The sequence below is a fragment of the Dermacentor andersoni genome, chromosome 7 (assembly GCF_023375885.2).
Source record: "Dermacentor andersoni chromosome 7, qqDerAnde1_hic_scaffold, whole genome shotgun sequence".
Taxonomy (NCBI): Eukaryota; Metazoa; Arthropoda; class Arachnida; order Ixodida; family Ixodidae; genus Dermacentor; species Dermacentor andersoni.
The window spans coordinates 96,712,220-96,783,747 of NC_092820.1; the positions used below are offsets into that span (position 1 = coordinate 96,712,220).

The window sequence follows — 71,528 nt, forward strand, 5'->3', positions numbered from 1 at the left end:
GCGTTAATTTATAATTTCTTTACGTCAATTATAAAGTACAAGTTTTCCTCCGCGTTCGTTTGTTGGCTTGTTATGATAACACTGGTGTGTGTTGCTTGGGCCAGCACAACGCGCAATAGATAATGCCGAGGAGTTCCAAAATCAAGGACTCCAAAAAATGTCTTCTGAAGGACTGAAAACATGCTTTGTACTCACGCATTTGTCTTCGGTGAAAGTAAACAGCATTCTGAGGGAATCTAGCATGGTCTGGCACAGAGCCTGTGTTGTGGCCACCTTGTTTTACGTAGCGTACTTTGCGACGGTTGCGGCCAAGTACCGCGTGGATTTGTGCTTTTTATGTGCAGGAAATAAGGCCCGGTAATGGGGGAATGCTTGGAAATCAGATGTTTTCTTCGTAATTTATAGCGCGGCTTGGGATGAGTCGGGTGTTTTCAAGCCATTTATGTAAAAGCGAATTGCTTTTTTTTTGTAATGTTGCTCATTCACAACTTTGGCACATTTTCCCTCGACACGTAGTATTCCTATAAGGTCTAAATACCAAATTGGCACATGCTTGTAATTTACATGTTGCAGCTGCTGCCGTTCGTTGGCGCTTCGTACGGGAACTACTGCTGCTCAACCTGTGCCGCAATGTTGGATGAACGCACAAAATTCCGGAGCGAGCATTTATATAGAGCGTTTTGTGTCAATTTTTTTAAAGTGCACGCGACAGAGATTCGACGGAGGTTTGTAAAGATTGTTCACAACGATTTTATTTAAGTAAACGATTCCGCACTATGAACGCACGAGAGTGAACATGAACAGCAGAAGCAAAAAAAAAATAATAAAGGCACCGAGTAGCGCAGTCGGTGTAGCACGTGCAAGCTAGCGTTCAAAACGCACGCGCCCAAAACCGAAACCAGAAGCAGTTAATTCCATCCGTTTGGTGCGCTGCAGTCAATACGGCTGCTGCCCTCTATCGGAGTGTCCACTCTTGACAAATTGCTTTCTATTTGTATCAGCCGTTAAACCCTCGCCTAATCACGTGGCGACGCAGCGGGGACGCTCGGTGCACCATGTCGGTTTCGAGCGGCGGCGGCGTCTAGTCGCCGGCGGTGACGTCACCGGCGCAGCGCCTCTTTATTCATCGGCGGCGGCGCAAGGTCATTTTCCGTTGGCGGCGGCGGCGCAAATCACAAATTTAAAAAGCCGTTTCGCCACATGCTTCTTTGCACGACTGGTTGAAGTTTTGGCCTTTTCATACTAAGGGCTGAGAGGACCGAATACAGAACTATCGAGACAAATACAAAACGTTTTGGAAGTTTTCTGGTCTTGAGCCGAACTATATAAAAAATTGGGAATATATGTGAAAGCGTCTTTGTCGAGTGTGTTGTCATATTCCATACTTCTTAACGAGTAGGCAGAGCCTTGCTGTCGCGTCGTAGTCACAACTCTTTTTTTTTTTTTTTGCTGATGCCTCGCTCTAGGTGGTATATTCTTCCTATATTTTTTTCAGCTGAGTCATTTTATAATGTGGTAGACAACAAATTGGCTCAATTTGTTAACTTGTCATCATCAGGCTGAATGAACGAAGTGTGTGGATTAGTAGAAATGCAGGCATTGCTTGGATGCCCAATTATTTGAAAAAAGAAAAAAAGTTGTTTTTTAACCTGCACGTCAAAACTATCTCACAGTTCATTGCAGCTGTCGGTGTCAGTTGCATTCAATTTTTTTATATGAAAGCTACAGAGAAACAGCACTGTGCAGTAGACATGTAAAAATATTTTGTTACTCGTAAGAATATAGAAAAACTTCTTCGAATGCAATGGCCGGAATAATGCGAAAACTTCCAAACCGTATTTTAGAACACATCGGGGCCAGAAATTTCTATCTTGCTACGTCTTGCAGCTCTAGCATTCATGTCGCTATTAGACATATCACCTATTCTACCAGCAACTACAGTGCCCACGACCCTCAAGCCGTGATTCCGACTTTCCGAGGCCGCTGTTTTTTCTAGTTGCACCATCTGGCGTTCTTGAAGAGGTTGCGGAATCCCACGTTGCGCTGAGTGCCGACGACACGCATGCGCAGACACGTGGAGAGCGGGGTTGCTTTTGTTTGTATTGTTTTTTTCATTGCTCCTCTACTTGATATGATTCTGTGCCTGGGGCATGCAAAAGTATTAAACAAGATACAGAAAATCAAAACGGACCAGGATTGACTTAAAAAAGAAATCTTTATAGATGTTTAAATGGCGCGCCGATCTCGCCGACAAGAAATATTGGCGGCAGCACGCCGACGCCTCGGCGCACAACTTCGCTCTGAGTGATACCTGACGTTCATTTGAGGGATCGCTAGCCGTTTGTGCACAGGCGCGAGTAAGACCGGGCTTGAGAGAGAAAATCTGGGCGATTTCGTTCCTTGAATATATGACTTTGCCTAGGCACTACGGAACAGGCTTCTGAGCGTGTGTTGTATGCATTTGTCCCTTGGCCTGCCAGCCTTGCGTGGTGTGGTGCTGATGTGGTAAAATAGGTAAAGCAGTAGCGACCGTAAGTAGAGCCCGGGCCACGTATATAAATAATGTAAAAGGCAGAGCGCCTTAGCAAGCGCGGTTGAAGGCAAGCGGCTGAAAGGCCGCCGGTGACAACGAGTTACTCAGCACCAGCGCCGCAAGCATAAGAAAGTCTGTCCGATGAACCTTAAGAGGCAAAGTTCTGACTGGTGTTGCGAAAGTAGCAGGGCGCGATAGTGCTCAACTGAGCATCGCCAGTTGGCGGCTGGACGTAATTTTGTTTATCAAATCACGATTTCTTTAATAATTGTAACAACGTGTTATTATTTTGAATTATTGGTGGTGCTTACAGGACACCAAAGCGGCAACAGGGAAACCATACCTAGAACTCGGACAGGTCGTGGCTTTGGGCCTCGCCGAGGTCTGCGCTTGCTGGGGGTGTATAAGATCGGCGATCCGTTACGGCGGACAGTCACGTTTTTATGTGAACACCCCATGGCGCGCTTAGGCCTCCGCGGCCCCAACCCACGGGCCGCCCTGCTTCCTGCTTTGATCCCCCACAACCTTTCGTTGCCACTGAGATACGGCGCCACCTGCTTTATTATAACCTCAGGCGCTCTCCTTAGGTCTCCGTTTGGCGGTTACATGTGCCCTCCTGGAGCAGGGCTTGTAAAAAATCCAATCTGTCGTAGGGATGAAAATAGCGAATCACGACTTATACAACACCAGTCAGAACTTCGTCCCTTCACAAACAGCGATAACCGGGGCGTCCTCACCGCGCGGGCTGCCAGTGGCGGAGACTAAACTCGACCGCAATCCGTAATGTCGGCATGTCTAGGGGACAAACGCATACAACACACGCTAAGAAACTTCCTCCTAGTGTCTAGGCTCTCTTACATATTCAAGGAGCAAAAACCCTCAGATTTTCTCACTCGCGCCCGCTTACTCGCGCCTGCGCCCAAACGGCTGGCAATCCCTCAAATCAACGTCTCGTCCGATTCAGCGCAGCTGTGGCGCCTTTGCGCCGTGGATAAAGTGGCATGACGTCACACCTGCAACACTTGCGCTCCGGTGACTCATGGTGATTGCGACGATGAATGACCTTGCGAGACCTGAGGCAGTAGAGCTTTCGCTCTCACATTCGGCAAAAGCCTAAGACTGCTTACATGTGGGAATGCGGAAGCATTACACTTGCTTTGATGAAGTGTTCTTTTTTCGCGGGCACCTTAGCGGCGCAAGTTCTCGCTTGTCTTCTAAATGCGCCTCGCTAAAACCAAAACGCACCAAGCGTCACAAAGCGCTCGCTTATAACTCGATGGACCGCTCAGCAGTGTTTATTATTCTATACGCTGATTTTACACGCTCATGATGTGGCGCCACATCTTCCCCATTGAACGAGCCAACACGTGCCCAATGATACCGGTACTAGGCCACACATTCAATCAGCTTGGTAGCTGCGACATGATGCGTGCCATGACGTACGCACTGGGCCCCCATTTTGTCAACCTGAACCGGGCTGTGACGTCAGGGCTGTGACGTCAGGGAAACGTGCTCGTCTAATACTCAAGAAGTCCGGGTTCGAATGCCTCTTCGGCCGCAATCAATCGACTTCCATCTTCAAGGACATTGATTAACTTTGTTTACAAAAACCTTCCTGATAGATTTGAGCATTCTTGACGTCTCGTTACAATCAAGACCTTCGGCCATTTTTCGTAACATCGCTCGATATCGACGTCGCCGGATTTTGCCTAATCGGACATATGACGATTTCGCAATAAAATGAAACCATTATAGGTAAGGTTCGCGTGGTAAATGCGTAGTTTTCGTTGGCCAAATTGTTTCTTTATTGCGTAATTCACTGATGCAGCACAAAAATCTGATAAAGTTGGAAATATTGCAAGGTATACCTACATACTTCATTTCAGAAGCATGCGAGCGACAGTTAGTCAGTGCGGTTTCTGCTAACCATACAGCAACTCTGTGACTTTTCCTTAGTTGCAAGAACTCCTACTTTAATTCCTAAATATGTATGGGCATAGCCCATTGTAATACATCGTGATGAGGTCTCCCTGCTGTATGTGGTAAACATAATTTTGAAGGCATTCTTTATAGGCGCTCACAGCAGAATAGTTCCAGAGACGGAGTTCATGGAAGTGCTCTAAAGGGGAAAAGAAGATGATCCATTAATGCTAACTTGTTTCAGAAATATTTGCATATTGTACATCAGCTGCAAGCTTATTTCTTGAAACAGCACTACAAGGTCACCATTTGTTCTGCATGAAAATTCCAAGCCGATACTGCAATCCAAATGAAATGGATATACTCAAGAAGCTGGTCAGTGAAGAAACCTGAAAAATCTAGAGTTTGACTAAGCTTCAAGGTTCTTTTCGGGGTTAAAATCAATGACGTCATATTACCTCATAAGACATTTCTTTCTCACGCAAAACGCGAAATAACCAGCTTAATAATTTTTGCATCTCCCGAGGCAAAATCGTCTAACTACAAGGCCAAAATGTTGAGAATCGCAACTTTTACACTTCTGGGCGCATCGGCTTTAATAATTTATGGTGGATTAGATATTTTCTGCCAAATATTTATTTCGATAGTATAAATCTTCTATAGATCTTGTCGCGTAGCTACGCTACCGGGCCCCGTATATTTGTAACCATAATGCACTTCTGCTTACATGGGGTAAAAGATTACATGGGTAAAAGACGGCAAAGAGACTGCTCTCGAGGTGTGCACGTTTTAAGATTCTCTGAAACGATAACGCCTTGACGTTTTTGTCAATGTAAACAGCACACTTGTTAACAGTCGCTACGAAAAGAAACGAATCATGGCACTGTTTAGTTCGTAATGGCAGGGCAATACCGAAAATGTACTAGAAATAAAAATGCAACGCATTCACTGGTATGTTTTAGGGTGACAACTGAAACATTCGCTTTGAGAGTCTTCCAGAGAGCATGTTCAAAACCATACAAAATATTCCTTTTTATTTGACACCTATCAATTAGTTTTCCATTTCTGGAATTTTCTGAGATCTCTAGCAGGCCAGGATGATAACATATATATAATTAAGCCGCCTACTAATCTTTATGTACAGTCGTGAATCTCCGTAAGTTATGCAGGTATAAGAGCTTTCCTGCGAAATTAATCAGCAAACGGACGCGAAGAAATTGCTGAGAAATGAAACTGCTGTATGTGGCAGTATGACACTCATCGCTAAAGAAATTACCAAGGGCTGAAAACCACAGAACTGAAATTCTTATGTTTGGTTTAGCAGTACCTCACGGTAACCAGTTGTTTGTTGAAAGGTCATTAAGTGCGATAGGAGGTGGCCTGCAAAACACTAACCCAATGTCATGCAGAATTATTGTACTTTTAAAAATGTCTCGATCTTACCGAATAAACTATCGATAACTCATTCGACCACGTTCTTCGATTATTTCCCTTCCACTATCGTACTTGCAAAAACACTAATTCGTTGTTATCGTCATACTTACGATATCCACTTTTCACATGGAACACACCACAGTTGAAATCACGACTCTGGTACAGCAGGTACTCATAGAACGTGGTCTCGCCTTTAAGGAAAAGATAAAAAAACACACTGAAAGAGTTTTTCTGCAGTATATGACCTATAGAGACTCGTTCCCGTTTGAAACGAGGCTGGGAAGGAATATATTTTATACCGAGCTCTCATTTACGCAATAAAATACTTGACTTGTTAAAGCGCTCAAATGTGAAGGTAAGCCCAAGCTATGGCATTGTCAGACGGGCTATCAGAAAAAAGATTTTATGAGTAAATACTTGTACCACTTCCATTTTTATTACCTGAAGTATTTCCAATATGAATGTCATTGAACTTTTGTGCTTACTGCAGGCACTGCACAATTGACGTGAATGGCATACAATCAATTAATAATTCTGTTCCTCATTAGCTGTCGATAACGTACTTTCAAAGTTTGTCGCTGCACTCAGTCAAGTTTTTGCAGGGTTACTGAACATTCGCAAGAAAGCCGAACGTCTTTGTGCTCTCAGCAAAGCTACCCGCGTTGAATATGCAGTTGCATAGACACTATCAATATACATTTAGCGTATAAATCCCTATTTGCGTAAGCATATAGAATAGAACCTTGATACATTTTTAAAGAAAAAGAAACAAAGAGGTAACATACAACCCGATGTTACAAGAAAACTTGCCAGCCTCAGCTGTTGTCATCTGCGTTATGGGTAGTGTTACGCGAATCGTTGCAGCACGAAAGGAAGGCGCACATTGAACTGGAGAGTTTCGTGTGGCCTTGGACGTAAGTTGTAGTTGTTCGTGGCTTCGCCAAGCTAGGTTTGGGCTCTTCGACTTCGGTCTAGATCATCGCCTTCTTCGCGTAAGGAATTTTGGCTGGAACTTATGTGCTCGCTCAGCGAGAATTGTTGTAGCATTAGCCGCTGATGCGCGTCATGATGTCCGGGCCCGGGTGGTTCTAGAATGGATTGGTTCTTTTGCAGTTACTTAGTCATTTAGGACGAGAAACGGAAACAAACAAAATCGACCAGCTGTGTGACGCCAGAATAGGATGCTGCCACAGCAGCCTCGTATTGTGTTTGGGCGTCGTTCTTCGTGAGAGCGAATCAAAACGCTTAGTTCGCGTTGCCTCCATAAGCGTATGGTGGTTCGTATCGGTTATCACCAAATTAAAACGAAATTTGCCCTCCCCATGGCACTGCGCCGCGCATTCTGTGAAACAGATAGGTGGACTCGCTGAAGAACGAATTTTACTAAAGTGGGCATCCTTATCGCAATAGTGTAGGTGGCGACACCTGTCAATGGGACGTGCGACATCGTGCGGGGTGATTTTCATGTGCTGCGAGAGAAAATTTAGTGTGCGCCAGCATTTTCACATGACAACGGCGGGTTATTACAGCAGAGAAGCTGCCCTGGCGGGCTCGTGCAGCCTTTGATCACTCGTGTCCCGCGTCCTTTATTTCTAAAACCAGAACAAGCGGTCGGAAAACGCACCATACGATGGGAGTTTGGCTATGTAATGAATATAAGTACCACGAAAATAGTGCTTTCTCAGGACGTAATCACACGTAAAAAGAAGCGCAACTCTCCTCGTTCAATTTCCTGTTCTGAATCGCTAACCTTAGTCTGGGAAATCGCATGAACCAGGATCATATCAGGTTTCAGTCACTTGGATCGTTTCTTTTTCGGCATGATAGAGCACATACCAAGCCATCGAAAACCATCACACTTTGCAGCACGCAGGTCCGCTGATGATTACATGAACACGGCAGGCAGACAAGTAATATTGGCAGCATCATTAATAAAGGCTATTTTGCGCTCTTGTCTGAGCGTTGCTCGGTTTTTTCACACATTTATACCTAATATTTCACGAAATCTTGGTCTCAGGAACAGCCAATCAGGACAATGAGCAGGTGTTATGCGCTAAACAGAGCACTGGAGGCACGGTCGCAGGTGGTATTCGCTTGAGAAAGCGGCCTGGAAATAATACTAATGATTGGAAGATGCTACTTTTAAACTTATCTTCATGATAAGTAGTAGTACAGTAGAGACACGATAACATTTATCACAAGTAAACAAGTAAGGGTTCAATACTGTACAGCGCAGATATCAGTCATCGTGCTAACCTCAAGTAAGCAGATAATATCTCGGAGATGTGAACAATTAGGGGCAACCATAGGTTAGTGAAATTGCGCCGGTAATTGCCACATGAAGGGTGCATGGATGATCTGAGGACAGAACTTCAGAAACGTTTGGCTTTGCGTGACGGTGCAGCTTTACTTATTGGGTGGCAGTGCATGAGTGCGACCAGCTGTGAACGTATCAGGGTGGGTAGTGGGTGGCCTTGGATGGTGTAACCTGCGCATAGACTAGTTCACGGCACAGTGGTGCGATTGAGGACAATACGACGTGGTCATTCCGATGAAGCGTACACCTACGAAGAGGTTACTCTGTTTATCATGTTGGATATTGATAGTGGACTGAAGGTAGGTGCCGCAAGTTCCTCGAGCTGAGCGTTTCCACGAGTTGAATGATAAAAGAGATGTTGTATTCTTGATTCTGCACTGATGTAAAATGAGGTTACAACTCTACGCGCTTTCAGTGCAAATGGGGTGGGCATAACCAGATTTGCAATGTTGGAAGCAGAGTGGAAGTCAATGACGGCTGAAAAGAGTGGCGAGTTCTAGAAATAGCTGCGCTTGACCCTGTCAGTCGACAAAACCACTTGGCGTTCGTTGACGAAGACCGAGAGAAAGAGGTTGATTGGCAGAGAAGAGGAAGGAGTGCTGATGGTACCATAATTGTCGTGTTTGGTGCTGACGCCTCAGCATTGGTCAGCAGTGTAGAGATTTAGCGGAAGGGACGGACAGATGAAAGGGGTGACAAGTAAAGTAATTCTCAGAGCTGGTAGCTGTTCTGCTGTGCGATCTCTAAATGCGCTTTGCAATAAGGCGAAACGCGACAAATTCGTCTGTACCCATGACATTGCCGGTGCGAATACCGCCACCACACTAACATTAGCATCTCCTTCACGGAGGCCATAACACTCTCTATTTTTTCGTCAACTGCAGGACCATGAAAGGCTGCCATCCAGGAGCATAACAGTTACTCTGATGCTATCATGACTGATGAAGTCTTTGTTCCGTGTAGCAAGGTCTTAGCTCACAATAACATCACCCGATAGATGTACCTTGGTAGAAGCTGGACGCAGACGGGCAACATGAAGCGAGGTTGCTGGACACAGCTGTCAGTATCTACCTGACGAAACCAGTCTGCGCGAAAACTTTGCCCGGCAGCCATAGCGCTGTGCCATGAACGAACTCTAGAATTCTACAGGCAAGGTTCTCCTTCAAGAAGCCGCACACGCCTAACAGTACAAGAGGAAGGTCGCAAGTACAAGATGAGTGAGCATGGCAGGATACTAGGGTGGCTTTCAGTTCCTGACGAATTCGTTCACTGATTCCATTGGTGAATGAGTGCGAATATATTGTGAGGCCGTGATGAACACGAAGCAGGCACGTCAGTTCGGGAAAAAAAAGCTCACATTCGAAGTGGTAGCAGCAATCCTTTATGGCCGCGCTTGGGCATCCGAATGATTATGTCGAGTCGCCTAAGAAAGCAAAAAGGCACAGTAGATGCCGCTATGTTGATTAACAGCAGCGGATGATGAACATAAGGGAAAGAACGGGGCGCATGCCGGCTTGAGCGCCATTGTGTGTTACGCCTGCGTCCATTTCTATGTGCGTTGCCTACGACGAATGCTGGAGTGTACGCATGCGTGTATACGCACGTTCTTTGCCTGTGTGCGAACGCGCATTTTTGTTAGTATGAATGGAAGACCACCCGTGAAACCGTAGCAATATGTTTCCATATACGTGTGCGTGCTTGTAAGCGCGTGCTTTCACCACATGAGCACTTGCGCGCAGTTGCTTTAGGGTTTCTTAGGTCACTCATTACGCCGGTAGCAAAACTGCGCGATACTCAATGATTGCAAATAATTGTGACGCAGGGTAGAGGGGTAGAAATTGATAAATTAGGGTGAAAAACAAATACCGCTTCTGCTTCTGGCCACTAGCGGTTTGCTGAGTTTGGTGCAAACAGTCATCAATGGAATGACGCGCGGCTATGCACACATTAGAGACAATAAGCACAATCCCTCGACACAGTCACATCAGTGAGGTGGTAGAGTTGCATAAATGTACTGCTTGTATGAACTAGGCTATGCCACTTGTTCGAGCACCTCTTCGAACTTTGCTGTCGATGTTTGTAGGAAGGATAAGGAATGGGTCACGATTGAAACTGGGGATCAGTCCTTCCTGTTCAACAAGCAGATCTTTTCTAAAAGGTTGAGAGGCCAGCACTATGTAATATGACACTCTTTAGAAGGTGTGTTTTCTGTGTATCCTTTTTTAAGGCGAAAACTTTAACCCTTTAGCCCTTGCAATGACTCATACCGGAAGAAAGCGGTGCCTATCCTAGTGATGCAAAAAATATAATCAGCAATGGCTGATAATCCGTAAGCAAACACAGATGCAATGGCTGAATTTGAATAAAGAAAGGAAAAAAATGAGAAAGGCGGAAAGAAACAAAGAACAAATGAAAAGCAAAGAAAGGAAGAACGAAAAACAAAGACGGACGGAAAGAGAGAACGAAAGGAAAAACGGAATAACGTTTAGGTAGTGCATTAGGGGCTCGCATGTGTCGTTTGGATGTAGACCTACAGTACAATACGTTTACTTCACACTGCACCTCATTATCTCTTAGGAGAAATTTGACCCTAGCGAGCATACAACTTAATGGCTTACCACATGTGAAAAGGCTTTCGCCTTCACGTCTTACAGGAGTGTTACATCCTGCAGATTCATTTTAATTTAAGTTATTTAGAATAATGTGGAGAAATAAACAATTGTGGATATGCATGACCAGCCTTAATCTTCAAACTCAGAACGCGAGAGAAGACTGTGTACCACCCCTACAAGCCAAAAAAACAAAGCTGCTATGTGTGCCAGCGCATGGGTCACCGATCGGACGTTTGTCCTACCGCGAACATCAAGATCTGTCTCGCTTGCGGCACGCACGACCCGACCAACGACCACATCACTACCACCAAAAAGCACCCTCCTTCCGGAACGAGGAAGTAAGACGACGACAATGATGGAGGAAGGCCAAGGCGAAGCCGCCTGAGGTAATTCAACTCGAAGTCCTCGGCGAGCCGCTCAAGGTGCCGGGCCTAGTCCAGGTCAAGGTTCCCGTCCCGATCCCGGGCCCAGTCCGGGTCAACCTTGGGGCCCCGATCCCAGTCCCGATTTCGCTGGGAATGGCCAAAGCCAGGAGAGAAGCAAGGCCAGCGGCAGCCTTCTACCTCGTCATCCTGTCGTGTCTGACGGAAGGACAGCGCAACCGTTGAGCGAAACAATACGGATTTATTTAGCCATCAGTTTAACAACGGCGGAACAACTGTCCGGTTCTATGTTACAGGTATGAAAGCGCGCGCCAGCTTGAAGGCCGGTGCTTTTTGGCACAACCACAGAGTGATAACGCTTGCGCCGCTACCACGGAGCATGCCTAGTAGGGACGCCTTGTCACCTAGGCGCGCGACATATAATCTCCCCCATACTTATTTGGTGTCCCGAAGTAGTATTAGGTGGCGTAGCGATCGGGAGGTCCGCGCTGACGTAGTGGGCAGCGGCGACCCTGTTCGGCGGTTTCCCTGGGTGTCGTCGGCTGTTCCACAGGCTCAGTGGGGCAGCTGGCGCTAGTGCTAGTTGTGACATGGTCTTCATCGTGGAAGTCGTTGGATGTGATCACCTTGTCGTCAGAGACCGGAGCACGTACGATGTGGTGACGTTGACGCACCCACTCCCACACACCCCGGCGGGTCACAACGCTAACACAATACGACACTGGACCGCTGCGGGCGAGAACGGTAACATTGAACCACCTTGGTCCTCAGCGAAAATTAAATGTATGGTTTTTATTGCCGCAAGGGCCAGGTATGGCCAAAGAGCGCCACGCAAGTATTAGTGATTTCGCGTTGGAGTGATGGGTTCTATGAAGTTGATGTGACGTGGCTATAAAGGGGCCTAAAAATAGTCATTTTAAAGTGCTTAAAATGTACGTGTGATAAGATTATGGCAATGGCAAGCGGCGTTTACTATGAACAATAAGGTGCATTAGAAATAATGACACGACATACAAAAAATATGTTAGATGCTGAAGTTCAATAGAGCACCCCTGCCTCGTTAGAGCCCTTGTGACACAAGGGCCTGGATGCATGCGCTATACAAATCAACTATCACAGCGGCATCCTCGGGAAAGAGGAGGCACTACGAATTTAATGGGCTGATAACATGTAGGACAACATCATTTAAATAATTTAGCACTGCCTTGGTGTTAAAAACAGGTTCTTTACCAATAAACATAGCTGGGTGGAGAGGGACGCAATAATGATACGCAAGAGGAAAATGTTTCTTTCTTTCAGATTTGGCTTAGCGACACTCTAAGAGGACGTGGAGGACGGTCAGCCTCTCACCACATCGACCACAGGTTGGCGGTTCATTTCCAGTAAGCAGAAAATTGTGGGTACCAAATGTGTGCCCTATTCTGAGGCGACAGAATACGACATTTGTTCGCTGTGATTTTGTTGGGGAGGGCCAAAAACCTAACTGTGGCTTTATAACGTGCACTTAATTATTTTTTTCTGCATTCCACATGCGTTGCCAGTGCTGTCGCAGCTTCTTTCGTAAGAAAGGTCTAAGATCTGTGACAGGGACAGCAGCCGTAGGAAAGGGGGTTAGCGATGTGAGTGATGTGGCCATTTTATCAGCTAGTACATTACCCTCGATGCCTCTATGGCCAGGCGCCTAGCATATTACTACATTTTTATGTGATAGATAAATATTGCATAACAGTGAGTAGAGTTCATTGAAGACATGATTTGTATACTTTTGTAAAAAGATTAGCGCTTTTACAAGACTTAACGAGTCTGTGAATACTATTATTCTGTCCAGTTTTAATTTATTTATATGTTTTACTGCAGGCAGTACTGCATAGACTTCTGCAGTGAAGATACTTATTAGCGGGTTCAATACGTCAGATTTAGAAAAAGAAGCACCAACAGCGGCATAAGGTAAACCAGCATATGATTTTGATGCATCTGTAAAATTCAGAGCAGCAGTACTTGGATTTAAGTTCACGGAAATGCATAGCGATTTCGAGGTCAGGAGCGTGCTTTGTAACCTCTAGAAAGCGTCCATCACAATCCATATCCTGCCACTCTCAGGCGGTAATAGCTTAGCAGGAGGCATTAGGCGATGTTCGAGTACTGGGACATCCATTTCTTCGCTAAGTTTTCTTGCACGGAGTGACAGAGGAAGTCTCACAGAGGGTCTATTGCGAAAAAGTGTTTGACACGTCAAGTCGTTAACGGTTGTTAAACGCGGATGTTCTTTATTAGAGCGCACTTTGAGAAAATAGGTGAAGCTGGTGTATGCTTTCTGAAGATGGAGTGACCACTCATGTGACTCTACATATAGACGTTCGACAGGGCTTGTTCTAAATGGGCCAGTGGCCAGGCGGATACCCAGATGACGAACGGGGTCTAACACCTTTAGCGCGCTCGGTTCGGGAGAGTGATATACTACGGCACCATAATCTAATTGTGATCGGACTAGACTCCTGTAAAGATTCATTAAACATTTCCTGTCACTACCCCATCTTGTGTGGGATAGGATTTTAGGTAAATTCGTAGTTTTTAGACATATTGCTTTAAGATATTTTATATGTGAGGTGAGAGTAAGTCTGCAGTCAAGTATAACACCTAGGAATTTCTGTTCATTGTTCAGAGGTATTTGTTGTCCGCCCTGTTTTACGCAAGGATCTGGGACCAGGCCTCTCTTTCTTGTGAAGGGAACACAATAATTTTGTGGGGGTTGATTTTAAATCCATTTTGGTCAGCACACTTGGAAACCTTGTTTAAGCCCTGCTGTACCTGTCTCTCGCACACAGTGAGTTTGCAGGATTTGAAACCTATTTGTATATCGTCCACGTAGACAGAATAAAGAATGGCTGGAGGCAGTGAAGCACGAAATGTTGTCATCTTAACAATAAAGAGTGTGCAGCTGAGCACTCCTCCCTGGGGTACACCAGTTTCCTGTATAAAAGGACGTGACCGTACATTACCGACGTTTACCCGGAAGGCACGATTCGACAAATAGCTTTCTATTAGGTTTAGCATATTGCCAGGAATGCACTCTTCTGATAAGTTTCTCAAGATGCCGCTGCGCCACTTTGTGTCGTACGCCTTCTGCAGGTCAAGAAATATGGATAAGAAAAACTGTTTGTGTACAAATGCGTCACGGATATATCCTTCAGCGAAAATTGCAGACACGTACGAAGTCTCCTTCACTGAACGCAGTCGCCGCACGATGCCTGCGGCGACTGGTGTCCTGAAACTGTTTGTGGGCGACCCGCTCTTTAACGGAGGGCCTGACGAGGTCTAGTCTAGTCCTGAGGCGCCTCCGCAACAGCAAAAGAGAGGGTGACTCTGCTGTAGTCGCTTGCGGAGTGTTGCGGTACGACAGGAGGAAGTCAGCGAGCTCTGACGGTGATGTGGATCAGCTGGACTTCCTAAGTGCACCCTTCAGCGTCTGGACGAAACGTTCTGCCAGACCGTTGCTGCTGGGATGATACGGAGCTGTTCTCACGTGTCTGGTTCCTACCCGCTGCAGGTACTCCTGAAAATCTGCAAAAGTAAACTTAGTGCCGTTGTCGGACACTAAAGTCTCGGGAAATCCGAATCTGCAAAACAGTTCATGAAGTCATGAAATGGTTGCTTTAGTGGTGGTTGTCCGCATTGGAAACACTTCAGGCCAGTTTGAATGTGCGTCAACCACCACAAGGTACGTCACTTCGTTTATCGGGCCAGCAAAATCTACGTGCAACCGTTGCCAAGGGCGCGTAGGCCATGCCCAAGAATGCAAGGGCGCTTTAGGCGGCAGACTGAATAGAGGCGCAAGTGGTGCAAGGCGCGGTGAAACGCTCTCTGTCACTATCGATTGTAGGCCACCAAACATGGCTCATTGGTAGTTCTTTTGTGCGACCAACGCCTGGATGATCTTGGTGCAACTAGTCCAAATGAACGTGCTGAATTTTTCGGGAACAAGTACGCGCATTCCCAGCATAATGCATCCTCGATGTATGGACAGTTCTAGTCTTCTATGAAAGAACGGTTTGATTTCATCCAGGATACTACGCGGCCAGTCTGACAGGATATGATGAGTCACAGTACGCAAAGTAGCATCACGTGAAGCTTCACGCGCAATATCAGTGCTGTTGATCGGCATAGGGTCGAAGCGTAGGTCATAAAAAGATTCTTCCTGCTCATTGATCGTCAGCTGTGTTATTGGCAGCTTGGACAAGCAATCTGTGTCAGCGTTCTCTGCAGAAGGCCGAAACATTAATGAAAAGGAATACGCCGACAAATCAACCACCCATCATTGTAGTCTTGCGGCGGCAATTGCTGGTATGCCATCCTTGGGACCAAAAATTGTAGCCAAAGGCTTTTTGTCCGTGCTCAAAACAAAATACCTTGCATACACGCAGTAATCGGATTTTTTAACGCCGAACACAAGAGCTCAGGCTTCTTTTTCTAATTGACTATAGCCTTTCTCAGCACGACTCAAGGTGCGTGAGGCATCTGCTACTAGCCTTATCTGACCGTCGGCAAAAATATGTGAAAACACTGCACCTACCCCGTAAGCGGATGCATCACACTATAACTGCAGGGGCAGGCCTGGATCATAGTGCGCCAAGATCAGAGCTGACGACAGCAGCTGCTTCATGTGCTGAAAGGCGCGGTCGCAAGGCGTGTTTCCATTCCAGGCGACGTCTTTCTGCAAGAGGCTGTTAAAGGGGAAAAGAATGGTGGACAAGTTTGGAACGAAATTTCCATAGTAGTTGATGAGGCCCAACAGCGATTGAAGTTGGTGCTTTACAGTTCGCGCCGATGCCTTTGTTATCGCTGCCAGTTTTTCATCTGTTGGGTGGATGCCGTGTTTGTTGTTTACATGACACAGGTAAGTCAGCTCATCGCGAAAGAATTCGTACTTCGATGTCTTGACGCGAATTCCACGTTCTGACAGCGTTTGGAGAACTGCCTCAAGGTTCTGCAAGTGTTCTTCCTTTGAGCGACTAGTAATTAGGATATCATCAATGTAGCAAAACACGAAGTTGAGGCCCTTCAAGATATTATCCATTATTTTTTGGAATATTGCAGGTGCCGAAGCTATCCCGAAAGGTAGACGATTCACGGCGTAAAGACATTTGTGGGCGTTAAGCGCAAGGTACGGTTTTGACTCTCGGTCAATTTCTACTTGCTGGTCCGCCCAGTTGAGATCAATATTAGAGAATTGCTGTCCGACAGCGAGGGCTGCAAACAGGTCGTCGGGCTTGGGTAACGGGTAATGTTCTACGTCAAGTATGGGGTTCAGCGTCAGCTTGTAATCACCACATACTCTTATTGACCTGTCGCGCTTCAAGGCTGGCACCACCAGAGTGGCGGACTCGCTACCGGTGTCCATATGCCCATCTACTCTTCTCTAGACAACTCTTGCTCAACAGTACCTTTTAGAGAAAACGGAATGCTTCGAGATTTGAAACATTTTGGCGCCTTCCGATCATTGAAAACGAGAGTCGCCTTCTCACCACGGATAGTGCCTAGCTCATTCCTGAAGAGGTCCTTATGGCGGTCAAGCAAGGATTGTAGTTGGGGAAGTCGTTGAGCGCTTAGTAATGTCTCGCCCTGTAGCTGATGCAGGCCGCGAATTTGCTTCCAATCGACGCGCTCTTGCTTAAGCCAGTTGCGCACAAACAGTGCTGGCCCATTCCGGGGAAGCACGTACAGCGGCAAGAGCTGACATTGATCGTTGTGCTCTGCTATAGGAAAACAAACACCGCATGGCTTCATAGGTTCGCTCGTATAAGTCCTGAGCGTCAACTTAGTTTGCCTCAGAGGTACTGCCGGGAAAGAGAGCGGAACTGACCCAAGGACATTACCGAAATGGCGGCTCCCGTATCAAGCTCCATTAGCAAGATAACACCCTCGACAATTCTGCTGAGCATGATGGCGTCTCCCCACTCTACCTGTTTTGTTACAACACTTTTCAGGGGTGGTTCTGATGGTTGTAACACCCGAACGTTCTGCACTGGTCGCTTGCGCGTCGACCGCAATTTTCCTTGCCGCATTAGGCAGGCTTTCGGAATGTGCCCTTTCTTGTTGCAGAAAAAGTAAGTCGCATTGACATACGGGCACGCATTGGTAGTGCGAGTTCGGTCACAGCGGAATCATTTCGTTGCTCCCTTGATAAGCAACTGATGCACCCCGAACTCGCTTTGAGGCTTCGAATGAGCAGCTGTAGGGTTAGCAAGCGCAGCTTCCAAAGCTGTTGCGCGGTCAGCGGCTCGTTGAAACGTTAGGTGCCCGTCTTCGGAAAAAAAAGTGTATTTGAACGTCGACTCTGAGCAAACCACACACAAATCTGTCTCGAAGCGACTCGTCAAGATATGCACCAAACTCGCATGTTTGCGCCAATGCCTGTAACTCCGCCATGTACTGTGGTATCGCTTCGTGTTCCTTCTACCCTCGGCGATGAAACTTCGCTCGCTCACCGACGACTGACCGTTCAGGGGCTAAATGTTTACGAAGCTGCGCGCGCAAGCTTTCCAGGGACTTCGAGGACGGCTTATCTGGAGCGGCGAGCGACTTAAGGAGCGAATACGTTTGCGGACCCAATATGCTGATGAACGCGTCTACCCTCCGGTCCTTCGGGACATTATTGGCTCGAGGGTACGCGTGCACGCGTTCGTCGTAGCTAGTCCAATCGCTCGTAGAATTGTCGAAATGTTCTACTTGCCCCAGTTGCAGACTGAAGGTCGCCTTCGCCGTACTGTCCCAACCGCCTGCTCCCCAGCTGTCCGTAAGCATTCTGTCAGCCGGCGAATACCGTTGCTGTCAGGCAGGAGCTTCTTCCTTGCTGGCAGAATCCCATCCTCGTCGCCAGTCTATGTCGTGTCTGACGGAATGACAGCGCAACGGTTGAGCGAAGCAATACGGCTTTATTTATCCATCAACTGAACAATGGCGGGCGAACAGCCCAGTTCCAAGTTACAGGAATGAAAGCGCGCGCCAGCTTGAATGCCGGCGCTTTTAAGCACAACCACAGCGTGATAACGTTTGCGCGACTACCACGGCGCATGCCTAGTTGTGACGCCGTGCTACCTAGACACGCGAGATATCACATCCACGTCGAAGCAGAAGAAACAATCGGGAAAGAAGAACCAGGCCAACAACAAAGAAGTGAGCCGGAATCAATATACTAACTCCTTCGCTCAAAATACCAGTGACAATAGTAAATGCTCCCCAGAATGTACGCGCATCAGCGAAGAAAGCAAAAAAAAAAACTTAAAGCTCAGGCTAACGACCTAAATCAACGGATGCAATGCTTAGAAGCGTTGGTAAGCAAAACAAACAGCAACAACGCACAGGCAGGGCCGCAAAGCAGAACGATAGGCCACCAGCCCGCCATCTCCAGTCCTCCCCCCTCAATAATCACCAGGCCCTCTTCGCTCCCTGGTGTGGTCTCGGCAGCGGCAAGTCAGTCAAGTGTAGTCACCCTTGAAAGCATTTATGCTACAAAACAACAGATGCTTTAGCAAAGGCGAATGAAACAATAAAGTCAAGAAGAACACACTAAGCCATGAAGACCTTGAAAGAAGAATACGCAAGGTCGAGTTCGGCTCGCGCAAGCAGGTAGGTGGATGACGAAAGTAGCAACGCACGCATCAAGGCGTACAGGCGCATAAACAACACGAGTGACGTCAGGGACGCCGACAACTGCGATAGCGGTGGCATGAAGGTCAGCAAGAAACTGATCAAGAAACGCCAATGTATGAAAGCCGCTAACCCTACAGCTAGAATAGAACTGGCAGAACTTTCGAAGTTAATCAACAAGCGTAAGACAGCTGACATAAGGAAGTATAACATGGATAGAATTGAACAAGCTCTCAGGAACGGAGGAAGCCTAAAAGCAGTGAAGAAGAAACTAGGAATTGGCAAGAATCAGATGTATGCGCTAAGAGACAAAGCCGGCAATATCATTACTAATATGGATGAGATAGTTCAAGTGGCTGAGGAGTTCTATAGAGATTTATACAGTACGAGTGGCACCCACGATGATAATGGAAGAAAGAATAATCTAGAGGAATTCGATATCCCAGAAGTAACGCCGGAAGAAGTAAAGAAAGCCTTGGTAGCTATACAAAGGGGGAAGGCAGCTGGGGAGGATCAGGTAACAGCAGATTTGCTGAAGGATGGTGGGCAGATTGTTCTAGAAAAACTGGCCAGCCTCTATACGCAATGCCTCAAGACCTCGAGCGTACCGGAATCTTGGAAGAACGCTAACGTAATCCTAATCCATAAGAAAGGCGACGCCAAAGACTTGAAAAATTATAGACCGATCAGCTTACTGTCCGTTGCCTACAAAGTATTTACTAAGGTAATTGCAAATAGAATCCGGAACACCTTAGACTTCCGTCAACCAAAGGACCAGGCAGGATTCCGTAAAGGCTACTCAACAATAGATCATATTCACACTATCAATCAGGTGATAGAGAAATGTGCGGAATATAACCAACCATTACATATAGCTTTCATTGATTACGAGAAAGCGTTTGATTCAGTCGAAACCTCAGCAGTCATGGAGGCATTGCGGAATCAGGGTGTAGACGAACCGTATGTAAAAATACTGAAAGATATCTATAGCGGCTCCACAGCCACTGTACTCCTCCATAAAGAAAGCAACAAAATCCCAATAAAGAAAGGCGTCAGGCAGGGAGATACGATCTCTCCAATGCTATTCACAGCGTGTTTACAGGAGGTATTCAGAGACCTGGATTGGGAAGAATTGGGGATAAGAGTAAATGGAGAATACCTTAGTAACTTGCGCTTCGCTGATGATATTGCCTTGCTTAGTAACTCAGGGGACCAACTGCAATGCATGCTCACTGATCTGGAGAGGCAGAGCAGAAGGGTGGGACTAAAAATGAATCTGCAGAAAACTAAAGTAATGTTTAACAGTCTCGGAAGGGAACAGCAGTTTACGATAGGTAGCGAGGCACTGGAAGTGGTAAGAGAATACATCTACTTAGGACAGGTAGTGACTGCTGATCCAGATCATGAGAGCGAAATAATCAGAAGAATAAGAATGGGCTGGGGTGCATTTGGCAGGCATTCGCAGATCATGAACAGCAGGTTGCCATTATCCCTCAAGAGAAAAGTGTATAACAGCTGTGTCTTACCAGTACTCACGTACGGGGCAGAAACCTGGAGGCTTACGAAAAGGGTTCTACTTAAATTGAGGACGACGCAACGAGCTATGGAAAGAAAAATAATAGGTGTAACGTTAAGGGATAAGAAAAGAGCAGATTGGGTGAGGGAACAAACGCGCGTTAATGACATCTTAGTTGAAATCAAGAAAAAGAAATGGGCATGGGCAGGACATGTAATGAGGAGGGAAGATAACCGATGGTCATTAAGGGTTACGGACTGGATTCCGAGGGAAGGGAAACGTAGCAGGGGGCGACAGAAAGTTAGGTGGGCAGATGAGATTAGGAAGTTTGGAGGGTCAACATGGCCACAATTAGTACATGACCGGGGTAGTTGGAGAAGTATGGGAGAGGCCTTTGCCCTGCAGTGGGCGTAATCATGCTGATGATGATGATGATGATGATGATGATGATGATGATGATGAAGGTCAGCAATGGCTAACACCACACGCAGCGTGCCCGAGCACCTTGAGATCTGACAGAGGCATTGTCGCTCTTTCAACAAGAAGGCAAGTTCACTCCAGCACTTCATCCAAAATCACCCATACCCTCCCGACGTCATCTGCCTTCAAGAATTCGGGAACCCACCGATCAAGCTGCGGGGTTACTTTGTAATTAAATACGCGGGATCACTGAAGGTCGCAGTTTTATTTTACGAAACGGTGACAGCCGTGGGACAACATTATCAACATCATGACATTATTCGCGTGCTAGTGGAAGTCCTCTCGCAGAAGAGGGGTACACGTAGCACTTTCATTCTGAAATTGTGCAGTCCGCCGAGGACTCTGAAGGACAACTTTCGCAACATCATTTATGACAGCGTGAGAACCGGTGGTTGCAACCAACTGGCACTAGTGGGAGACGTGAACGCTAGACACATGACTTTGGGCTACCATCAACACACGCAAAAGGGGAGATCGTTCCACGATGCGGTTGACCAAACGGGCCTCTAATTGATAACCAACGTCCTCCAACCAACCCGAGTAGGCAACAGTGTAAGTCGAGACACGTTTCCGGACCTGTAATTTGTCAAAAACGTAAGGGAATACTCATGTGCCCACCTGGGCGAAACGCTGGGCAGCGATCACTATATCTTCAGCATATCGGTATCCACCCGGAAATTCAAGAGAACAATTGGCGAAATTAGGCTCACAGACTGGGATGTGTACAGGCAGTATCCCCCGCCCGAAAAAGGTATAACGGACATAGCGGAATGGATGCAGCACCTCCGGGACGCCCAAATCCAAAACACCAAAACTATCCAGTGCACCGTCAAGACGCCCGAAACCGACCGCCGACTCTTACACCTGTGGGAAGCCCCCTGAGGGTCTCCTCAAACTGTGGAAGTGACAGCAGTTAAACCGGAACTTACGTCTACGAATCGAGCATATAACAGAAGATGGCAAAAATTACGCGAACGAGCTGACACAGCAAAATTGGGAACAGTTTTGCTCCTCACTCAAGGGTACCCTGAGTAAGGCGCAGACGTGGGCCGTCCTACGTTGCCTGATCAAGCCCGACAAGGCGAAATTGACAACCAGTCGGACCCTTCTAGAAATGACTCACAAATTCCCTGGAAACGACCAGGATGTGATTGACACCCTAAAAACCAGATACCTGGGTAGCGGCCCCATACGACCCGGCCTTCTCAAATACGAAGGAGAACCAAGACCAGAACTGGACGCTCTGATCACGGAGGATGAGGGTTATGCCGCGGTGCGACAATCACAGCGCAACGCTGCTCCTGGGTTTGTGAAAATCACATATGCCGTGATTAGAAACCTGAGCCCTGTACACATCCAGGACTTGACCGAATACCTAAACGAGGAACTGTGGAGCAAGGGCCACTTACGGAACGAGTGGAAACACACGGAAACCGTGACCATTCGCAAACCCGGCAAGAAGCCCGCGATCGATGCCCTGCGTCCCATCTCGCTGACTTTGTGCCTCGGCAAGGTGTGCTAGAGGGTCATCGAAACCCGCCTCCAAAAGTACATAGAGGACGTGACTTCTTTCCGCACATCATGCTTGGCTACAGGCCGGGACTTTCTTTGCAAGATGTTTTCCTAATCCTAAGGGAAAAGGTTCTCAAGGGCATTCCGAAGAGAGGAGAACACCTCCTGCTCACGCTCGACCTGATAAGGGCATTCAATAACATATCTCACGAGGCCATTCTCAAGGGACCGAACGACATCGGCTACGGGAAGTGTATCTTTAATTACGTCAAATCGTTACGGACGGGCCAGACCGCAACCATCGGAATGGGCCAGACTCAATCCGATATGATCGACGTGCCGAACAAAGGAATGCCGCAAGGGGCGATAGTCTCACCGATTCACTTCAACGTCGCGATGCTAGCGTTGACCAAAGAGCTGCGGAATATCCCGGACCTAGTTTACGCCCAGTACGCAGACGACATCACGCACTGGGCCACCAAGGGATCCCTCGCGCGAAAATAGACGACCCTTCAGGTGGCCGCGACGGCCGTGGAGAGATTTGCGGCGGCGAGCAGGATTTGTTGCGTGCCGAGAAGTCCGAAGTGATCCGGGTGCACAGAGAAACAATGTACGAGTCCACCGGCCCAATAGACCTCTATCTAGAGAGCCAGAAGATCACGGAAAGCAATAAGACTAGGATTCTATTTTTTTGGATTCCGAGCAACCTGAACGCCTCCCACACCATGCAAACCCTATGGTCCGCCACAATCTAGATCTCGCGGATTATCAAACGAGAAACAAGAAGCCGCAAGGGCATGCGCGAAGAAGACACGCTTCGCCTCATCCAGGATCTGGTGATCAGGAGAGCAACGTATAGCATGCCGCATCACTACCACTCGCTAAACAATCGGGACCAAGAACAAGTAGATACCATCATCAGAGGCGCGCACAAAATGGCCCTGGGTCACGCTGTCACCACCTCAATCGAGAAGTTAGCGGCCCTCGGGATCCACAACACCTTCGCTGAGCTGTCGGAAGGGGTTACGGCTTCGCAAAAATCCAGACCGCAGAACACGGCGGCGGGCAGAGCCATCATCCACCGGACCGCAACTGCAACGGAACTGCGTGCCCTTGATGGGCAAAGATCACACCTGCCCGGGGTCAGACGCAAGATGAAGGCGAACCCCATACCGAAGCACTTTAGTCGTAAACTCCATGAAGGACGATGCAAGGCTCGCGTTGACAGACAGCGCCGATAATTCTAGGGTGACCCGTACGTAACGCACGTGGACGTGGTGGTGTACCTGGTAGGGGGCTTCTTCGCGTTAGCAGACGTGAACGCGAGAGACAACTCCTTGACCCTCGCGGCCTCCATCAGCGCAGAGACTCCAGCTGCGGCTGCGACCATAACCACAGCGCAAGTAATAAAGCAACAAGACAGAGTAGGCAGGGAAGTTCATGTCATTACCTACTCTCAACAGGCCTGCCGCAACTTTACGAACTGACGAACACCACCGCTGGCGGCTCAGATTCTAGGCCCGAGGCTGCAAGAATCCCATCAAATCACGTGGACGTCAGGCCACGCGAGACTGCAGGGGAACGAATGGACGAACGCCTCAGCTCGAACGCTGATCAACCGAGCGGGGCAAAACCAATCGTCTCATCAATATCCGCCCTTTACCTTCGTGCCGCTGTCATCCAATTACTGCGACCGACTCGAGATCCAGCGACCCAACCGCAGGATCTACCCCCTCACAGAAAGCTCAGCACTGAAGAGGCAGTAGCTCTCACTCTTATTTAGACCAACACATTCCCAAACCTACACAGATACAGCAAAATGTTCCTACATATATGTCGCGGCATTTGCTCCTGGTGCGACGAGACACGGCCTGCACTCTTTCACATGTCGTAGGGGTGCGGGGGCAAACCTCAACACTTAAAGGCTACTAGAACGTCATCTGAGCGATGGGAGGTACAGCTGACCTGCGATACGCTGGCGGGACAAGAAGTTCTCGTCCAGCAAGTATGTCGTGCAGGCATGGCCAGTGGAGTCCTGGAATGGGGACACCACCCAGTCGACCTGAAGAACAACGACCTCGATGGTCCAAATAAATGTTTTCTCCCTGTCTCTCTCGAGACACGTGTTCGTGTGCGAAGATATAGAAGAGGGAGATATGTGAGTAGGAAGGAGCAATAAAGAACTGGTAGATACATGTTTAATTGTGTACTGAAATATTAAAAAAATTATCCTCAACCCTGGCTCCGCTAGACATTGTAACACAATGAAGTCCGTGGCACACTTTATTAATACATGTGCAGGGCGTTGATTCCGTGCGCGTCTACTCACCGAATACAGATAACTCAGATTTTTGTAGATAATTATGCTGCAAGTTAGATACTTTACATTATGACCTAATGCTCGATATTTTATTCACCAATACTTGCAATTATTATTCTGCTGTTTCTCCCTCCCAATGGTATGCCTTTCACAGCTTTGCCTTTCAAGGGATACCATAAACTTTATGGATAATGATATACGCTTCAAACAGGAACGCAAGCAGTGAATTCCGGTAATAAAAATAGGAATTGAAATGCTACCTTCAAAAAAAAAATCTCCGTACACCCTTTAGAGTACGGTTCTCCCACCAGACTCCCTACTTTCTTATCAGGAATGCTATGTCGTGCTGATAACCCATGTGCAATGGTGTGACCAATATATTTCGGGCGCGTAGCCTTTTTTATTTCAGAATTTATTTATTGGTAAAAATTCAGAAAATTACATATGTGTAGTATACATGAGGAAGTCCCACAAAAAAAGAGTGTATCGGGACATCTTTTAACACTAAAAAAACCCCCAAAGATACCAGACGATTAGGTTGTGGGATAAAGATACGCTCCAAGCGTTGTGAACACTTGTTAAAGCACAAGAACAAAGATATGACCTGTTCTCGCGACCATGCAAGTGCAAATACGGGCTTTCTATTTTGCGCAGTTCCCGCTGCGGGTAATACTTATTTAAAAAGTTGTCTACCCGACAACATAAGCGAAACTAGAAAAGTGAGTCTTGCTACGCTCGTTTACTAATAAACTATGTTCGAGTGCTTTATTATGTGTGACATATATCTCTTAATAAAACCTAATAACGGTGTGCTAAATTTCAATTAGCGTATTATGGAAGTTGTTACCCGTAAAGTACGTGTCATTGTCCCTACTTGATCAGTGTCCTGAATGTGCTCAAAGAAAGCATAATTATTGTAGTAAAATCATAAAAAATCTCGTCACAAATGAAATGATATTTATTTCTTTTAGAAAAATATAAACCACTCGTACTAAATGAATCAACATATAGTGGCGTTAGAACACTTGTAAATGTCTTTAATAATATATTCATTTTAGCTTTAACAGCCAAAAAACTCTTGTAGGGAATTAATTATAATTCAATTCAATCTAAATCCCTAAAGGCTCTTGTATGAGACGGAATCGACAAAGTTCAGTTTAGATGGAATATAGCATACTCTCATTCCGGAATGTGCTAGACGAGGAGGAGTTTGCTCCTATCAGGGCCTATATGTTTAGTGCCGAGGTAGGTTGCTAACTCGTAGTTTTGGAATCGCCCGCATTGATAACGCAGCGTTGCGCGTCTGCGTCGGCGTCCCTCGGCGTAAGCGAGCGTACGAGCACAGCGGAAGATGAAAGACAACTCGAAGAGCAGCGATGGATGAAAGACGGCGATAGCCAACAGATCTCAAAGAGAAAAGCAGAGGAGGAGGATGCGCCGGGAGCATCAGAAAGAAAGCGGCAGAGTAAAGTATGGCAAAACGGTGAGGAGGGGGTGAGGAAGTATGCGATGAGCATGTTTAACCATATTATATATGGAAACAAAGTGATGGGGGGAGTCGTGTTAACTTTTTAAGCGGCAAGATAAGAAACGCTGGGCCTCGAACTGATTTATTGATTTATTTCGTCATTATCTGTCCTAAATACAAACAGGACGAAGTATTTAAGAGTTCGTCTAAAAACTAAGCGAGATACAGTAAGACAAAAATATTGTTGACTAGCTGGTTGAAGGCCAATGTATGTACAAAAAGTGGTTTTTGACATATGCTTTGGCAAGGTCCATGGGTCTTCTTGAGATGCACCTCTACAGGGATAAAAAATAACAGCTTGCTTAAACAAAATAATAAAAATTGCATTGTGACAATATGACTACCATGTGCGCTAGCATTTGCGCAAGTGCGCAAATACCATGTGCGCAAGTCCTCCAGTATTTCCATCAAAGCATCTGGCGCTGCTCACGATTGAAACTCTTGTGGATTCCACTTTTGAGCAGGAGCATAAGCAGATGTAAATCGAGAGACACAGACTGATATTTAGATTTGTGTCGTTTTGACAGATGTTTTTCTTAGGACAACAATATTGTTGAGCTACCAGTTAAACCGTTAATGCTTTTTTTCTGGACATTGTGCGACACAACTGATATAAATGTATGGGCTGCCACTGCTGCTAACGAGCTGCTCGGGCAGAGGCTCAGCGCCGCCGCTGAGAGAACACTGTCGTACAGAATAAAATTATTTGCCACAATACATGCCTAATTCAACACACTTAAACAACTGCGCTGACAATTCGCATTAGGTTGTGTCGTAATTGTCGGCGAATTTTTACCATCGCAACAAGAAGACTCCAGGAAGCGTTCTCAAGTTACGCGTTGTGCGCGCTGACGATAGAATGCAGAAAACAGAACCATGAACACAATATGAAGAAAGAAGAATCATTGAGCGACCACAATGAAAGTGGACATCACTAGAGATCATAGGCCAGAAATTCATAATGATGACAAAGGAAACAGAAGTTCTACGGTGACCTTTATTATAAACGCAACTTACGTGGTTGATAATGGGTACTCACCTAAAACGCCACAGTTTATTGCAATACAGATGCTAAAGTGTACGACAACAATCTGGGAGGTATTTCTTCTCGTTTTCGTGCTATGTTTGATATACAGTAGTTACTCACTTGAATGTATGCCTTAAAATTATTATTCCCAATTTTTATAACTGCCTCAGGTAATTAGACCAAAAAGCACTCTTGGAAACTATTCTGAATCTCCAAGTAGGCTATCAATATTATGTTGCTCACCTTATTTGCTAAAGATGAATGCACCTTGCAAAGTTAAGATTTGTGTTACGGTAATGAAGAAGTGTGTGAAAATATAGGGTGTTTGTAAATATTAGATCAAAGCGAGTCATCGGAGTACGTTTACGAGGTAATTATTTATGTAGAATGAACAGTCGAATTGTCTATCTTGGCTTAAGTAGCTTTTACATTAAAAATTGATCACCCAGGAAATTAAACAGATGGTGAATTATACATAACGTCGGCAAATGAAATTTAGCAACAACTTACCACGAGGGGTTACTGTCATAAAACCCTTGTACTTCATCATTTCCTTTAATATGGGATGTTCAAAGTTCTCCAGCTTTCCTTCCAACCGCTTCTCCTTTCTGTTTGAGATGCATAAATGCAATATGGTAAACACCGCCAAAATACCAGTTTAGAGTCTTACCTCCTGCCTTTCCTGTAAAATATTCTTCCAAAGTGAACAACAGAATTTTCTACTTTTGTTACATCGTACACCTTACAAGTGGTACTGTTTTGCCTCGTGGCTGTTGCTGTCACGAGAATCCATAATCTTCCGAGTTGTTTGTAGAACTGCAACGAGTAAGAGAAGGACCTAGAGGACGATATCTTGGTGGTATATTCTAAAAGAATGGTCGTTAAATAAGCACGTCTTCTTGTGCAGTATAACGTGTTCTTATTAATAATATTACAATATAAATATTTCAATCAGGAATTTAGCCGATGTTTTCTATCTGTAGGCCTAATGCCCAATGTAAATAGTATAAATATGTAAAGAGAGATATAGAAATTTTCAAACTTATTAGAACACAAATATTTCTAACAAGATACTTCCTAACGTGGAAGCGAATGTCAGACATTTATAAAAGTATAAAGTTTTCGTGTTGTCTGTTTGGTAAAAGAGAAAGAGTGATAAGGATTATATGCGGGGTGAAAACATGTTAATTTTAAGGAATTTCTGAAAATGCAGTTTTACAGAGGTGGACTTTAGATGCACGAAAGAACAAAGCATACGATCAACTAATTAGGAAAAATGCACTAATTGGCTTCATAACTAGTCACTTTACGCACAAATTGGAGTTTACGAAATGTGGCCGGTGAGCTTGCGAGGCGTATCCATTTAAAATAAAATTCCAGAATAGCAGCAGTTTGAAGACACATGCCATCAAACTCATAAGGAAATTGCAGTCTTGTGCTACATACTTTTACGAAAATAATATTTCGTGCATTAAAGGTAAACGTAAAGGGAAAACCCATGTTTTTCGCTCACGCTTTGGAAAACATTTTGTCTAAACCCATGTAATCCTGCAGACTCACTCAAATTAGAAATGTCTTGCAAACACCCCGGCTGCAAATCGTATTGCGCAAAATGTGCCATGAAGCAATAATTAAAAAAGTTGATTCAACAATTTTCGCAATTAGTTGAATACGTCATTTCATATCTTGTGCTAGTAATGTCCTCCTCTTCGAATCAAGCAGGTGAAGGAGAAGAATTACGTATTTGGCGAACATTTCATGAAACTGAAAACGATCACGCTACGTGCATCAACAGAAGCATCTAATATTATTCACAATGAGACGCCCGGAAAACTGAGGAGCTCGTACATTTTAATGAACTGCTTTTGTATATCTAGGGAGCAGCATAGACACCCGTAAAACAGGGGAACATCATATTTATTCATATTGTGAGCACTATTAACGTACTTCTTCGTTTTCATTTGTACATAGCCATCATCATCTTCCCTGTTCTTGTACTTCTTCGTGCATGACCTGGGCCGTTGCCTCTTTTGAAATAAACAGCGCTGGACAACTTGGTTGGTCGCGGTATTATAAAGTGGTGGAAGCACGTGAAGACCCCGATGTTCTCTCGCGTTCCCGTCGTCCCTGGAGCTACGTTCTGGTAACCGCCTGTGCCCGGCTAACCCTACAACGATGGACACTTCTTACCCCGGCCCTTCCGGCACCGCTAACCCTACCACACAGACGACGCCGCCGGCGGCGCCCTCTTGGACTGTGACGAGCCCTCAGTGCGATCCCCCTGTCTTTGTGGGACTCCGTGGGGATGACGTCGGCGATTGCATCGACCACTACGACCGCGTGAGTTCTTGAAATAAGTGTAACGACACCCAGAAATTGAGGCACGTCGCATTCTACTTGACCGGTGTCGCAAAGATGTGGAATTTCAACCAAGAATCCGACATCGCGAATTGGCCCACTTTTACCTCCAAGCTGCGGCAAATCTTCACTCCCTCGTCTGGCCGTGCAGAAGTCGCCAAACAGAAGCTGGGAACGCGCCTCCAACTTCCGCAAGAATGTTACACCTCATACATAGAGGATATGTCTTGGCTCTGTGAAGCCTTGCAAATCCTAGCATGACGGGAGCTGAACGCGTTCCCCGCATATTAAAAGGCATTGGGTCTGTCGCGTTCAACGCGTTAGTCGTGCAAAATCCGGCTTCTGTGCAAGATATCACTTCCACGTGTCAACGCCTAGACGAGCTGCAGTCTATTCGTCTTCAACAAGAGACAGCAGCGATGCTCAGGTCCTCATTCTCCAGACCTACGTGCTCTTATCGGCACCGTCATCCGCGAAGACCTTCAAATAAAAGACCTAAGGCGTCCACCTGCTGCCTGCGCCCTAACCCCCACCTTCGACTTGCGCGAGGTCGTAAAGCAAGAGTTGACAGCAATGACTGCACCCACGACGCATCATGCTCCGCTAGCGCGTCCCACACCTACCTACGCGGATGTTGCTTCGCTACCCACCCCTACCGTGACCTCCATGCCTACTGACGTTTCCTATGACTATAACCAGAGAACTTGCTGCGCCATCGCACTCTCAGTGGCGTCCACTTGGTCGGTTTGTTTTTACTGTGGTATACACGGCCATATATCTCGCTTCTGCCACCGTCGCCAGCAGGATGCAAGATGAGGCTATGCTGAGCACGAGGCAGACCGCACTCGCCGACCAGACGCCTACTATCCCGGATCGTACTCGTTCCCGCAACAGTGTTCTCCGTTTCCTCCATCTGCTCCCAATCTGCCCCATAGTTCCCGTTCGGCCAGACATCGTTCTCCATCGCCTTACCGGCGCTCTACACCACCGCTTCGCCCCACTTCCCATCTTGTCGACCAGCACTCGGAAAACTAACTGTTGCAGTTTTTGAGGGGAAACTGCTTCTTATCGGTCTTCAAAAATTCCTCCTTTTCGCCCGGCCAACAAGCTTTCTGTAACTGTCGAAGGTGTTCCCACATCAGTTCTCATCGATACCGGTGCCGCCGTTTCTGTTCTTCGTAGTGATCGGTATTCTCGGCTCTTGAAAGTAAAAACGCCTTATATTGGACCTATTTTGCATGGTGCTAATAATGCATTCATTCACCCCGACGGACATTGTACTGCTCGTGTTCTCATCGACGGCATACACCACCACATTGAGTTTATCATCCTTCCAACGAGTATCCATGAACTTATACTGGGTTGGGACTTCTTACATTCAGCTTCAGCCGTCATTTCATGTAGAGAGGAAGTTGTCCATATCACGGATACAGCGCTTGCACATGTTGCGGACTCTTCACTTTCATGCGTGAACTTGGCCATCGCTACAGACTACGTCCTGCGTCCTTGTCACGAAGACGTTGTAGCCGTAACATCCAGTCAAATCGCCGACGGAGACGCCCTAGTCACCCCTTCTTCCCGCTATACTTCTCGCGGAATTCTCTTTGCCATCAACCTGGTCCGGTTTTCACGTGGTCGCGCCCTTCTGTCTGCTTGCAACACGACCCCAGATCCTGTGATGCTGCCCAAAGGGATGACTGTTGCAACCCTCGCCGACACTCAACCTATCTCTATAGTCACGCTTTGCCCTTCTTCATCGCCAGCACCAACCTCAGGTTTGGACGATTCTTTCCCTCCTCCAGCCGTTCTTGGTTCTGACCAAGAACCAGCCGCGCAGTTCAAAGCCTTACTGTGGGTCTTGGCAAAGCACAAAGCCTGTTTTTATAGCTGTTCCCCTGTGTTGAGCCAAACTCCTGCGGCTACACACCGCATCGAAACCGATGGTTCCGCTATAATACGACGACGCCCATACCGTGAATCGCCGTCCCAACGAAAGGTCATTGAGCAACAGGTCACTGACATGCTTGCGCTGAAGATAATACGACTTTCATCTAGCCCATGGGCTTCTCCCGTGGTCCTGGTAAAAAAAAAACATGGCTCTGTTCGCTTTTGCGTCGATTATCGAGCGCTCAATAAGATGACACGCAAGCACCTATATCCAATACCTCGAATTGATGACTCTTTGGACGCACTATAAGGTGCGCAGAATTTCTCCAGCCTTGATCTTCGATAAGGATTTTGGCAAATTCCGATGAACGAGACTGACAAACAAAAGACCGCATTCGCTACACCAGACGGACTTTATGAATTTAACGTGATGCCTTTTGGTCTTTGTAGCGCTCCTGCCACATTTGAGAGCATGATAGAGAACGTACTTCGTGGTAAAAAATGGAAGACCTGCCTCTGTCATCTGGACGATATCGTCATTTTTCGTCAGACTTCAGCAACATCTTCAGCGATTAAACGAAGTTCTCAATAGCCTTGCAAATTCTGGTCTCGAGATCAATACAAAAATGCAAATTTACAAGCAAGACAATTAAAGTACTGGGCCACGTCGTCTCAAAAGATGGCATCCAGCCAGACTCCGAACAGATTAGCGCTGTTCTTCAATTTCCTCGCGCCCAGCAATAGAAAGATCTACGTAGATTCATCGGCTTGGCGTCATATTTTCGTCGGTTTATACGCAACTTCGCTGCAATAGTAGCTCCTCTACACAAGGTACTGGTTACCTGTGCCTCTTTCACATAGAGTAGCGACTGCAAATCGGCTTTTTAAGCTCTTAATCCATATCTCACTTCCGTACCAGTGCGTCACCACTTCGATATTCCAGCCCCCACCATAGTCCATACTATGGACTATGGCGCACAAGCGCACAAGGTATTGGCGCAGTACTTCTGCAACGTAATGCAGCCTCTAAAGAGCAAGTCATATCATATGCCAGACGAACACTATCTCCAGCTGAACGGAACTACACCATTACAGAGCAAGAGTGCCTGACTATTGTTTGGTCGATTCATAAGTTTCCCCCATATCTTTACGGCCGCCACTTCACCATAGTCACCGACCATCATGCTCTGTGTTCGCTGTCATCAATGAAAAACATGTCAGGACGCTTAGGACGCTGGATACTCCGCTTGCAGGAATATGACTTTACTATAACCTACAAGTCTGGAGAATGTCATCATGATGCAGACGCATTGTCTCGCTGCCCACTCTTGCTCTCTCCCGGTAGCGCGCTGTCGTCTTCCCCAGCACGTCGTTCTGATGCTACGCCTGCCTCACACCAGCTCCCGATAACGCCCCTGGACCAACTTACGCTTTCATCCCGCCCTGATTTCTTCTGGCTTCAGCAGGCAACCCCTACTGTCGAGCTCTCATGGATCGCCTTAGTGGGTTCGCTGAACCACCCAGCAGCCGCTTGCGCCGCCAACTTCGACAATTCCACCTTCAAGGTGGCGTGCTACACCGCTACGTTTACCACCCAACAGAACACCGCTGGGCCCCAGTTCTACATCGCTGCCTTCGCCTGCGAGTATTAGAGGCACTTCACGACGACCTATCGGCTGCCCACTTAGGCTTCCACAAGACTTACGACCGCATAAAGACCCGCTGCTTCTGGTCTAAGCTATCCACAGCAGTGGCCAAATACATTGCCTCTTTTGCGTCATGTCAGCACCACAAACGCTCGACATGCCCTCCTGCCGGTTTGCTAAAACATCTCCCTTGCCCGAACGCACCTTTTCAATTTGTTAGTATTGATTTATATGGTCGCTTGCCGTTGACAGCCTCCGTTCACCGTTGCATTGTCACTACGGTCGACCATTTAACAAGAAATGCCGAGACTGTCCCTCTGCGATCCGGTACCGATTCCGAGGTCACCAACTTTTTATTGCGCTCCATCGTCTTGCGCCACGGGGCTCCTCGCGTTCTTCTCCGTGACCGTGGCAAGGCGGTCATTTCATAAGTTCTCGAGGGAGTTCTTCGGGCCGCTGATGCCGTCCACCAAGCTACTTCTACCTATCATCCGGAAACCAATGGCCTTACGGAGCGATTCTTCCGTACGCTGTCTGACATGATTTCCATGTGCATCCGTCCTGACCACATTGACTGGGATAAAATTTTTCCTTTTGTGACATTCGCATATAATACTGCTATTCAACGGACTACCGGCTACAGCCCTTTCTTCCTTGTGTATGGACGATCTCCTTCCACCATATTCGACAAAGAATTCATTTTAGCACCTTCTTCGCCTAACGCGTCGCTTCCAGAATATTTTGCTGCCAGAATCGCACATTGCTGTCAAATCTCCCGCCAAAGCACAGAAGCTACCCAAGCTGAGCGGAAACGTCACTGCGACCACAAACGCCGTGACCTACGTTTTCACTCTGGAGATGAAGTCCTGCTTTGGACTCTAGTCCGTACTCCAGGCCTCTGTGACAAATGCCTTCAACGCTACGTTGGCCCATATACCATTGTGCAGCAAACATCTGCAGTGAACTATCTCGTCCGCCCAGTACACTTCGTGACTGACCGGCGCCGCCGGAATGCCGAAGTTGTTCACGTCTCGGAGATGAAGCCCTTCACTCCCCGTTAAGATAATCTCTAATCTGAGGCCAGGCTGGCCGCTTTCATGACAAGGGGAAGAGAATGTAAGCAATATTAACGTACCTCGTCGTTTTCATTTGTACATAGCCATCATCATTTTCCCTGTTCTTCTACTTCTTCGCGCATGAGCTGGGGCGTTGCCTTTCTTGGAATAAACAGCGCTGGACGACTTGGTTGGTCTCGGTATTATAATATGTATGTTAATCTTTACACTTCAATTACTTTTACCTTTACGCGCCACAATCCCTGGCATTATTGCTTGCGCATAAAACACGATGGCATAAGCCATTAGCTCTGCCGGTAACCAGATCGGCTGGGAACTTATTGCACTAGACTATGGTCCTTCGGAAAAAAAATGAACACTCAAAATGATTTGTTCTGTAGGCGTGACGCCTGATCTTAATTTGGTTGTACGTACGTGAAGAAACGTAGTGCATGGGCCCGAGAAAATTTGAAGCATTATTTCCTATTACTTTTCCATAAGATCAATAAAACAATTTTGGTAGAACATTCTTCCTTCTGTACTCGCACAGCCAGTGCCATTTAATGCATTGCTTTAATGCAGTGGTCATGCTACTACTGCAGAAATCTTGCTGCAGGAGACCCAATACGCCCATGTGCATAAACAGGCACCATAGACAACGGCTCCTCGACTGGGCAGGCATATTTGAGTGTGTGCATCCTCGCGCTAGGCATAGGGGCTTCCTATCCTCTCTAGTCCGTTTTATGTTTGCTCTGGATGAAGCTGAGAGCATTTCCTCCCTGTTCAAGACACAGTTTACCGGTGTGGCCTATGTCCCATCTTCGGAAACTACAATCCCAAATCCTTAAAAGTGTACTTTATTCTACTGAATTTAATATTTAGGATGAAGTCAGAGGCAATATATTGGACCCTTTCAGTGTCACCAGAAGGCGCGTGTTATTGTTTAAAACGATGGTATTATTTTCACAAAATATTCTACGTTACTGAGGTCGTACGGAACCTTTGTACAGCGGATCTTGTGCAGTAGCATGCAGAACACGTTCATTAGCAAACCCTCTGATGTAACCTATATTTACATTTACAATGCCATTTATAGAAACAGGAAATCTAGCGGTTCCAGTAGACACCCTTGCGGCCTAGTATAAACAGGAACTAAACATAGAAAAGATGTATTTAAGACAACCTTCTGCTTTGCTTTTGGGAGAAAATCTGTAACCCATTTGCAAACGGTTTTGGTGATGTTCATAGTTTGGTCCTTGAGTAATAAAACTCAATGAGCGACTGTATTTAATCCTTTTTCTAAATCTAACACAAAGCAAATCAATATTTTCATCTTTATCTGAACTGAGTGTTAACCATAAAATTCATGTATTTGCGTCACACGTGTGAGGTATTTTACAAGTACTTGCTCTTTAGCATATACTGATACAGCTCGACTGCGATGGTGCATTTCGGCACAGTATAGAAAAAGTTGAAGAACTTTGCTTCAAAGAAGTGCCAATGAAATGGGCCTGTGATTATATGCGTGACTCCGCGTTGCTAATTTCTGTTGTACTCCATGCGTGATGAAGAAGCGTCGAGAGAGTGTTTTACCGAAATATTGCTTAATCGGTTTAATATTGGAGAAGATAGAATAAAATAAATTGCCCTGTTATCATGTACCCTTAAGTAGGGCACCAATGTCTACTGAAACAATTTTACACATTTCGTCGGCTAACGTCCCCAAGCAGCGTTCTTTTTTTTTTAGCCGGCTATATAGAGGTCAGTCCCGCGAAATGTTCATGTAAACGGAATCGAAGTTCGTAAACGTGGCTTACTACATGGCGCTGAACAGCGGGAAGGTTTTCCCTCGTTTCTACACATAAGGGTTGCCAGTCGCAGCATTACGTGGAGCGACGGCTGTCGCGGTGGAAGTGGCTCTAGAAATTGACTTTCGGCGTTGTCTTAATGGACTAAGTCAATAAACTTCATGTGAAGCTGCATGGAGAGTGAGGCCTCATTTTGACCAGTACGTGAACATTAAATGTGTCACGGTAACAATGCGGTATTCCGAAACGCAGGTAGAAAGGATAAGGGGAGCATCGCCGCTGCTGTCCAGCGATGAGTGATCAGAATATTATGGCGTTTTCTTCTATGTTTTGCAATAACAATCCTTGGCAATCTGCGCAGACAAATTTGAGAGTGCCACTCTGACCTTGATGCTAGCAAGGAGGAAATGCATGTTCTAAATTCATTGAGCTGCGATGTAAATGTACTGCAGAGCACATTGCCGTTCGAAATAATTCAACTACATCAAATGACGTATTGAAATAAATATGGAAGCAAAGAAACCTCATCAATTTCTAAGAATAACTTCACCCCGAACACTTCCCAATAATACAGCATTTTACCTGTAGGTACGCACCAGTTTTGGGTATTAGAAACTTTTGTCAGCAACTTTATTCAAAAGAAAAAAACTGGAAGCTGGAATGAAGGGTCATTTACCTAACAAACACCGAAGTTTGCTTATTATTTGATCATCAGACTTTTCATTACAGTTCACTGACATAGTACAGTCAGTGCATTAGGTACGCCAATCACAGTAGACCTCTCGATAAGCCTTGGCCAGGGAACGTGATTCGAATGCATTGAAATAGAGTGAGTTCTGCCTTGTTCTCCATAAGGCCGTCACAATCTTCCCTGTTCGTAGATGTGCTAATATTGCACGTATGTGAACAAGCAAATGCACTGCTTTTCAGGTAAGTGCTGTAGGTGTTCCTTTCCTCGGTGTGTTTCTTTCCTCTCCCGATGTACTGTACGAGTTTAAGGTTATGACGTTGGGGTTCTATAATGCGAACGATACTTTGTACCGCATGACTTATACTACCCTTAGCAGCCACAAGTGAAAGACTTGTATAGGTTACCCGGATGAAATAGATGTTTTTTCATCAGATTTTCCGACATATCTTGAGTGTCTGCGCGCCACCCTAACCCTCATAACTTCAGCTGGCCTACAGCTTAACCTGAAGAAGTGGCATTTCGCGGCCAGAAATTTTACTATCTTGGGTCACGTTGTCCCGAAAGATGGCATCCTCGCCGATCATGAGAAACTTTGCGCATTCTCCCACTTTCTAAAGTCCACATCTGTCAAAACCCTGTGAAGTTACATAAGCCTGTGCTGTTATATTCATCGCTTCATCCGGAATTTTGGCTATATCATCGCACCATTGGCGAAGTCGCTTTCCACAAGCAAAGGCATGTCCGCCTGGACATCACATTGCAATGAAGCCTTTGAAAAATTCGCGGGTGTCTCACTTCACCACTGATTCTCGCCATTATGACCCAATTGCACCGACAGGGTGTCCCAGCGACGACAATGGTGTCGGTGTTTGTGCGGTCTTCGCCCAACTTAATGCTACGAAAGAAGAATACGTCGTGGCTTATGCGGGCCGTGCCCCTAAGAAAGCTGAGTTGAATTAACCAGTCAAGGAGAAGTGCTTAGCCATAATTTGGCATTGGTCAAGTTTCGTCCTTGCCTCTACGGTTGCCCTTTCAGTAGCTCCTTGAAAAAGCCGTCGGGCCGCCTCAGCCGTTGGGCGCTTCGCTTGTACGAATATGACATTTGCGTCGTATACCGCTCTGGTCAAAAGCATTCCGAGGGCCACGTGCTCTCCTGGCCGCCGATAACACCTGATGTGCTTTTCTTTCGGTTCCCTTTATGACACCAGAACCGTCACTACTGGCCGCCATTGATATGCCTTCTGAGCAATGCAACGAGCCATTGCTTGCCCTGCTGCATGACTACCTTACCGCTACATTGGGTACCCTGCAACACGGACGCAATGCTGTAATGCAGTGATTTGGGCTTGTTGATACAACATTGTGAGGCTTATAGCGCGTGAAAAGACAAGGACGAAAGGAAGACGTAACACACACAGGCGCTAACTTGCAATAATCTTTCTTTCGAGCAAGGGACCCACATATATGTAAAACTTTTTCGCTTACATCATCATAATTGCGCTTTTTCCAAAAAATACCTTACGCACCTTTACGCAGGTAAGCTTACTCTTTGCGGGAAAGGGCAAATTACGGTTTTTAAAACACAGTTATCTCCTAGCCTATCAATTGTTTCTGCTTGGATAATTTCGCGAGTTAATCTTCCTCCGGCTCTTCCCATGATGGAGCAGTCTCTGTATGCTGGAGCCACACGGGGAGTAATCACGATAATGCGTCCTGGCAAGGAGCCCACCCCGCTTTTCTGCTACATTATGCCGGGGTTCTAGACTAGGCCTGTCTAGCCACACCAGGCCTGTCTGACAAGCGCATGTGCAAAAAAAAAAAACACCAGGAACCGTTTGTTGAATGTGGGGGAGCAGTTTACATCCTTCGTTTAAAGTGGGGGAACAACTACGTGGGGCAAAGCGGGAAGGTGCCTCAACTAGCGTTTAAAGGAACACCGGTATAATGTAGCGGAAGAATGGGCTATGGTTCCTTGACGTTAACTGCAGGCATCGCAAGTGCGCTGTTGCCGGGGCGGATGATGGTGACCACTAGATGTGTGCTCCAGCATACAGAAACTGTTTCATCGTGGGAAGAGCCCGAGGAAGATTAACTCGCGAAATTAGCGAAGCAGAAATTATTGATATGCTAGGGGACAACTGTGTTTCAAAACCATCAATTGCCCTTTCCCGCAAAGAGTTAGCTTACCTGCAAAATGGTGTGTAATGTATTCTTTTTTCACACAACGCATGTATGATGATGCGCGCGAAAAAGTTGTATATATTTATGGGTCCTTTGCTCGATATAAATATTGCTGCAAGTTAGCGCCTGTGTGTGTAAGTCTTCCTTTCGTCCTTGTGTTTTCACGTGCTATGAGGCTCACGGATGCTATGCCGTCAAGCAGCTCATTTTACCTTGTGCGACGATACCCTCTACAGCCAACACTAGATCCCTGACTGTCGGAAATCGCGTCTGGCTGTCTCTCGTGACATGCGCTCCAATTTCCGCACCTACTCCCATGCTTACCCTCAAGCTGTCCACGCTGGCTTCCTAAAATCCCTCACGAGGCTGAGTAAATAATTTTGCTATCGTGGAATATCACGCTTTGTCTATCACTACGTTTGATAATGCCCGATTTGGCAACAAACCGAGATCGCTTCACTACCTCTCCAAGCGCACTACAGCCGCTGCCGTGTCCTGCTCAACCGTTTCGGCCGCTTCGGCTTCGACCGCTATGTGGCGTTTTCATACAGTGTATGTGCAAAACGCTGGAACATTGTCGCCCTCGATAACCTGACGCCCTACGCCATGACCACAGCTCTTCCCACTGCGACCGAGCGCGGCGTTGCGATGTTCATTCTTCGTAACTTCGTCCTTCGCTACGGTGCTCCTCGAGAATTCCTCAGCAATAGGGATCGTGTCCTCTTGTGAGAGGTAATACAATCCCTCCTTCGCGAGTGCAAGATCATTCACCGGAAATTAACCATATATAACCCGCAACAAGCGTTCTCACGGAGCGGTACAACCGAACACTCGGCGACATGATGAGGATATAGTCTGACCACACTACATAAGACGCCGTACTCCCGTTTGTTAAGTTCTCATACAACTGCGCCGCAAACGACAAATGTTTTTAAACTTCCGATTCTTTTTTGTGGACGTGCGCCTTTGTGTCCGCTGGATACTATCCTGGCCTACCGAGCTAACGCCTCCCAGTGCACTACAATTTCGGAAGTTACCCCATACGCTGAAAATTGCGGCCAGTTGGCCCGTTCGGTAAGCAGCGAGGATCAGGGGCGTCAGGAAACACGATGTGACAGTCATCAGGTAACGCACATTATCACTGCTGGTCCCCGTATTTGGCTATGGACACTGCCTCACACACCAGACATTCTTTCTAAGCTACTAGCGCGGTAGAATGGTCTGTACCATATGAACGAATGTACTTCACCTGTGAATTAGTTCGTTGAGAAAGTCACACCATCGTCGGAAATTCGCTGTCGGGTCGGGAGACAGTGCATGTTGGCCACCTAAAGCCATATATTACCACTCCTTATCAAGTCTGCTCCCTGAGTCGCCAGGAGCACTCCTTTTCCCACCCGAGGCCAATCTAATGAAGCAGACTTGCCTCGCGCCTCAGACGACAACCCGTGCTGTGAGTGCAAGATAGCTCGTGATGTTAGTAGCAGGTAGGGGCTGCTAGACCGATTATCCACCTTGTAATAAATCGGACTACACTTCTATTGTTTGCTTTTCTTGGACTTTCGTGGTTTTTCACGTTGGGCAACGTAGTTTGTCATCGCTTGGAGATATTTGAATTATATTTTTTGGCATTGCCCAAAATCATAAATTTATCTAGTATTATTTTGATGAAAGTAGTAAAAAAGAGAATTGTACACCAACATAAAAATAGACTACATAGCTTTATATAGCTCCATACGTACTAAAAATGAGTGCTATTTCGAACGCGTACGAAGCACGCGAGAACACGTAAAGTGCCTCGAGCAGCGAGTGGTGCGGTAGATTTACCATTCACCACAGGAATGGGTCGGAGAACGTCGGTGCTGACGCGTTATCACAAACATCCCTGCCGGCTATTCCAATTCCAGACGGAGAAAGGACGCCTTTGGTTATGTCGAGGAGGCCGGATTCCGGTGTGAAACGCCCGCAAGCCGATATCACCTCAAGAAGGCAAAACACGAAGACGAACTGTTGCCACTTGTAACTGAATTTAGGGAAGCTGGTGTAGCTTGGAGTCGTTGGAGGTGGCTGAGACTTTGATTCATACGTTCTAGCTGAGGGGAGTCACTTGATGAGATACCTATATGTCAGGAAGACTAAGACAATGAAGGAATTACTCAGGCGTTTCGTGTTTTCGTGCCTCACTGGAGTACCAAAATATTTTTCTACGACTTCCATGGCACTACATTAGCTGGATACAGCTGCCAGTGAAACATATTACAAGTTATGACCTACGGTTACTTGGCCAGATATGAGGCAAGATTTGCTTAAATACCTTAGAAGTTATCATGTGTGTGAGGAAGAGAAACCCCCGGCTTTTTTCCCACCATTACAGTGCAGGGAAAGTTACACTCCTTGGTAAATGCTAGCGTGTTACGCATTGGGCCCACGCCCCCGAAGACCGCGAGGAAATTAGCGGCCTGTTGATCATCACACATCACTTTAGGAACTGCGTCGAGGTATTTTCGGTGCGTAGGGTGTTTACACACCGCATCTGGAAGTGCTTGTTGGAGTTACTTGTAGCATTCGCATTTCCATCACAATTGAAGACAATGCTATACATCTTACGAGAAATCTGGTTTAGGAAATCTGTCTAGCGTTTGGTGTGAAGCATAAGTGTTGATCAAATTAGCATGAGAAAGCAAACAATGCGGAACGGATCAATTGTAGTCCGAAAGCACTGGCTGTTGCACATACATAGGGGAATAAAAACAGGAATGCCAAGATGACCGAGATCGCATTTCCACGAGAACGGCTGGTAATCTTTCATCTAGGTAATTCCAGAAATTGCTAATTTTGGACATGACTTGCCTTTTCCCGGTATAACGCACTTTTTACGTAAGTGTGGTTCTTCTACCAGCAGACCTAGCTTTGAACATGCGTGGTGTTCCGTTGAGTGATGCTTTAGGACTTGCACTCGAACACTAAGATGTCGCACGTATGACAGCAGGCTGAACAGTACCATCAACGTCACTGGGTCTAGGTTTGTGATTTTCATCCGCATGAGTGAGGCTTTGTAAGGCTTCACTGGCTCACTAGCTCTTAAGTAGAACATGCATTACGCGGTAACCGAGAAAATGAACGTGCTATCCTAAAGTCACATCAATGTAGGGGATTATTGAAGCGAGCCCAGCACGTATAGCGGAATTGGAAGCTCATGCCCGTCTGCCTCACGTGTGCCTATCATGAGCCTCACGCATTCCACAACATTTACTCCACGCTTATTTAAAGTGCCCAGGTATACATGGAAGACTTGAATGAGCCGCTCAGTTTTTCCCGCGGATGCCTACGAGCCTGGACTACAAATCATCGACTAATTTGGAGGGGTAGAATTATGGGGTCCCTCTCACCGTCTTTTGAGAGAACAACTGGCCGTGTTGCACTGCCTAGTCTGATCTCTCGTAGGCGCGCTCGGAACGCCTAGCAGTCAGAGCCGGCTTGGCTTGGTTTATCAATAAGAACACAGAACATTGCATGTTGAGGTCTCCCTTTTTTAAGGGACATGGCTGAGGCAGAGAGCCAACGTTCCTGCAAGTTTATTATTAAGTCATGCTGAAAGTTATTGGGCAATCTATAAACTGAAGGTCAGAGCACTGAAATGTGCTAAATGTTTACATAATTGATGTTGCATAATGATATGTATAGAATGGTTACCGTTTCAATGTCCAAGTAGGGCGGCGGTCTTGTAGGCTTTGAGGCACACATGGCGTACATGAGAACGGAAGCGCAAACAAGAGCAACGAAAATATTTTTCTGCCGCATACTGCAGATTCTGCCTGAGGTTTACGTACAGGAATCTGAAATTTGAAAAAATGGTATTAAACGCAATCATAGTTCTAATACTCTTATTACCAAATGCAAATTCGCCTTTCTGTACCGAAAGCCAATTGTTAAATTAAAAAAAGTGCTGCGATGACTCAAACAGTAATCAAAGTTCAATGGGCCAAATACTGCTGTCACAAGCACCAGAAAAACTTTTTCGTCTTCGTCTACAGCTTATAGGCCGAATTCATCCACAACATAGAGAATGCTCTTTGACAATTTTGACGTAACTGTTACCGCGAAAGTGGCCACATATAATTTTCCCTTCCGGTATGATGTTGTTTTTCTTCAATTCTCAAGAACGATGTCGTAAATATGTGAACACTGACAGAAGCGTGAGCTCTTCGCTGGGATGTCAATAAAGACAACGGCCTCGAACAGGCAAGATCATTGTGCCTTAGTTTTATCGCAATTCAGGGCCTGCCGGTAGAATTTGCACTGCTTGAAAAAAAGTGCTGTTAGTGCCTTATAGAAGTACTGCCCTTAATGACAGCGGAAAAGTAAAATAAGCATACCATTTGGGATTGGCCGTACACGGTTGTCGCACTGAGTCACACGAGGTGGTATGATCCATACTGGGATGCTTTATATATTGAGGGTTGGACATTTGTGGAGCCCTAGCCCTCACTTTCTTGAACAGTGGCTACAGCCTTACATGTTTAATGGATTAGAAAACGTAATCGTGCTATTTAGGCTGCTGCTATATAATATATATATATATATATATATGTATATATATATATATATATACACAATTAATTCTTGTAATTCCTGTATTTTCCACAAGAGCTAAAGCGCGAGAACTGAAAGACTTACAACAAGAATGTAACAAAAGATCACCTACTCCAAATTGTTGTTTGTGGATATTTCTAGACACAGTAATATAGTTTCGGTCTAATTCAGTCAAATCTGCTTGCGATCAAACACTCCCACAATTATAATAACATCTGTTCAAAAACTGCTCCATTTTGTTTCCTGTTCACCACAGTCAAGCGCGATTTCACTATTGTTTGTTTATTCAAAGAACCTTAATGTTACTTGCATAATGGTACTACCACAGACTAGCTACTACCACGCCCTTATTTTAACACGAAAGTCGTGTTTTGGAAATAATATGCACTGGCAATCAATTTCACTGCAATAGCAGTAAGGAGCTTGACACTGAGTTTCCTTTGTTTCCCGTCCTGTTTGTTCATCCAGTCGGTTACGCGAATGACGACGGTTGCCTTCATTGGTGAAATACCATGCTTTATTTTCGTTGTCAGCCTCCTTGGTGATCCGCAGCTACGCCACAGCGTGAATAAAATAAAGCTGCTCACTCAACAGGGATTTGATGCCATGCGAGCGAAGTAGTTCGTAATTGGAAATCGAGTGTGTTATGCATTGAGCTATCGCAGACAGCATAGGAGAGGAGACAAAGGAGAGGAAAGACAGGGAGGTTAGCCAGTGTAAGTACCGGCTGGCTACCCTGTGCTGGGGAAAGGGGTAAAGGGAATAAAAGGAGAAAAAAGAAGAAGAGGAAAAAAGATGGAAAGAAGAAAATTCACACAGTAACGCGAAACTACGCGCTACAACGTTCAAAGGCGGTCGCACAATTCGCATGTCCTTAAAAACTTCAACAAAGCCCTTAAGGCCTTGACTGCCGAAGCCCGTCTGGAACAATGTCCTAGAGCTTTTTCCTCTGTAAAGGGGCGATTGTCCAGTTTTGCGAGAGCGGTCACGAGCACTTTTCTTCGCACTGCGTAACGGGGACATTCACAAAGGAGGTGTTCAATCGTCCCCTCGCAGCCGCAGGTGTCACAAGTAGGGCTGTCGGCCATTCCAATGCGGAATGAATAGGAGTTCCTGAATGCCACGCCGAGCCACAGGCGGCACAGAAGTGTTGCTTCCGCTCGTGGCAACCCTGGTTGCAGACGTGGATCCAATTTGTGGATACGTGCGTTCGTGAATTCACTGGTGTTCCACAGATTCTGTGTAAGCTCGCGGGCGAGGGAGCGAAGACTTGTGGCTGCATCTGTTCTTGACAGCTGTATGGGTATAATCTGGGCACCATCATGAGCCGACCGGGCAGCGTCATCCGCACTGTCATTTCCTGAAATTCCGCAGTGACCCGGTATCACTGGTAGATGATGTTGTGTCCCTTGTTGATTGCGTGATGGTGGAGTAGTCGGATGTCTCCGACTAGTCGCTCATTTGGTCCATGGTTGAAAGGGGACATCAGACACTGAAGAGCTGCCTTTGAGTCACATAAGATGGACCATGAATGTGATGCTTTGTGAACAATAAACTCCAGAGCAGCACGGATAGCTGCGAGTTCTGCAGCCGTCGATGATGTAATGTGAGATGTCTTGAACTTGAGGGTGACGCACTATGCGGGAAGCACCACTGCTCCAGCTGAACTATTAGAGGACACAGAACCGTCCGTGTAAACGTGGATGCGTCCTCTGTGCTTTTTATGTAGCACTGAAAACTGTCTTTGGCCTGCAAAGAAACCTCAAGAGTACACGTTTCACCAACGAATCAAAAGCTTTTGTGCGGAAATGCTGGCTGATGGCACTAAGGTGAAAATAGACGTTGTCATGGGTCACGCTGGCTGCTTAATTAACGAGCACGCTCATGATTTGGCTTACAAATAGGAGGATGTACATTCCGCTTCGAGCAACTATGGTGCCATCCCAGAAATTGAGCATCACATAGCAAAAGTGAAGGCTGCTGCGTTAGGAGCCGGCCAAAGTAGATGTGACCACAAGTACTTCTGAGCCCGGCTTCTTTCGCGAAACAGCTACATATGCAGGCACCGATATTAAAGCCCAATACCAGCTCTGCAACCATAAAGGCCGAAGATGTGCTCGCAATATGTGAAACCAACAAATTGAAATGAGCGCGCCCGTCCAATACACAGGCGACAGACGATCAACAAACTTCCTTAAAATGTTCCATGGTAGCTGCAGCACATGAACTGCTGAGATCAGCCCAACCGTTAAGCCTTATCTCTAGGACTCTACCTGCCTCTAGGGCAAAGGTACCTAACACATACATCTCTAAACCATCTCGCCAAGTAAATGGTCAGATACAGGCACGACGGGCATGCCAGTAAGACGCTTCTCTACTTCCTCGTGCTATGCTGACTTCGACTGTCACTGGTGATGTAAATGGTGCTCAGGTGAGCCCTTTACTTCGGCGTGTTCTGTTCCTTTCGTGTTAGTTTAGTGACTCCTGGTGGCTTCTGGGCGTTCCATGTATGTCTCGCTTTCCGTCATGCATCCCTTGGGGAACAATATTTTTCTTTTCAATATTTCAATGACGACTGATGAAGATATCCTTGTCCACGTGTTCTACAAGCAGCCTTGTTTCTTTGAATGTGTCTAATTAAATTGTTCGTTTAGCTAATTATCTCGGTGATGCCCAGCTCGCGGATCATGCACTGAGCAGGGCCCATTTCCAACGCAATGTAAACTGCCGTAACCCTCCTAGAAGGCTTCGCATAGAGTGAGGGCGCTGCCATGATAACTTTGGAGAGATCGCGTAGAGTTACGGCAAGGTCTTCCGAATTTTTCTTCCTCCTCAATGAATCGCAAAAAATCGGTACGGGTCGGTATGGTGGATTGCGAAGAAATTAGACAATCAGAGGAGCCATAGACTGTAGTCAACTTGAAGGATACATGCATTCGTGGAAAATGCGTTAGTGTGTAATGGGCATCAACAACGGGGTGCATAAACAGGCGACAGCGAGACTAAAGACACAAGATTCTGCGGAGCACATTGACTAACCGTGGGATATTCTACCTCGCTTAAAACCAACAATAACTGCGAGTTCTTCGAGGTCTCCGTTATTTTGATGTATTAGACGAAATAGCATTGCACAGCATGAAACATTAATCATAGAGCACGAAAAAGAGGACAGACGCGCGCACTTGTTGGATGTAACGTAGTTATGCACGGCACATGGCATCCAAAAGCGCGGAGGACACAACTGTTACTTCATTGAAGACATTCGACACTTTGTGGCAGTACACGTGTCCGAAGCAGCTGTCAGAAAAAAAGCAATTTACTCTTTTTGGCAGTGAGGACCAGATATTAACGTAACTGTATGACAAGATACCTACGATTATACGGTAGTTCCATCAAATGAACGTGTGCTAGTCACATGGACGCATAGAAAATGGCTAGTAACAATTTCCACCTAGCTTTGCTGCACAAATGTAATGTGCATTTCCACAAATATTTGCATGGTTGCTTTAGAAATGTTCTTTTTATGATGGTTCATATCCATTCATGAAATATATTCAGTAGGAAAAACTGTGATGACACTTACTGAGTATGCAAGGTAGCAGTAACACAGAAAGTCTTCACTGTGGTGTCGAACGATTTAGCGATGCGCAGAATGAATTCTACTGCAGTAGCTGCTATATTTAAGAAACTGCAAGAGGCTACACGTTTCTCATTGGCATGTAGCTAATCCTACATGCAAGCATTGTGGCACAAACGAAGCAATCAAGATACAAAAAGTTGATAGAACGAAACTGTAAAAAACAGTCTGAATTGCATTACCTTGGAAATACACGGCGCCTATTGTCATCTCTGAATGCTCCTGAGCCCACCACCCCACTTTTCAAGCGCACAGAAATGCAAAACGTGTCTGGCTCGTACGACCTCGCGCAATTGTTTGAATTTTCAGCCAAGAAGCGGTTTTCAAATACGTTCCGGTTCTTTAATAAAAATAGCATCATTGCAGCGCAAGAGCGGGCAGCGAGCTGGAACGAGAAATGAACACACATTACATCTTTATGCTCGCCGTCCAACGTAAGTCTGTATTCAATATGATAAGTAGCTGATCACTAGAGCACAAAGAGGTGCCCTAAAATTTTTATTATTGTAAATTATTATTCGCCCCTTTTATCCCATATTTATGCCTCTTCTAAAAAAAATCTATCCAACCACTTTTTCTGCTGTGCCTAAGTAACAACAGCCTAACGTCCTTTGATACCTGCACCAAAATCACCTGCACTGCATTTCTGCGCCTGATTCGATGTCGTGCTTCCCGACAAAATAATTTCTTTTTTTTACCATTACACACAGTCCCACAACATTCAACCTATCCATCTTAATATCCGCATTTTGCACCCTCGGACTTGTACCTCAAGGAAAGGAAGGAACATTGACTTTTCTATACTTTCTTAATAATACCTTGTTCTAACAAGGTACAGTTAAAAAATTGAAGCGATACGCAAGTAGCTGTCAAAAGGTGGCTTGACTCACGTTAGCTGAGCATGGTAGAAAAGATCGGACACGGGCATGTCAGTTCATTCGGATCATAGAGAAGAGAACAAAAGTGCCGATGAATTATTTAGGAAATAAAGATTTCAGACACTTAATCTCAGGCTTACTTGAGTAAGCATAATATATTTTATTCGTATACGTGAACAACAAATGGAAGATTTGTAGTACTAAAGTTTCTTACAAATTTTATTTGTTGCCAAATACCGTTCTGGCAGGGCAATCTAAAAACAGGCTTGAATCGCAAATACGTTATCTAATAATTACATAACAAAAGAAAAATGAAACATCCACCCAAACGTAGCTAAGTGCTGCAAAGGAAACCCTTATGGATTCTTCGAAAGGAAAAGCCTCGCAGTTGAAGAAAAGTTTGTCCTAGTCCGGGCTTGAACACAGGACCAGTGCATTTCCAGGGCAGCTACTATACTATACGAGCCAACCCAGCGCCTAGCCGATGGCAGAGCAAAGTCGAATTTAACAGCAACTCGAAGTAAAGGCAAGAGTTTGACATAATAGGTCTGCGTAAACCCACAAAGTACAGATAAGTACTTTCCTCTAGCAGCTTCTGGATTTCCACAAAGCTATTAGGTCTAACAATTAGATCTGGGCAACATTTTCTTAGACCAATACGAAAGATGAGCATAAAACATTGAATCGACTATTGAATAGTAAAAGGAAGATTAATTTATTGAGATCCTGAACATTTATTTCAGTATAACCAAGAAGAACGCTAGTATGACCAGTTTAATAAAGTGAGCTAGATATCAGCGATAATCGACCAGTTTACAAAGCATCATCGGCAGTCGTTGAAAGTACACGGTAGGAATAGTCCCACAAGATTGACATCACCTGCGAACAAGCTTTCCGCGAATAATAGGCTGCTCATAGACTAGAAATAAATGGGTGAAGCAAAACGATAAGACGCTGGGGAAAAGGAGAGAAAAGAATCGCCGCCCAAGCACTCCGTACGGATGGTTAACCGGCGAAGCTCAATCGTGCGACCTAGGTGTTCATCACTGGATAAATCCCGACGTTTCAATAAACGATGGCCTTGTAGGCTGCCGGATCCTCGACACGCAGTTGCTGCTTGGGCTCGGCTGCCCGAGCCTGTTCTTGTGGCCGGGCTGCAGCACCGGCACGGCGTAGACGAGCTCGTTCCCAGTTCTGCTCGCGGCGTTGCTGATCGAGAGCTCGCTACTCCTGAGGAGTACGTGTGAAGTTTTATGATGATTTCGTAGTCGGAGAGAAGCTGCTGTGAAAGCGCTCGACTACGCCGGAAAGCAACGTCGTCATCACTGGCGCAGCTGATCCGCCACCACCTAGATTGCACAAGACCTTTTCACTCTGATTCATGCCGCCATTTTACCAGGCCCGACTGCCATAGAAGCTAATGGTGATGCCCCCGAGTAGGCCATAGTGATTGTGACGTCACCGCTTTCAGCACGCCAGCCTTGTCAAAGGAAATTTCGGGCCATGTAGCGTGACGTCACTGATCGGAGTAAGCAGGCTTTGTGCTATGTAGGTGGTGATGGCTAATCGCGTGCCTCTCTTTTTCTATTGGCTTTTCGCACATGCGTATACGGTTGGACCGGAGGGTTTTTCGGCGTACAGCCTACCGAGGGACGGATGGACGAATCCGCTGGCCACATACAGCTTCGCTGTACAAAAATATGTTAAAGAATGGTCCACGTAAATAGACGTAAAGCCAACTGTTGCGAAAAAAGCATGCACGATTGTAGCGTAACAGATAACACAACTACATCACTACACCTTTAAAAATATGAGTGAGATACTAGAAGAAAAAGTTGCGTTTTTATGTAGGATTCCACTGTAAAAATAAAATCTTGCATTACCCATAGCTTTGAAAATTTTGCTGTTGTTTCGCTTCTGATGATTCCGGATGCCGTGTTTGGCAGGTGCAAAATATTACGATGCATTTGATAATCGGTTGTTGGAAAATATTTGGTAAGTTTCGGGTATCCGAAAATGCCGAATACTTTTGTCGAATACGATTACTTCGTTTTCAAACTTGGATTAGTGTTTCACACTAGGTATATTCGACGAGCCTTAGGAAACATCATAAACTATTCATACTGTTAAGGCAGGCTGCTTGGTGAGTAATCAATCAATAACCCGAAGATAAACAGACGGTCCAAAAAATTTGCACGAGAATAGAAATCGACCATCGAATACTTAGGAATGATGAACGTCGATTTTCTCAAATACTCTGTACATGAACTGGGGGCTGAACGGCTAAATATTTGCGCTGTAGAAGTCTCCGTAAATGTAAGAGCCATAAAAACAGACAGAATGGTTAAGACTCTGTCTACTATGCTTCCGCTCTTCAAACTCCCGTCTTGCCAACGCGAAGCAGGTGAGTGTGAGCCGCGATACAGAGATATTGAATAATGGGTAATTTTGACTACTCGAGTGAGGCACTGCTACTCTATACAGCGAATTTTGTGCGCACAAATAGGCTTAACCGCATGAAGAAACCTACATAGGCGCCTACCACTAGTGAAATTTCGTGGGTTCGGTAAAAAGTATCCATAGAAGTGATAGGGAGCGCAGACTAGGCTAGATTACCGTGCTGTTCAAGGGCTATTGCACTCTGTGAAGGTTGGCGAGCAGCAAAATTGTTCAAAACCACAACTACAACTGCTCAGGGTCGTATGCAATGCTTTATAGCTTTAGAATAACGGTAATAGTGATTTGTTAGGGTGATGATAGAAATGGGAGTCATTATAACTTTCAGAGCCCGCTGCCACCCATGGCGGCGCTGCAAGAACATTGAAATCAGTTGCTAGGATGCCTATCCTATATACGAAAGGATAAGGACGTCACACGCAACATCAAAAACTGGCGTCGTCGCGGGAGCTTGCGCAACGGTAGTCTTTAGCGAGAAGCGTGTGCGGGGAGCGCTGCGTCCTTCGTATTGCTATAACGAGCACCATATCATCACATAGGTGGTTCGTATGCTTGGTTGGAGCTTATTATTTATTCTAGCATATGATCTTCTGTATTTTGTATGACTGATTCCAAAGAATGTAAGCGCCGTTCAATTCACTTTGCTGAGAGCTTGTAGCGTCTGTCTAGCGGTGCAATAAGCCATTACATCTTTTATTTCCCAAGGGCTATAAGCCGTTGATGATGGTAGTAAAGCTTATGGAAAACATGAATCGATCGCCCAATACCGCGGCGACATCTTTCGAAGACGTGCAGCGGTCCGTTCAGGCCACAGGACCGGAAGATATCACGCGCACCGTTCGCCGTGAGCTTGAGGCCGTGGCCCCGGCTCCAGTTCGTTCCGACTGGCGGGAAAGCGTGCCCGCTATCTCCCTTATACAAGCGGTCATTCGGGAGGAAATAGCAAATTTGGGCATACCATCTCTCTGCTCGGTCCGCCATACAAAACACCTAGCTATAGATTTCTCCGGCCGCTCGTTCCAAGACGCAAAGCTTTCCGCCACTCAGTCGCAACCCAGCTGACTGGCGCAAAGCGGATGATAAACCCATCTGTTTTAATTGTTTCCGTATTGGACACATTTCCGCAACCACTGGTCGTTGCCTCCTCGGTGGTCGTCTCCGAGTCACCACCGCCAAGTACCAGACAATCGTGCTTTCTCACCCTATACGCCGGCTAGGAACATAAGCACCGACAGTGCTCCACCAAGATCCAGCCGCGTCCCGTCTCCGCAAGGTCATAGGTCCCGTTTGTCTCTCATTCACCGCTCTTCGTCCCCTTCAGCAACCGGTCGCTTCGCTTCGGGAAACTAGGCGGTGCAGCTCCCGGAGGTGAAGCTGGAACTCCAACCCGGCCCACAAATCCCCTGTCGACACTGCCTACATGTGGAAACCTACTGGACATTCAAGTTGATGGCGTTCCTGTTAGATCTCTCGTTGATACACGAGCGCAGCTTTCAGTTATGAGCGCTGCTCTCCGCCGAAGGCTCAAAAAAGATTCTGACACCCGTCGTACCGTGCACTGTGCGAGTCGCCGATGGGAGTAATTCCCCTGTACTTGGAATGTGCACGGCACGTGTGACCATTGGGGGTCATTATACCGTTGTTCTATTTGTCATACTTGAACACTGTCCGCACGACCTAATTATCGGCCTCGACTTCCTTTCTAAACACCCTGACCAAATTGACTGATCCGCAGGTGTTGTACAGTTGGATCTGCCGCTTCCTGCCGACGCAACAACTTGTGTTTCACACCGCTTATGTTCTGCTGAGTTTGCAAGGCTGTCTCCACAAGCGGCTACAAATGTCCTCACGCCCTGTCCTCCCGTACCTGATGGCGTGTACGTCGTGTCGTCTCTTACTGACGTGGTTTTTTCGCGATATATTGCCCTGCCGAGCACCTTTCCGGATCCGCGAAAACTGCGCTCGCATGCCCATCTTCAATTTTGGATTTTCGTCGCAGGTGCTGCCACACGGTATCGCCATAGCGCATATCACTCCTTTGGAAGAATTTGAGGTTTCTTCTCTGACCTCTGAATCCTTCTTCAGTACCAACGGACCTTTGTCACCCACTCCTCCGTGCCCGACGCCCGCGGACGATGTTTCTAAGATGGTCGCCCTTGACCTTCCTTCCGAGCAAACAGCAGCTCTTCGTCACCTCCTGTCATCTTATCGGGACAACTTTGATTTGGACGACCGTCCACTTGGCCAGACATCTGTTGTCACGCATCGCATCAACACCGGTGACGCCAGCCCCATTCATAGGCGGCCATATCGTGTCTCCGCAACAGAAAGGGCCATCATACAGAAAGAGGTAGACAGGATGAGGGACAAAGGCATCATTGAACCTTCCAGTAGCCCATGGGCATCACCGGTTGTCTTGGTAAAAAAAAAACAAACAAAAAAGGATGTTTATCCCCTGCCTCGCATTGATGACGCTCTTGACTGCCTTCACGGATCCCAATACTTTACATCAATTGACCTCCGCTCCGGCTATTGGCAGATTAGCGTCGATGAGATGGACCGTGAGAAAACCGCCTTGTTCACACCCGACGGTCTGTACCAATTTAAAGTCATGCCCTTTGGTTTATGCAATGCGCCAGCTACATTCCAGCGAATGATGGACTCTCTCTTGCGTGGCTTGAAGTGGTCTACACGCCTCTCTTGCCTCGACGATGTGATTGTGTTTTCGCCGAGCGTTCAGACCCACCTGTGGCGCCTCACAACCATACTCTACGTGTTTCGCAGGGCTGGTCTTCAGCTAAACTCCTCCAAGTGCCATGTCGGTGGCGTGAAATTAACATGCTCGGCCATCTTGTAAATGCCGCCGGAATCCAACCTGATCCATAGAAAGTGATCCACAGTGGTCTTGGCTTATGCATCCAACTGCTGTGACCTCGGCTACTTTCTTAAGGACCATGGCCATGTCTGAGAAACCTTGTCTCCACAGGTTGCATAATAAAGATAATTTTGTGTGCTAAGTCTTTTTCTTAAAATAACCTATTTAACTTGTATTCGTAGCTTTGTGACACAATATAGCCGTGTGACTGGCCCCCGCTGGCACTTTACGTGTATTTGCGGCCTTCTTTCATGGAAAAACTTTGATCTAGCGCACAATGAGCAGCAGAAAGCTTTATCAGTAAGCTTTCATGTTGCTCTAGAACTTTCTCATTGACAATTTTTAGTTTTCATTTTTATTTTCAATTATTTGAGAAGTTTGTTAAATAATTAGAAGTAAATATGGAATTAGGCAGAATGCGAAAAGATCGCAGTATCTTCAAGCGACGTCAAACAACATTCCCTTTGTTCTGCTTAGTTACGCGTCATTTACATTTTTCTCAATCTAGGTGCATGATAGTTGGGACAACCTGTAGATTAAAATACAATATTGCAATTTTAATAATCTTGTCGTGCGTGTTATTGGAGGCTATAGCTGCTTTAAAATGATTGTTTCGGTAAAGTGCAAGCAGTTATGAAGTTAAACTGTTTTGCAGCAAGGGCATGCAATGTAGAAAATTAAGCAAAAGATGAAGTTGTGTTCCCTATTCAGATGTTTACCTAAGAAGTTGCACAAGAAGAAAACAGGACACAGCACCTAATAAGGACTGCAACATTTAAAATCTGAGCTGAACAAGAAGCAAGGCTTTTGAAAATGCAGCGTAAAGCCACCAGCTATGCGGAGTACACCCTTGATATGTACTCCAAGTGAAGTAGTTGTAACCGCAATGCTTGGGCACAGTATGAGCGTACCCATCAATAACTTTCAGCAGAATATTAACACCACTAAATGAATTGGGCTTTGATAATTGTTTATCTGAAATTCTCAGCAACTTTTGCTTGCGCTTAATGTGTTGAACTCAATCTGTATTCTCAAAAGCCGGCTCTCACAAAGCAAGCTCGCAGCCACAATTACTCTAAAGGCAGCATCAGCTTAAGCATCAAGATATGGTTGACCTGCAGATAAAGTGGATAATGCATGGCAAACATCATGAACACTCTTGCATGTTAACGAGTGGAGTCGATCACGCAGCCATGAAATTATGTGATGCAGACACATAATATATTGAGGCTGGTGTCGTGAAGTGCTTTATGCTTCCAATGTTTCTGCACTAGTTGTGAACGCTGTCTACACTACACAAATAAGCGATAAGAATAAAAAAAGTACTTCAGCATGCTAAGAATAAGGTGCCATTTGCATGAAACCAGCAGTCTTTTTGGTTCGTTGCTTGTCTCGTGCAAATCTATGATGCCAATGTACATGCTTTGCCCAATATAAGCCACTTTATTGTGTGTTTTGAACCCTCGCCCTTTGTTTTCTGCTTTGGAAACAGTTTACCATGTGTTCAGTTGGCGTCCAGAAAGCGGACACAAAACACTGCGCACCACTGATTTCAAATATGTTTTGCTGGATGCCGTTCGCCGCGATGGGTGGATGTGAAGCCACTGGAAATGCGGTGTATTGCAGCTACTTCTCCTGCAAGCTGGGCGTATGGAGCACTAACTATTGCGTGTGATCAGATAATATTGCTGGCGCAAAAATTTTTCTTCTCAGTTTTCCACATTGTAGGAGATCTTGTCGCTACATATCTGGTGAGTGAGTGAAGTAAACTTATTTCGGTCCAGAGAAGACGTAGGGGAGACCCCGCGCCACCAGGCTAGTCCCACGTAGGGACCGCCAAGCCAAGCTTGACGGCCCGATCGCGGGAACTCTGGACGGCCAGGGTTTGGTCGTTGAGCTTGGGGCTGCCCAAGAGCGCAGCCCACCTATCCTCGCTGGAGGATGAGCCGGTGGCTTCACATCCCACAACACATGATCCAATGTTGCGGTCCACAGGCAGGGCAGTCCGCACTGGGATACCTATCAGGGTATATGACATGAAGAACTGCGAGGTTAGGGTACGCACGGGCTTGTAAAAGTCGAAGGGTAACCACCCGCACCCTGCGTAAGCCGGGGTGCGGGAGAGGGAATGCCCGTCTTGACAGATACTAGTGTGTGGTGATTTCATTAAACGTGAACAAGGGTTCCCCGTGGGGCAGGGGCACTGCTGCAGGCGGCCTCGTGCGCGTCCTCGTTAGGGTTAGAGGGAGAACCCTCAATCGACCCCAAGTGAACGGGAAACAAAATGAGAGAATGCGGAGAGATACTTTGGCGCTTTGGAGAATGCGGAGGGCCCGGGGGGAGACCATACTGGTTTAGTAGGCCTTAATGACTGCCTTGAAATCCCTATATGTTGCCTCTCTACGACCTTCCAGCACAGCCAGCGCGATGGCAACCTGTTCGGCTACCACGGGCCTGCCCGTGGTAGCCGAACAGGTTGCAACAGGCGCAAACAGAACAGACGCAAACAACGTCTGCCGACGTTGTTTGTGGGGTGCATATTGCGGAGAAGGGGCGCGATGTGCAGTTGAAACCTGATGTCGCTGGGAATCCACAAGGCGTCGGGGCACTGATCGACAGGATTGAGGCCCATCTTGTCGAGCATCTTGCGGCCCATCGGGGTGCCGGATAGCCTGAGCAGCTCTGAGTGATCTTGTGTCTCGATAATTTCTTCGAGCGCGTTGTGGACTCTGAGCTTCAAGAGGTTTTCGTTGTGGGTGCTTGCAGGTAAGCCGAGGGCAAGCTGAAAGACCTTTCTGATGAGTGGATTGAGCTTGTTCCTCTCTGCAACATGCCAATTATGCATGGCCGCCGAGTATGAAAGGTGGCAGAGACCAAAGGCATGTATAATGCGGACGATATATTCTTCCTTGATTCCACGGTGCCTGTTGGCGATCCTCCGAATGAGGCCGAGAGCCCTCTCCGTCTTGGCGGTGATCTTTGTGAGTGTGGTTCCATTGACACCGTTAGACTCGACATAAATCCCCTATATTCGGAGTGAGTCCACACTGGGCACCAGAGACGCGTCACCAGTGAAAAGCCGTATTTCGCTTTCGGACGCCGGTTTACAATCACGATGACCGCGGCCTCTGGGTCTTTTCTTGTAGAGAAGTAGCTCAGATTTCGATGGAGAACATCTGAGCCCAGTGGGGGGGAGGAAGCGCTCGGTCGCATCGATGGTGCTCTGCATGGGGGCTTCAACTTGGCCGTCGCTCCCGCCGACGCATCAGATGGTGACGTCATCTGCGTAGATGGTATGATTGATTCCTTGAATCTTCGCGAGCTCCTTAGAAAGCCCGATCATTGCAGTTTTTCAATAATACCCTTCCGAACATGCTCATAAATAATCCAAGAAGCTTCTGGAACGTAGTAAGGCGTAGTGCATCGAAAATCATATCACTTAGCACGTCTTCCGGTGAGCCTATACCTCGGCAGCACTGCGCTACCATTTTAAATAATGTATTTATAAGAGCTTTCACTCCTTCAGTACATGATAACGACCTCCCAAGGCTACCATGCTGCAATTTTTTTTCCTATGAATCCCGTAATTTTTAACTCTACTGGCATAAAAAAATAATAGACACTCTTAAACTTACGTCTTCTTGTGGAATAGATGAAATCACGACGAAATTTCTAAGAAATACCAGTGAGTATTCCTCTATCATCTTAGAGAGCATTTTTTCACAATCGTACCTGTCTTCATCCTTGCCTCATGACTGGAAAACAGCAAAGATTATTCCTTTCCACAAATCTGGCGAAACTCAAGATCCTTTTAACTACAGGCCCATATCGATTACCTCAGTACCATGCAAAATTATGGAGCACATCATATTTTCTAACCTCGTCAACTTTCTTGAAGAAAATAATTTTTTCTGTAAGAGTCAACATGGCTTTCGCAAATTTCTTTCTTGTGAGACTCAGCTGGTAACTTTCACTAATGACTTGCATGTATATCTTGATAGCGGTTTTTTGACTGATTGCATATTTTTGGATTTTTCTAAAGCTTTTGACAAAGTGAAACATGTACTGCTACTACACAAACTAAGCGCACTCAACATTGACCCGGGAGTACATCGCTGGATCCAATCGTTCCTTTCTTCTCGTTCCCAATTTGTTGTAACTAATGACTCCACATCTCACGCGGCTCAAGTTGAATCCGGTGTTCCACAAGGGTCTGTTCTAGGTCCTCTTTTATTTTTAATATATATAACCAATTTACCTGATAACATTTCCTCACAAATTTGTTTATTCGCTGACGACTGAGCTATATATCGATAAGTGACTAGTGCATCTGATATAGCTACCCTTCAATCCGATTTAAATAGCATATCTAACTGGCGCCTCACTTTGTGCATGGAACTCAACATTAATTATTGCAAATCTATGCGGATTTCTCGTTCTAACACAATTCACCCTACCTACGCCCTTAATGACTGCCCCCTTCAATCCGTTACGTGCTACCGTTATCTTGGCATTCATATAACTAACGATCTTTCTTGGAAGCAGCATGTACAGTGTGTAATATCCAAAGCTAACCGCTCCTTAGGATATTTGAAGAGAAATTTTTCGCTTGCGCCAGTTTCATTAAAACGGCTGTTGTACACGACATACGTCCGCCCCCAATGTGAATATGCCTCATCCGTTTTGGATCCTCATCAGATCACATTAATTAACGAAATTGAATCGGTGCAATATGGCTCGCACTACTATCGCACTGCTAGTGTTACATTAATGAAGAGTACCCTTCAAATTCCATCATTATCTCTTCGCAGAAATGAATCGCGCATTTCCCTTTTTCATAAAATCTACTACCACAACGCATCTCTTCGCCCCCTCTGGATCCAACCTGCGCCTTATTATTCGGCTCGTCGTGACCACTTACCTAAAGTTAACGTGCCCCGTCATAACACCGTCACGTGCTCACAATAATTCCTTCCTAGGACTTCAGTCGACTGGAATAACCTACCTACATCATTAGTAAGCATCAGTGACCCCACTCGTTTTAAGAATGCACTAATCAACATAAAATAATGTATGGCAGCAAATGGCATAATTATGTACTTATTCGTGAACATTGTCTGCTTGCTAAAGTGTATTCTTTCTGTATTTTCATGTTATATAAGTCTCTGGTATTAGTTATGAATGCATTACTACTTTTTTCATATTGCTTTCGTTCCTTGGAAATTCCTTGAACTAATCCTGCATTTTTTACTCTTCGAATGTATTCTCGCCCTCCCCTCTGCAATGTACAATTGTGTACCTTGAGGGTATCACAAATAAATAAATAAATTGCGATGGTAAATAGTGTTGGCGAGATGATTGAGCCCTGAGGCATGCCGCGTGAACCAAGGGTGATCTCTTGCGAGAGGTATCCTTCGATCTTGAGCTTGGCAATTCTCTGGCTAAAGAAGGATCGGACGAAGTCGTAGGCCCTCTTCCCAAGCCCGAGGCCGGCAATAGACTGGAGAATGAATTCGTGTCAGATATTGTCGAATGCATTCTGCAGGTCTGATTCAAGAATGGCTCTGGTATTTCCCGTGCCCCGGTCGATGACCTGATGCTTTATCAGCTTCATCGCATCCTGTGTAGAAAGGCCGGCTCTGAAACCAATCATATTGTGGGTGTACATGTCATTCGCCTCGATGTGCACCTTGAGCCGGTTGAGCAGGGCATGCTCTGCAACCTTACCGACACGGGATGTCAGGAAAATTGGTCTTAGATTCTCAATTCCTGGTGCTTTACCGGGTTTGGAGATGAGTACCGTGCAGGCCACCTTCCACTGTATCGGGACTTGTCCACTGCGCCAGACTTTATTAATCCTTCCAGTGAGGAAGTCGATCGACTCATCATCGAGATTCCTCAGCGTCCTGTTAGTGACGCCATCTGGGCCAGGGGCAGATTTGACGTTGAGTGAGAAAAGGACATCTCGGATCTCGGCCGCGGTAAAGTCCTGGTCCAACTCCGGCACCGCAAACCCCGCGTAATCCGGGAACTGGGGAGGGGTAGAGCTATCCGCGAATGGCAGGTACTTTTCTATGAGCCTGTGTACAATCAACTCGTCCGGGGTAGAGTCCGTAGCGAGGTGGATGGCTCGTGCGAGGGATCGTCTCTGGCTGGATCTGGTGCTGCCCTCACCGAGAAGGTGTTTGAGAGGACCCCAGCTATTTCCTGATCTGAGGTGACCCTCGACGGATTCGCAGAGCTCATCTCATTGTTGCTTACACACGTTCTTCCAGTGCTGTTCGATCTCCCTGTTAACCTCCGAAACCTTCTTGCGGAGCCTCCTGTTATGATTCTGCCCCTTCCATCTCGTGAGGAGGGCTTGCTTGGCTTCAGCAGGTGCGCCAACCTGCTATTCATCTTGTCAACGTCGAGCTCAGTGACGACCTCCTTGTTTGCCACCGCGGTGTCATCCCTGATCCCTTTCCACCAACCTTCAAAATATGTCTCGGTCGTCGGTGTGCGCTCGGCTCTGATGTTGCGGAAAACGTCCCAGTCGATCAACTTGAATTTCCTCGTCTTATAGTGGGCAATCGCGAGGGAGACTTCGATGAAGTAGTGGTCACTACCGAGGTCTAGAGCCGTGCTGACCCACTTGACCTTCCCTACGTTGTTGACAAAAGAGAGTTCTGGGGTAGTGTCCCGGCATGTGGATTTGCCTCTCCTAGTGAGGAAATCCTTATCAGTGATAAGGGTCAAGTGCAGTTCCATCGCAGGCTGCCACAGCTCGCGTCCCTTGGGCGTGTCATGGGTGCACCCCAACACCCTATGTGGGGCGTTGAAATCTCCGACGACGACAAGTAGGGTGCCCACTGGCCAGGCTGACGGCCCTCTTGTGGAGAGAGTTCGCACTCGCCCGGCGGTAGCTGCGGCTGCAGTATACGTTGATGATAAAGAGGCTGTTTCTTCTGAGGCCCTTTCTGGGTGGATTCATGGGGATTTCAGTCATGACGTGCTCAACGCCATCACCAACTGCGCCGAGGTCGCGAGAGAGGCAACTGTACCTTTTGTTGACAAGGGTAGCGACTCCCCCTCCCCTATGTGAGGATACTACCAGATAGCCCACGAGTTTGACAGGGGTACTAGTTGAAACTTCATGAATAGCGATGATTTGGGGCTTAGCTGTGATTGTTCTTAAAAATTGCTGCAGGAGCGGCTCATTGTTGGGAAACCCTCCGCAGTTCCATTGCCAGGTACTAAAGTTGTCGTCCGCACTATCCATGGCTAGACTGAGAGGAGGCTTGAACGGCCCTGAGAATCGTGCCCTCTGTCGGTGGTACTAGTATATGACGTCATGCTGCGAACTACGAAGGAGCAGGGCTGGGTTCTCTCCGGGCATCAACCTCCTCTAATTTGCTTACCCGCTCACAGTGCACCTAAGCCCATTTTTGTGTGCCCTATAGCTTCCTGGACCTTTGCTAAGCTAGCCTGCATGCTGGCGAAGGCATTATTGAGTTCTGAGAGCAATTTTATAGTCACGTCTTCCTGTCTGTTCTCTACCGCAAGACGCTTGTGCGCGCGAGTGGCGTGGGATGTCTCGTACGTATGGCGACCATGGCGACCGGGGCCAAAGCGGTTTGCGGCGAGGAGGGTGAAAGCGCGAGCTTCCTAATCTCCGCCATCTCCGCAGCTAGCCTGCGCATTTCTTGTTAAACCTGCGCGTTTTCTTTACTCAACTGCTCGTTAACTCATTGCAACTCCTCGAGCTCGTGCGCGTCGTGCTAATCGCGAGGCGGGTCGTCACCTCTTGGACCCTCACGTCGCCCTCGAACCTTGTCGGCCCAGGAGAGCGTGAACTTGCTTCTAAGGGCGGTGGGCATGCGGGAGCGGGACCTGGACCTCTCGACGTGTCGCGCCCCGGCCCGGAGCTGGATCGAGGCCGAGAACCGGAGCGTCCCCGGGGACAGGCCAGTCCTCTGGACCCACGGCGGGAGCCGGAACGTGCCCTGGAGGAGGAGTGGCCCCTGGATACGGAAAGGACTCTCGAGCCCCCCCTGGAATGGGAGCGTCCTCTGCGCTGAACACCCGGAGTGGACGAAGCCTGGACGAAGCCTGGACGAGCTCCGCAGTGTCCGAGCGCCGCTGAGGGGACGGTGACGCGGCACCGGCCATCTTGGCGCGCTCACTGCGACGACGACGCACGATGTTTGGGATCTTGAACCTTTGAGCACAGTCCTTATTAGCCGTGAGATGCTGGCCACCACAGAGTTTACACTTGTGGGTACACTGATGCTGCCCATCGGGGCTAGGGGCACCACAGCCACGGCAAACAGCGTCACCTGCATTGGGACACACGTCGGCGCGATGACCCAGGCGGTCGCACGTATAGCACACGTCGATTTGTTTGCGGTAGCGTGACCACTGCATGAGTAACGGTCCGTTCCTGACAAAGTTTGGGACACGATGCCCATCGAACGCGACGATGACCGCGCTGGTTTGAGCTATTTTCTTCGCTGCTAAGGCGAGTGGATTATTGGCGTTGACAATCTTGGCACTGATGACGTCAGGGCCGTATTGAAGAGGGATGTTGCGGATCACCCCCTTGCACGTGGAGTGCGGGGCCGTCTCATAGGCACTGAGCTCATATGCCTTCCCGAGGTGAGCATCTGCCTCATCCGGACGTAGCGGTTCGCATTCTCGCGCTTGGGAGTACTGGCAACCATATTTTGCTGTAGATTCGGGCATAGAGTATCTTGGCATAGATCTTCCTGACTGGTGCCAGCGGCGGCAAACATTGCGTCAGCCACTGTAACAACCCCAATCTTGGAGGTATTGAGTCCACCTCGCGGCCTGATCCCAATCTTCATATCATCTCGAGCAAGTGAGGGCATTCGTCCCGCTCGTATCACTTTGGATTTTCGCGCAGCACCGCCTGATTTGCCACTGCGCGCTCCCAGTTTGGGCGATGGCGCATTAGTGTCAGCCGTGCGCGTTTTGGCGCTAGCTCTTCTGGCCCCCGCAGACTCCCAGCCTTGATCTTGAGTAAGCTCGTCCGGGGGGATATCTTCCTCGGCCACTTGATACTCCATCTTGAGAAAGAAATTAAGAGTACCCCGCCTTCAAAGGGCCAGTACGCGGCGGGCAGGTGGTTCACGAGGCGAAAAGCTCGGTCTCAAAGCTCGGGCACGGGCAGGAGGCTCGTGGCCGAGGCGTGAGGCGCGTGGCTTCGGCGAGCGTAGCATGGCAATCCTCCGTAGGCTTAGCTTGGAGCCCGCCGCCTTGCTGCTGTCAAAGCGTGTAAATCTGTGAAAAATGAACTCACAGCGCTTCGGATGGTCTCTCTGAATGCCGCCTTTCGGGCTCCGTCAAATGATGCAGATGTTCTGGCGCTTCCAGTCCGCAGGAAGTAGACCTTGAATCGGAAGCTCATGTAGAACTAGTCCGCTGAGTTGGCCCCCTTGCGGTAACATATCTGGTAAGCGCTTTTATGACAATCTGAACACGTTTACGATAGCGTTTTTTTGCATAAAGCAACTCCACGGCAATGGCTACTGCCCAGATTGTCGAGGCTCAGCTTCTGCTGCTTCTGCACGAGGAGTACTTCTATGGTGTTTGACATCTTGCTTGCTGATTGCGATGTGCCCGTCGTTTTTGATATGTCAGCCGGATGTCCTCGTCCCTACTTGTCTCGCTTATACCACCGTGCCGTCTTTGATGCTCTCTATTCTTTGGCTCATCCTCGCATTCACACAACACAGCGACTCGGCGCTCCTCCTTATGTGTGGCCCAGTACTAAGGTAGATTTTGTTGCGGGTCAGGCGCGTGCCTCAGCTGCCAGCAGTCTAAAGCGCATCGTCACCCTGCGATTCATGTAGGCAGATTCCCGTGCCTGGACGCTCAATTCAGCCATCTGCATATCGATATTGTTGGCTCCCTTCCTCCCTGAGGGAAGAATCGCTTCATTTTAATGATACGTGCACCAGATGGCCTGAAGCGATGCCCCTCATGGACATAAAAGCGATGTCGATAGCTTGAGCACTCATCACACTTCGAGTTTTCCTTCATGCTGGCACGAGCGCCTTCCTTTCATTATGCTTGGTATCTGCATCGCTCTTCGCATAGGCTCTTCGACCAACGCCGCCGAGCTTAGGTTTGGCGCCACTCTACGAGTCCCTGGTGAATTGTTCGTCAACTCACCCACCGTAGCTACTGACGTTTCCGACTACACCTGCTGTCTACGCAGCGCTATGTGTTCTGTCGTTCCCCCGATAACGACGTTCTTCTCGGCTTGTGTACGTCAACCCTGGCCTTGAGAACTGCACGCAAGTCCTTGTGCGCCACGGCACTGTGTGTCCTCACTTACGGCCCCCTATGATGGTCTGTTCAAAGTACTCAAGCGTGCATCTGAAAACATTTCATCAACTGCAGCAAGATACGACCTTCGTCGACCCTCTGAAGCCTGCCTGCTTGGACTTTAACGCTTTATCCACTTCTGCTGTCACATTACCGCCCGACCAGACCAGTCCAACTGGCCGCGTGCGTTTTGCACCACCGCCATCGGGGCTTCGCCATTCGTCGAGCTCACGGCTTCCTCGCTAGAAGGCGGGCCCTGTAAAGCAATCATACGTGCCACAATGGTCCGGTCACAAAAGACGACAATGAAACACCCAGCCCGCTGACGGAGCGTGAGCACTTGAATCGGCGGGACCATTGAGCACGCTGGGCTAAAAGTATAATTTGTGGCCACCACGCACCAGCGTCTGTCTGGTTTCTCTGCGCTCACAAGCCCATCATATTTATTCCAAGCTACGACACGAGAAAAGCATTTCTGTCCCCAATACAAAAAGTAATTTAGGACTAGAGACAAGTATCTACCTTGAATTTGTATCAAGTATTTAAAAACTTGGAAGATGCTTAAGCTTCGCCTTTCAGAGTGGAACGCGGTAGCATTCACAGATTCCTGACTGCTTCTCATGCTTCCCGGCAAATGGAGCATATGTAACCGTAATGCACGTAATGCACACTATGCACGAAGCCGCGCATTGAGGTAGAAACGCGGCTTCTTGCGTTGGCTGCGAAGCGGTGGAGGCGAGTGCCAGCTGGAGGTATTTCAAGGAAGCGGGCACGCTGCTCCGTGGTCCCCGAGACTACCGCGCGCCAGTGGATGAAAAAAGTGGATGAAAAACAACTTACCGCAGTGTGTGGGTTTATTCACCAGTTTCCCTCGCTTAAAAACATGACGTGCTCATGACGCATGCGGCAGAAAGGATGTTCCGTAACCGCCGTCCAGGTTTGTGAGCGGTGACTGTGGCTAACACTCCCAGGGTTAGTTCTAGTAGCAAGGCAAACACTCTAAAACAGTTGTACCCTTTGGGGTGCATATTTTCCACACAACAATCGTCATCTGGCTTGCTTGCGTTTCCTTCCTCGAAAACGCTGCTCACGCTAATTTCCTGTCGAGAATGCTCTGTCATGCTTATAACGCGCATGTCATTCGTGACTTGGAAGTACCGTGCTCCCATCGTTAAAGAAAGAAAATGCGGGAAAGCAAATTACGATAATTGTTGTGTGGGAAATGTACACCTCAAATGGCGCCACTGTTCTTTAGAGTATAAATAGGCCAGAAAGTGTATCGGAAAATGGCGCCGCTGTAGCTGAATTGGTGGAGTATCGCATGTGTAATACGAAGACGTGGTATCGTTTCCCACCTGTGTCAAGATGTTTTATCATCCACTTTCAAACGCGGTAATTTATATTTTCTTTACTTCAATTAAAAAGTAAGTAAGGTGCCAGGTCATCTTCCGTTGGTGGCGGCGGCGCAGGCGGCGTGGAAACCGAAATCACAAATTTAAAAAGCCGTTTCGCCACATTCTTTTTTGCACAACTGGTTGAACTTTTGGCATTTTCATACTAAGGGCTGAGAGGACCGAATACAGAGGTATCGAGACAAATACAAAACGTTTTGTAAGTTTTCTGGTCCTCAGCCGAAATATATAAAAAATTGGGAATATATGTGAAAGCGTCTTTGTCGAGAGTGTTGGCATATTCCATACTTAACGAGTACGCAGAGCCTTACTGTTCCGTCGTAGTCACAACTCTGTTTCTTTTTTTTTTTTTTTTTGCTGAGGCCTTGCTCTAGGCGGTATATTTTTCCTATATTTTTTCAGCTGAGTCATGTTACAAAGTGGTACAAAAGAAATTGGCTCAGTTTGTTAACTTGTCATCATCAGGCTGAATGAACGAAGTGTGGATTAGTAGAAATGCAGGCATTGCTTGGATGCACAATTATTTAAAAAAAAGAGTTCTTTTTAACCTGCACGTCAAAACTATATTATAGTTCATTGCAGCTGTCGGTGTCAGTTGCATTTAATTTTTTATATGAAAGTTACAGAGAAACAGCACCATGCAATAGACATGTAAAAATATTTTATTACTCGTAAAAATGTAGAAAAACTTTTTCGAATGCAACGGCCGGAATAATGCGAAAACTTCCAAACCGTATCTTAGAACACATCGGGGCCAGAAATTTTTATCTTGATACTTCTTGCAGCTCTAGCATTCATGTCGCTATTAGACATATCACCTATTCTACCAGCAACTAAAGTGCCCACAACTCTCAAGCCGTGACTCCAACTTTCCGAGGTGCTCTTTTTTCTAGTTGCGCCATCTGGCGCTTTTGAAGAAGTTGCGGAATCCCACGTTGGGCAGAGTGTTGACGACACGCATCCGCAGACGCGTGGAGAGCGGGGTTGCTTTTGTTTGTATTGTTTTTCATTGCTCCTCTACTTGATATGATTATGTGCCTGAGACATGCAAAAGCATTAAACAAGACAATAGAAAATCTCAAACGGACCAGGGCCACTATTTTGTACCGATGCGTTATGCCTTATTCTATGCTATTCTTATCATCCACCACACACGGTTGCCTGATCCAGTTGATAATGTAGGCAGACCGTTGCTCTGACCGCTGGCCACGCGCTAAAAGCCTGAAAAAGCATAGAATCGGAAAAGGCATCGCTACAACATACCGGCCCTGGATTGACTCAAAAAAGAAATCTTTATAGATGTTTAAATGGCGCGCCGACAAGAAATATCGGCGGCGGCAGCGCGCCGACGCCTTGGCGCACAACTTCGCTTTGAGCGATACGAGACGTTCATCTGAGGGATCGCCAGCCGTTTGTGCGCAGGCGCCAGTAACACCGGGCTCGAGAGAGAAAATCTGGGCGCTTTTTCTCCTTGAATATATGACTCTGCCTAGGCGCTACGGAACAGGCTTCTGAGCGCGTGTTGTAGGCATTTGTCCCTAGGCCTGCCAGCCTGGCGGGGTGGGGTGCTGGTGCGGTAAAATAGGTGAAGCAGTAGCGATCGGTAGTAGAGCACGGGCCACGTATATAAAGAATGTGAAAGGCAGAGCGCCTTAGCAACCGTGGTTGAACGCAAGTGGCTGAAAGGCCGCCGGTAACAACGCGTGACTCAGCACAAGCACCGCAGGCATAAGAAAGTGTGTCCGACGTACCTCAAGAGGCAAAATTCTGACTGGTGTTGCAGAAGTAGCAGGGCGCAATATTGCTCAACTGAGCATCGCCAGTTGACGGCTGAACGTAATTATGTTTATCAAATCATGCTTTCTTAAATAATTGTCTAAGGAGGTTTATTGGACGAGTCCAACAAACAGGCGGTAGCTCTGAACAGTAGGTCGGGAGAACAAGATGGTGGTGTTCGAGCGACGATCTCGTGCCCTCCGCTCTTGATGATGAACGGGATGTCATTATCTTCCTTTCTTCATTAGAATTGCCCCCGTCGAGAAAGGTGGAGCCATCCTGGCGATCTAAGAGGTGGGGACAAGAGCGTCGAAGTACGGCTTGAGACGGTCTACGTGAACAACATCACGTCCACGTCGACGACGGTCGCCATGCAGCGTAAGAGGTTCAATCATGTAGTTTACGGGTGAAGTACGCTCGACGACACGGTAGGAATCATGATAATTTGGGAGTAGTTCGGACGACAAGCCAGGGACGCAGGGTTGTACAAGCAGCCACACAAGTGCTCCAGGAGCGAATGTTGCGGCAGGAGAGTGGTCATCATCGCGAGCGTTTTTCTGGCGTTCTTTGACGGCTGTAGTAAAGCGCTTGGCTAGTTGTCAGCAGTCTTCAGCGTAGCAGGCGGCTTCCGACACGGGCGTGCACTCTGAGGCATCTGGTGCGTATGGCAGCAACGGGTCGATAGTATGCGTCGGCTGGCGACCGTACAGAAGGAAGAAGGTGAAATACCCGGTCGTGTCTCGCGTAGCGGTGTTGTACGCGTATGTCGTAAATGGAAGAACCAGGTCCCAGTTTGACTGATCAGATGCAGTATGTGTCGCAAGCATGTCGCCCAGTGTCCGATTAAACCGCTCAGTGAAACTGCTCGTCTGAGGGTGGTAGGCAGTACACGTCCGATGTACAATGTTGCACTGGTGGAGAAGTGCTTGGATTACATCCGAGAGAAATAAGCGGCCAGGGTCACTGAGGAGTTCGCGAGGAGGACCATGTCGAAGCACAAAACGCTGGAGGATGAAAGAGGCGACATCCTGTGCTGTCGCCGTGGGAAGAGCAGAGGTTTCGGCGTATCGTTAAGGTGGTCGAAAGCAATGATAGCCCATCGGTTTCCCGCCGTAGTCAAAGGTAAAGGTCCATAAAGTTCAATTCGAACGTGGTCGAATGGGCGGTCTGGGCACCAAAGGGGCTGTAATGAGCCTGCGGCCGGATGCGGTGGTTTTTTTCGTCGCTGACACTCGTGGCAGCCGCGAGCGAACTTGTGGACAAAGCGAAACATTCCGCGCCAGTAGTACCTTTTGCGTAAGCCTTCATAGGTCTTGAAGACACCGCCGTGAGCACACTGCGGGTCGGAGTGAAAGGACGCGCAGATTGTAGATATCAGCGTTTTGGGGATAACTAGGAGCCACTTCCTACCATCTGGCGAGTAGTTGCGCCGGTACAAGAGGCCATCACGGATGCTGAAGTGCGAAGCTTGGCGTCGCAGTGTTCGAGTGGTCGAAAGGGTGGGTGCCTCCAGTAAAACGTCAAGAAGCGAAGCGATCCAGGGATCATGGCGCTATGCAGAGGAGGTGGTGGCGACGTCAAGAGCTGACAATGGGTGGTCTATAATGGATATGAACGCAGTTTCGGTGGATAGTGGTGACCGCGACAGTGCATCAGCGTCGGTATGCTTGCGTCCGGAACGATATATAACGCGGATGTGAAACTCTTGAAGTCGAAGAGCCCCGCGGGCAAGGAGACCTGACGGATCCTTCAACGAAGACAACCAACATAGTGCATGATGGTCCGTAACTACATCAAACGTATGGCCATATAAGTAAGGGCGGAACTTGGCAAGCGCACAGACTATTGCCAAGCATTCTTTCTCGGTGACGCTATAGTTTGACTCAGCCTTGGTGAGCGTTCTGCTGGCGTATGCGACGACATACTCTGCGAACCCAGGCTTTCGTTGGGCGAGTACAGCACCGAGGCTGACACCACTGGCGTCTGTGTGCACCTCAGTTGCGGCCGTGAGATCGTAGTGGCGCAGTATAGGTGGTGACGTCAGGAGATGGCGAAGGGCGGAGAAGGCTTGGTCACACTCCGCAGACCATGACGAAAAATTGGAGGCTCTGCTTGAAAGTTGGGTCAAAGGCGCAATTAAAGAGGCGAAGTTGCGCACAAACCGACGAAAGTAGGAGCATAACCGTATGAAGCTTCGTAACTGCTTTAAAGTCGTCGGTCTGGGGAAGTCGATCACGGCACGTAGTTTAGCCGGGTCCGGAAGCACGCCATCCTTTGACACGACGTGACCGAGAATTGTAAGTTTTCGCGCAGCAAAGCGGCACTTCTTGAGATTTAGTTGCAGCTGAGCGGTCTTCAGACACGTCAGGACATGGTTGAGGCGTTCAAGATGGGTTGCGAAATCTGGCGCAAAGAGAGAGAGAGAGAGAAGTTTAATGATACGAAATGCTGAGAGGTTGGCCTGAGGTATATTCCTCTAGCCAGCTACTCGGCATTGGGGGAAGGGGAAGAGGGAAAGAAAGAGAGAAGAGGTGCATGATGGGTGACGATGACTATAGAAGGAAGATGTAGAACATATCGCAAGCAATTTGGCATGCTCAAAGTCTGCAACCCAAGCCCGTAGTTTTTAAAAAGTTCAGTAATGCCTGAATGGCCTTGAAACTTGATCGAGCATCTGGCCAAGGGCCTAAAATAACGTCCTCCGACAACGGTGCGCTGTCGAGACGCGTAAGGTCGTTGTGCAACCTTTCACGCTCTTCCACGTACTTAAGGCAGTCACAAAGCACATGACCTATAGTCTCAGGCACATTGCACACCTCACAGTGTGGAGACTCGGTGCGTCGCATGAGGTGCACGTATCCGCGCGTAAACGCTACTCCCAGCCTTCATCATCATCATCATCATCAGCCTGGTTACGCCCACTGCAGGGCAAAGGCCTCTCCCATACTTCTCCAATTGCCCCGGTCATGTGCTAATTGTGGCCATGTTGACCCTCCAAACTTCCTAATCTCATCTGCCCACCTAACTTTCTGTCGCCCCCTGCTACGCTTCCCTTCCCTCGGAATCCAGTCCGTAACCCCTAATGACCATCGGTTATCTTCCCTCCTTATTACATGTCCTGCCCATGCCCATTTCTTTTTCTTGATTTCAACTAAGATGTCATTAACGCGCGTTTGTTCCCTCACCCAATCTGCTCTTTTCTTATCCCTTAATGTTACACCTATCATTCTTCTTTCCATAGCCCGTTGCGTCGTCCTCAATTTAAGTAGAACCCTTTTCGTAAGCCTCCAGGTTTCTGCCCCGTACGTGAGTACTGGTAAGACACAGCTGTTATAAACTTTTCTCTTGAGGGATAATGGCAACCTGCTGTTCATGATCTCAGAATGCCTGCCAAACGCACCCCAGCCCAGCCCTTAGTCTGTGCAGAAGACTGGCACCGCTTCGATGAATTTTCGGTGGTAGCCTAAAATTCATGGCAGGGTCCAATCTTTGGAGTCGTCTGTGGCGATTATCCGGATTGTCCCAGTGCTGTGCTGTCAATTTTCGGATGACACTGGAGAGGAGACAGTTGGCGTCCGCTCTTGAAAAAGGAATTGAAAGCAGTGACTCTCGTTCTTCGAGTGCTTTCTTCGCTTCGGCGTCGGCCAGTTCGTTGCCCTGTATACCACAGTGACTGGGAATCCACTGAAATGTGATGTGGTGGCCGTTTTCTTGTGCTAAAGTGTAGAACTCGGCAGTTTGAAGAGCCAACACTCTGTAAGCGCTTTTTTTCAACACCACTCTAAGTAGTTGAAGAGCCGATTTTGCGTCGCTGAAGACTGTCCATATTTGAGGAGGCTGTCGCGAAATATATTGAACGGCCTCTCTGATTGCCACTAGTTCCGTAGATGTTGAAGTCGTCTTGTTATGCAGACGAAACCGTCGAATGACTTGATGCGCAGGCACGAGACAACAATGTCGTCGAGGTAGCAGAGACATATGTGCCACTTCAAACCCCGCAGAACCGAGTCCATCATGCGCTAGAAGGTGGCAGGCGCATTGCAGAGGCCGAAGGGCGTGACATTGAATTCATATAGACCGTCACGCGTGATGAAGGTTGGGTTTGAACGGTCGCCATCTGCTAAAGGCACCCTCCAATACCCGAAACCCAAATCTAACGATGAAAAAAACTCGGCACCTTGTAGGCAATCAAGGGCATCGTCAATTCTTGGTAACGGGTACACGTCTTTTCGAGTGACCTTGTTTAGGCGCCGGTAATCCACGCAGAAGCAAATTGATCCATCCTTTTTTTTAACGAGAACCACAGGTGATGCCCGCGGACTTTGCGAAGGGCGAAGAACGTCGCGTTTAAGCATATCGTCAACCTGGTCGGTAATAACTTGACGTTCCGCGGTGGAGACACGGTAAGGGCGTTGTCGATCTGGCGAGTTGGAGCCGGTGTCGATGTAGTGAACAATGGTAGAAGTTCGGCCAAGGGCACGTTGGGCAACATCGAAAGAGTCGCCGAACTGGTAGAGCAGCTGGAGAAGAGCAGAGCGTTCAAATGGTGATAGTCCGTCTGCGATAAACGAATCGAATAGCTCGGCAGCTGGTACATCAGAAGGATTAAGAGCACTGACGACGTCGAGGTCGCGTCGAGCTGAATCTTGCTGCACGGGAGAAATTTGACTGATATCAATGGGTTGCACGCATACAAGTGATTTGTGAGGCAGA

At 47.2% G+C, this 71,528-nt stretch overlaps 1 protein-coding gene across 3 annotated transcripts; it reads right to left on the reverse strand.

The window, feature by feature from the left end:
• Positions 1 to 4,386: 4,386 nt before the first annotated feature.
• On the reverse strand, positions 4,387 to 47,356 carry LOC140219302 (uncharacterized). Of its 3 annotated transcripts, none has more exons than XM_072289083.1 (6): positions 47,268 to 47,356; positions 42,549 to 42,691; positions 27,900 to 28,045; positions 27,740 to 27,837; positions 5,998 to 6,078; positions 4,387 to 4,652 (listed from the first exon to the last, which is right to left on the reverse strand). In XM_072289083.1, exons 2-6 carry the CDS (start codon positions 42,654 to 42,656, stop codon positions 4,507 to 4,509), a joined length of 579 nt encoding a protein of 192 aa, XP_072145184.1. In that variant the 5' UTR covers positions 42,657 to 42,691; positions 47,268 to 47,356; the 3' UTR covers positions 4,387 to 4,506. The 3 variants fall into 3 exon arrangements, 2 of the variants coding, with proteins under 2 accessions (XP_072145184.1, XP_072145183.1); XM_072289082.1 differs by lacking the exon at positions 47,268 to 47,356 and adding an exon at positions 47,032 to 47,159; XR_011895479.1 differs by lacking the exons at positions 4,387 to 4,652; positions 5,998 to 6,078; positions 47,268 to 47,356 and adding exons at positions 26,280 to 26,477; positions 47,032 to 47,159.
• Between the last annotated feature and the right edge of the window lie 24,172 nt (positions 47,357 to 71,528).

What these genes read in the sequence shown, in the direction of transcription:
- LOC140219302 (XM_072289083.1), bottom strand. Translation starts at nt 42,656, where the DNA reads ATGCGGCAGAAAAATATTTTCGTTGCTCTTGTTTGCGCTTCCGTTCTC. An exon ending in TTTTACAGGAAAGGCAGGAG is followed by an intron (nt 27,838 to 27,899) that starts GTAAGACTCTAA and finishes CATCTCAAACAG; the next exon opens with AAAGGAGAAGCGGTTGGAAG. An exon ending in CCATGTGAAAAGTGGATATC is followed by an intron (nt 4,653 to 5,997) that starts GTAAGTATGACG and finishes TTTCCCCTTTAG; the next exon opens with AGCACTTCCATGAACTCCGT.